The 72,089-nt window shown below is 35.9% G+C and overlaps 1 long non-coding RNA gene across 1 annotated transcript; it reads left to right on the top strand.

Annotated features, from left to right (window-relative positions):
• The first annotated feature begins 32,395 nt into the window (after positions 1-32,395).
• LOC140503132 (uncharacterized) lies at positions 32,396-55,285 on the top strand. Its single transcript, XR_011966712.1, has 2 exons — positions 32,396-33,040; positions 54,184-55,285. It is a non-coding gene; the product is annotated as an uncharacterized lncRNA (long non-coding RNA).
• The last annotated feature ends 16,804 nt before the right edge of the window (positions 55,286-72,089 follow it).

The raw sequence follows: 72,089 nt of genomic DNA, 5'->3' as shown, positions 1-72,089 counted from the left end.
TCTCCCACATCTGAACTTATCTAAATTTTTATTTTCTTGTATCTATCCATCATTTGTTATACATACAACAGCATTTGACTCTTAATTTGTATGTTTTTCCCCTCAAATTCAATACTGTGTGATCTACTTAGTCAGTGCGGTGGCAGTAGCCTTGCCATATCGCTACTCTAGAAGTCAAATCATGTTATTTCAGCAACGATGATAATGCTATTAATAATGAAATTTATATCCTCTATATTTGATTCTCACTTTACTTGTAATCTTTAATTTGTTTTTATTGCAAATTTATACCCTGGCATTATCAAGGCTTCCACTGAAAAAGTAATTCAATGTATCATAACATATTCAAACTTCTCTGAGTATTATGAAAGCTTGACATTCAGAACCAAAGGGGGTAGTGTTTCCTTGGACTTGCTGACATTTTTAATCTAGTGGCATTCTATGCATTATTACATTTTCAAGTTTATTTTCTTGATTATCCACCAGTATTTGACAGAAGATAAGATGTTTAAGCAACTCCTTTTTGTTCAAAATGAAAAGTACTGTATTAAATGTAATCTTTATGACATTTTGCAGGTATATGTATCTGTATTTACTGAAAGCCAGTCTTTGGATTATCTTTGGCTACTATTTGCATTCCTTATAAATGCTTAAAGTGTCTAGGCACTATAGTCTGAAAAACTCAAAAGATGGTGCTTAAAATTGTTACCACATGTACAATCAAAGACCATCATAGCTCATATTTATGTCAAGCTTTGCAGTTTAAAAAGGGTTTGTTTCACAACAACTCTTTGATATAGTTAGAACAGGTAACACTATGCCAATTTTCAGCTATACAAATTGATATTCAGGTAGGTCAAGCAGTTAGTAAGTTTTTAGGTCAGGCCCTGAAAACATGGTTTCCTCAGTATAGTATGTATGTATACGGTCCCCACACCCCCACTGCATCACTCACCCTTTCAATGAGTGCATCAGTCAAGATTTATTAAGTACCCATTACATACCAGGCACTATGGTAGGGACTAGGGATACAAATAGGAACAATGAATCCTTCCCATTCACATGCAGTTTACATTCTAAAGGGCAGGGGCACAACAAATACATATAAAAATATATTCAACATCAATATGAAATGAATGAATATAAATTCATGCAATGTAGTTAAATACAAGGTAGTACAGGATTGAAGGCATTAATGGTTGAGGGAGTCAAGAAAAATTTCAAGCAGAAAATGGTGCTTAATCTTTTTAAAGAAGGGGGAAATAACATTATTTTTATTTTCTTTTTGGGGATATACATATCAAGTGATTTATTGTGCGATGCAAAGTGAAGTAGAAGAACCTATGTGACAGTGGTATCAGGTCCTTTAATCTGAAAGTGTTCCTACTACTCTTCTCTAGTATACACTCACTTCTCATTATTACAATCTTTTAAAAAGTGATGCTGCTGTATAATACCTACTCCATTGAGTACAGGAAAGAGAACAGTTTCCATATCCAAATTCTCTAGAATACTGTGCTAGTATTTTAATGATATTTAATCTCTTACATATATTTACATCAGGAGGTGGAGCAAAGATAGCATATCTTGCTATCAAGATGGTAGAGGTTCTCCTGAGCTCTCTCAAATTTCCTTCAAAATACCTTTAAAATAATACCTCAAAAAAATCCTAGAGAGGTAGAACCCACAAAAGGATGGGGTAAAACAATTTTGCAGCCTAGAACAACTTAGATCAGCAGGAACATTTTGTCACATCAGGTGAAAGTGGAATGACTGAATCCACAGAGGCAGCAGCTGCTTCCAGAGCTCTCAGCCCAGAGTTGATAAGTGGGTCATACAACTGATCAGAAGGAATTACAGGGGTCCCTTTGCTGGAAATGAGGTCAAGACTGTTTCAAAGCCAGTTTTCAGTTCTGGTTTGCAGTCTGGGTGGTAGTCCCAGGGCAAGGAACAACACTAGATCACTATGGCTTTTGACTTCAGGGGATTGGGGACCTTGGTCACAATTCCTGAGCAGAGGCCGGGAGAGTAGTAAACATACTTCTCCCTAGATCTTACCAAGAAACACATAGATTCAAGGAGGAGGAGAATGACTTGAAAAATAGAATTGGGCAAAGGGAAAAAGAGGTACAAAAATTTACTGAAGAATAAAAGCTTCTTAAAAAGTACAATTGGCCAAATGGAAAGGGAGATATAAACACTCACTGAAGAAAATAATTCCTTAAAAATTAAAATTGGGCAAGTGGAAGCTAATTATTCTTTGAGGCATCAAGAAACAATAAAACAAAATCAAGAGACTGAAAAAAGCTGGAAAAAAAGTGAAATATCTTAAAGGAAAAACAACTAACCTGCAAAACAGATTCAGGAGAGATAACAAAAAAGTACTGGGCTACCTCAAAGTCAGGATAAAAATAGGAGCCTAGATATCATTTTTTCAACAAATTATCAAGGAAAACTGCCTTGATATTCTAGAACTAGAGGGTAAAATAAAAATTGTAAGAATCCACCTTCTAAACAAGATCCCAACATCAAAACACCCAGGAATATTCTAGCTAATTTCCTCATCTCTCAGCTGAAGAAGAAAATATTGTAAGCAGCAAAAAAGAAATAATTGAAATATGGAGTCACAATTAGAATAATATAAGATTTAGCAGTTTCTACACTAAAGAATTGGAGGGCTTGGAATATGATATTTCAGAAGACAAAGGATCTAGAATTACAACCAAGAATCACCTATTCAGCAAAACTGAGTACAATTCTTCCAGAGAAAAATGAACATTCAATGAAAAAGAAGACTTACAAGCATTACTAAAAAAAAAAAAATCAGAACTGAGTAGAAATTTTGACTTTCAGTCACAAGACTCAAGAGAAGCATAACAAGATAAACATGGAAAAGAAGCCATAAGAATTTCAATAAGCCTAAACTTTCTAATGGTAAGATGACACGTAACTTGGAAAAACTTTGTCATGACTAGGGTAGTTAGAAGGAGTATAGATAGGTAGAGGATACAGGTGTGAATTCAATATGATGGGATGATTATTTAAAACAATAAAATTAATGGGTGAGAAAGAGGAATATACTGGGAGAAAGGGAAAAGGAGTGATAGACTGGAACAAATTATCTCACATAAAAGAGGTGTGAAAGAGGTTTTAAAGTGGAGGTGAATAGAATGACTTAAGCTTACTTTTATCAGAACTGGCTCAAAGACAAATAACATATACATTCAGTTAGGTGTAGAAATCTATCTTATCCTATAAGAAAGTAGGAGGAGAACAAGATGAAAGAAAGAGAGTCATGATAGAAGGGAAGACAGATTGGGGATAGGGGAAAGACAAAAGGAAAGCACTTTTGAGGATGGAAAGGTTGAGAAGATAGAGTAGAATAAATGAGGAAAATAGGATGGAGGGAATAAACAGTAATAATCACTTGTGAAAAACTTTTACAAGTTTATCTTATAAAGACCTGATTTCATGAACGTATAGAGAACTGAGTCAAATTTACAAAATAAGAATCATTCCTCAATTGATAAATGGTCAAATGATATGAACAGGCAGTTTTCAGAGAAAGTAATGAAAACTGTCTATAATCATATGAAAAAGTGTAAATCATTTTGATTAAAGAAATTCAAATTAAAACAACTCAGAGCTACTACACCACACCTATCAAAATGGCTAATATGACAGAAAAGGAAAATGAGAAATGATAGAGTGGGAAAATGTAGACACTGATACACTGTTGGTGAAGTTGTATACTGATTTGGTGAAATTACATCCAGAAGGATATAAATCCAAACTTAATCTTTGACCAAACAATACCATAACAAGGTCTGTATCCCAAAAAGATGAGAATAGAAAATTATCTATATATGCAAAAAAAAAAAATTACAGCAAAGAATTGTAAATTGAGGGGATGTCCAGCAGTTGGGGAAGGACTGAACAAGGTCTTGTATGTGATTGTCATGGAATATTGTTGTGGCATAAGAAACGATGAGCAGGATACTCAGAAAAACCTGGAAAAACTTGCAATAACTGATGCAAAATGAAATAAGCAAAACCAGGAGAATATTGTACACAGCACCAGAAATATTGTAAGATGGTCATCTGAGACTGACAGCTATTCTCAGCAATACAATTTTGAAGAAATTATGCTGAAAAAATGCTATCCATCCCCAGAAAAAAAACTGATGGTATGTGAATGCAGATTGAAAGATTTCTATGCTTTCTTCCTCGTCTTTCTTTTCTTTCACAACATGACTAATGTGGAATTGTGTTTTGCATGACTGCACGTTTATAATGTATATCAAATTGTTTGCCTTGCCAATGGTGGAGGGGAGGAATGAGAGAAGAAGAACATTTGAACTATATTTTTAAATGAATGTTAAAATTTGTTTTTGCATACAATTGGGAAAATAAAATATTAAATCATAAAATAACATATTCACATTTGATATAAAACAGTTAAAAAAAAGCTTTTAGTAGTGTGAACAAGGTTTCAGAATATATAGGTAACTTATTTTTACAAAAAATCTAATTTTCTTTTAGAGGAAGAGCCACAATGGCAGCTAAAAGGTGGGAAGTTGCCTGAATTATCCTCTAATTCCCCCCAAAAAAACCCTTTAAGTCAAGCCTCAAAATGAATTCTGGAGTGACAGAATGCACAAAAGAATAGGGTGAAATAATTTTATTTTATTATTTAAAAATTAATTTATTTGTTTTCAGTTTTATCCAGTCACTTCCATATATCTTAGATTTTCTCCCTTTCCTTCCCTCCTCCCTCCACAAGATGACATGCAATCTTATATAGGTTCTACACATACATTCTTATGAACTACATTTTCACATTAGTCATATTGTGTAGAAGAATTAACATGAACAGTAGAAACCATGAGAAAAAAACAAACCAAAACAAAACATAATGCATGAGAAAATATTCTGCTTCATTCTGCATTCCAATTCCATAGTTCTTTCTTTGGATGTGGATGGCACATTGCCTCAAGAGTCCTTTGGGAATGTTTTAGGTCCTTGCATTGCTGTGAAGGGCTAAGTCTATCAGAAACAGTCCTTGAATACTGTGGCTGTTACTGTGTACAATGTTCTCCTGGTTCTGCTCATTTCACTCAGCATCAGTTCATATAAACTCTTCCAGACCTCTTTGAAGTCCTCCTGTTCATCATTTATTATAGCACAATAGTATTTCATTACATTTATATACCACAACTTATTTCCCAAGTAACGGTCATCTCCTTGATTTGGATGAAGCAACTTAGAAATACTACAAGAGAGATCTGTCTCACTTGGATAAAAGAGGAACACAGTCAAGTGCAGATGGTATCCTGATAAGCCACCAGGAGGCCCCTAGTCCAACATAGATCAATAACTGAGGTCCTGTGGTCCTGGCCCAGCAGGCCTGTTGCACAGAGGACCACTTGAGAGGCTTCCAGTTGCAGCACAGCAAGCTAGCTGCCAGCTCCAGGGGCCTCAGTGGAGCAAGTCAGTGATTGGCACCTGACTTCCAGCTCAAACAGGTTGGAAAATTACCTCCTGCATCTCAGAAACAGACTCAATTTAAAAAGTCATGAACTAGAGGCTGGAAAAGCCCTACCTGTAGAAATCTACTGTAGCAACACGGCAGATCAAAATACAAAGTCAGAATAGGACAAAGATATCAAAACACTTATATATGAAACCTTAAAGAGAAATATGACATGATCTTAGTCCCAATTAGTCCTCCTGGAAGAATCCAAAAAAGGATTTCAAAAAATCAAAGAAGAGTGATCAAAGAAAAAAAAAATGGGAAAAGAAACACACCTTATGAATGAGAATAATGAAAAGAATAGTTAACAGCTGGGTAAAAGAACCATAAAAAGTGTAAAACCACATACAGAAATCCTTAAGAAAATAATTCATTATAGACCAATTTCCCTAATGAATATAGATGCAAAAATTTTAAATAAGATTCTAGCAAAACGAATACAGCATCTTATCATGAGATTAATACATTATGATCAGGTAGGATTCATACCAGGACTACAGGGCTGGTTCAATATTAGGAAAACTATTAGCATTATCGATCACATCAACAACAAAGCTAACAAAAACCACATGATTATCTCAATAGATGCAGAAAAAGCTTTTGACAAAATACAACATCCATTCCTACTAAAAACATTGGAGAACGTAGGAATAAAGGGAACTTTCCATAAAATAATAAGCAGTATCTATCTAAAACCTTCAGCAAGCATTATATGCAATGGGGATAAGCTAGATGCATTCCCAATAAGATCAGGGGTGAAACAAGGTTGTCCATTATCACCACTATTATTCAATATGGTACTAGAAATGTTAGCTGTAGCAATTAGACAAGATAAAGATATTCAAGGAATTAGAATAGCCTAAGAAGAAACTAAGTTATCACTCTTTGCAGATGATATGATGATTTACCTAGAGAATCCCAGAAATTCAAGTAAAAAATTACTTGAATTAATAAACAACTTTGGCAAAGTTGCAGGGTACAAAATAAACCCACACAAATCTTCTGCATTCCTATATATTAGCAACAAAGTTCAACAGCAAGAGATAGAAAGAGAAATCCCATTTAAAGTTAAGGTAGACAGTATAAAATACTTAGGAGTCTACCTGCCAAAACAAACCCAGGGACTATATGAACACAATTACAAGACACTTTTTGCACAAATAAAGTCAGATTTAAGTAAGTGGAAAAACATTAGTTGCTCATGGGTAGGCCGTGCTAATATAATAAAAATGACAATTCTACCCAAATTAATATACTTATTTAGTGCCATACCAATTAAACTATCAGACAATTACTTTCTAGAGCTGGATAAAATAATATCAAAATGCATTTGGAAAAACAAAAGGTCCAGAATATCAAAGGGACTAATGAAAAGAAATGCCTGGGAAGGTGGCCTAGCGCTACCAGACCTTAAACTGTACTATAAAGCAGCAATTATCAAAACCACTTGGTATTGGCTAAGAAACAGAGAGGTAGACAAGTGGAATAGACTTGGCACTCAAGATGCAGTAGGCAAGGAATATAGCAACCTTCTGTTTGATAAACCCAAGGACCCCAGCTTCTGGGATAAGAACTCATTGTTTGATAAAAATTGCTGGGAAAACTGGATAACAGTGTGGCGGAAAGTAGGCATAGACCCATACCTGACACCGTACACAAGAATAAAGTCCAAATGGGTACATGATTTAGGTATAAAGATTGATACCATGAATAAACTGGAGAAGCAAGGAATAGTGTATTTATCAGATCTATGGAGAAGGGAAGAATTCTTTACTAAAGGAGAGATAGAATGCATTATGAAATGCAAAATGGATAACTTTGATTACATTAAACTGAGAAGTTTTTGCACAACCAAACCCAATGCAACCAAAATCCGGAGGGATGTAGTAAATTGGGAAAAAATTTTTACAGCTAAGCTCGGAGATAAAGGCCTCATTTCTAGAATATATAGAGAACTGACCCAAATGTATAATCATACAAGTCATTCCCCAGTTGATAAATGGTCAAAGGATATGAACAGGCAATTTTCAGAGGAAGAAATTAAAGCTATCTATAATCATATGAAAAAATGCTCTAAATCACTATTGGTTAGAGAGATGCAAATCAAAACAACTCTGAGGTACCACATCACACCTATAAGATTGGCAAACATGACAGAACAAGAAAATGATAAATGCTGGAGAGGATGTGGGAGAGTTGGAACACTAATTCATTGTTGGTGGAGCTGTGAGCGCATCCAACCATTCTGGAGAGCAATTTGGAACTATGCCCAAAGGGCTACAAAAATGTGCATACCCTTTGACCCAGCAATATCGCTACTAGGACTATATCCCCAAGAGATCATAAAAATGGGAAAGGGTCCCACATGTACAAAAATATTTATAGCAGCACTCTATGTAGTTGCCAAAAACTGGAAGTCAGGGGGATGTCCATCAATTGGGGAATGGCTGAATAAATATGGTATATGAATGTAATGGAGTACTATTGTGCCATAAGAAATGATGAACAAGAAGACTTCAGAGAGGCCTGGAAGGACTTATATGACCTGATGCTGAGTGAAAGGAGCAGAACCAGGAGAACTGCGTGCACAGCAACAACCACAGTGTGTGAGAGTTTTTTCTGGTAGACTTAGATTTTTGTAATAACACAAGAACTTCTGAAAAAAAAAAAAATCCCAATGGTGGACCTCAAGGCAAAATGCCTTCCACACTCAGAGAGAGAAATATGGAAGTCACTCACATAATGTAGCAGATCATGTTTGTGTATGTGTATCTGTTTGTGTATCATGTTCTGATTTGTTATATGGATTCTTTCATTTATCTTAGTCTGACTACATAGCATGACTATAGTGAAAATATACTCAATAGGAAAGTATATGTAGAATCTATACAGAATTGTATGCAGTCGTGGGGAGGGAGGGAGGTAGTGGGGGGTGGGTGGGGAGGGATAAAATCGCAATTGTATGGCAGTGATTGTTAAACATTAAAAAAATTAAAAAAAAAGAAAAAAATAAAAAAAAAAATAAAAAAAAAAAAAAAGAAAATAATTCCCTAAAACTTAGAATTAGACAAGTGAAAACTAATGAGTCTATGTAACATCAAGAATCAAACAAAATCAAAAGAATGAAAAAATATAAGAAAATGTAAAATACCTCATTGGAAAAACAACTGATCTGGGAGGGGGGGCGGGGGGCAAAGCCAAAATGGAGGAGTATAAGCAGGCACTTACCTGAGCTCTCCATTCAAACTACTCAAAATACCTGTAAAAAATGACTGAACAAATTCTAGAGTAGTTGAAGCTAGAAAATGACAGTGAAACAGATTTCCAGTCCAAGAAAATCTGGAAGGCCAACAAGAAGCGTTTATTGCACTCGGCTCAGAGAAGAACACAGAACAGTGTGGGCCACACTAGCACATATGGGACTGAAACAGACCTCAAGGCTCTGAATCGCTGCACCATGGTTTCCAAACGTTTCAACCCACAAACCCCAAAGACATCTTCAAAGGTCAATGGAAAAGCTCTCTCACCTGGGTGAGAGAGGAACTTGGTTCTGCCCTATCCTAACACAGGCCCAGCTCAAGGGCAGTGGCAGCCACTGCTGCAGCTGTGGATGCTTCTGGAGCTTTTGGCCTACAGAAGGTGGGGGAATCTAGTGGCTGATCTGGGTCACAGTCCTGGAGAAAAGAACAACACTGGCATTGCAGAGCTGGTGGTGGTTGTGGAGAGGGAATCCTACTTTCAGACTCAGGAAAGAACAGAGTGCCAGTGGTTGCTCTCAGACTAAAGTGCAGACCAGGAGAGGAGTAAACACCTCTCTTTTGTTCACAACTTTGGAGGAGCTGAGAATTTACAGGTCCCTTGAAATATCTCTGAAAACAGTTGCAAAACGCCCTGTGAAACTCGGGGCAGTGAATTCCTCCACTTAGCAAGGAGATCAGTTGTCAAGTAATTGACTGGGAAAATGTCCAAAAGGTAGAAAAAAATAGGACTATGGAAGGTTACCTTTTTGACAAAAATATAACTTCTTATGACGAGGAAGACCAAAACATAAAACTGGAGGAAAAGCAAAGTATACAACCTGAGGAAGACAGCAAGATCAAGGTTCCTACATCCAAAGCCTCAAAGGAAAATATGAAATTGTCTCAGACCATGGAAGAACTCAAAAAGGATTTTGAAAATCAAGGAAGAGAAGTAGAGGAAAAAGTGAGAAGAGAAATGAGAGCAATGCAAGAAAATCATGAAAAACGAGTCAACAGCTTGCTAAATGAGACACCAAAAATGCTGAAGAAAATTACACCTTTAAAACTAGACTAACCCAAAGGCAAAAGAGATGAAAACTGTCAAAGAAAAGAATACCTTAAAAAGCAGAATCGGCCAAATAGAAAAGGAGGTCCAAAAGCTCACTGAGGAAAATAATTCCTTCAAAATTAAAATAAAGAAAATGGAAACGTTATGAGAAATCAAGAAATTATAAAACAGACCCAAAAGAGTTAAAAAAAGAGATGACAATGTGAATTCTCATTGGAAAAACAACTGACCTGGAAAATAGATCCAGGAGAGATAATTTAAGAATTATTGGACTATTTGAAAGCCATGGTCAAAAATAAAGCCTCAATAGCATCTTTCCTGAAATTATGAAGGAAAGCTGCCCTGATATCCTAGAGTCAATGGGCAAAATAATAATTAAAAGAATATGCTGCTCCACCCCCTGAAAGAGATTCCCAAATGAAAACTCCAGGAATATTATTGCCAAATTCCAGAAGACTCAGGTCAAGGAGAAAATACTGTAAGTGGCTAGAAAGAAACAATTCAAATATCAAGGAGTCACAGTCAGAATTACACACAACTTAGCAGCTTCTGTATTAAAGGATCAGGGGGTTGGATAATAATATTCTAGAATGAAGAGGAGCTTGAACTATAACAAAGAATCAAGTATCTCACAAAACTGTGCACAATCTTTCAGGAAAAAAAAAATGAACACTCAATGAAATAGGAGACTTTCAAACATTCCTGATGAAAAGATCAGAGCTAAACAGAAAATTTAATTTTTAAATATAAGACTCAAGAGAAGCAGAAAAGTAAATGGGAAAGAAAACAAATAAGTTATTAAATAAGTTTAAATTTTACAATCCTATATGGGACGATGATACTTCTAATTTTTAAGAACTATATCTCCAGTAGTACAGTTAGAAGTAGTATATACAGAGAGTCGATGCAGGTATATATTAAATTTGATAACATGATGTTAAAAACTATTAAGAAGTGATAAAGAGTATTGCATTGGGAGAAGAGGGAAGGGAGAGGCAGAACTGGTTAAATTATATCACCTGAGTAGGTGTGAAAGACCTATTACAGTTGATTGAAAGAAGCAAGAAATATGAACATTATTTGAACCTTACTCTCATCAGATTTGGCTCAAAGAAGTTATAACAAACATACTCAGGTGGGTATAGAAATCTGTCTTACTAGTTAGAGAAGTAGACATGGAGAAAGATGACAAAAGGGCAAGATGATAGAAGGAAGGGGAGATTGAGGGAGGCAGTGGTAAGAAGCAAAACACTAAGGAGGACGTATAATGTGTGTGTGTGTGTGTGTGTGTGTGTGTGTGTGTGTGTGTGTGTGTGTGTGTCAGAGAGAGAGAGAGAGAGAGACACAGAGAGAGAGAGAGAGACAGAGAGAGACAGAGAGAGGGAGAGAAAGAGAGAGAGAGAGAGAGAGAGAGAGAGAGAGAGAGAGAGAGAGAGAGAGAGAGAGAGAGAGAGAGAGAGAGAATAAACAGGGAAAAATAGGATAGAGGGTTATCATAATTATGAATCTCAAGGGGATGAACTCTCTCTTAAAATGGAAGTAGACAGCAATGTGGATTAAAAACCAGAATCCTACAATATGTTATTTACAAGAAACACATTTAAAATTGTGAGACACACTAAAAGAATTGGTAAAAGGTCTGGAGCAGAATACATTATGCTTCAGCTGAAGTTTAACAAAAAACAAGGGTAGCAACCATGATTTCAGAGAAAGCAAAATAAAATTTAGATGTAATCAAAAGGGATGAGGAAGGAAAACACATCTTGCTATAAGTTACCACAAACAATAAAGCAATAGCAACACTAAACATATATGCACTAAATGGTACAGTGTATAAATTTCTAAAGTAGAAGCTAAATGAATGACAGGAGAATATAGTACAACTGTGCTAGTGGAGCATCTCAGTTTTGCCCTCCCAGAATTAGATAATTCTAAACACAAAATAAAGAAGAAATAATTTAAAGAGGAGAACAGAAATTGAGAAAAGTTAGACATCTGGGAAAAACCTCAATGGGAATATTAAAGACTATATCTTTTTCTCTGGTACCTGAAACGTACTAAAAAATTTATCATGCATTTGGGCATAAAAATCTTAAACCAAATGTGACATATTAAAAGCATTCTTCTCAGATTCTAATAAAATAAAAAATTCGACAAGGGGACGTGAAAGATAGATTAAAAATTAGAAATTAAATAATCTAATCCTAAAGAATGAGTGGAGCAAAGAACAAAAAGTAGAAATAATTGTTTTATCAAAGAGAATGATAATAGTAGGACAAGATAACAAAGTTTATGGATGTAGCCAAAACAGAACTTAGAGGAAAATTTATATCTGTAAATACTTACATTAATGAAACAGAGAAAAAGTAGATCAATGAACTTGGGCATGCAACTAAAAAAGCTAGAAAAGGAACAAATTAAACATCCCAAAATACACACCAAATTGGGAATCCTGAAAAATCAAAGGAGAAAGTAATAAAACTGGGTATAAGAAAACTATTGAACTAATATATTGATTTTATGAAAAAACAGCAAAATAGGTAAACCATTGGTTTATTTGATAAAAAAGAAAATTTTTAGTATAGTAACTTAAATGGGTGAATACAACACCTATGAAATTGAAATTAAAGCAAAATGAAGAGCTGTTTTGCACAACCATATGCTAAGAAATCTGACAATCTAGGTGAAATGGATGAATATTTGCAAACACATAAATTACTCAGATTAGCAGAAGAGTAAATTGACCATATAATCCCATTTTAGAAAAAATAAATGAGCCATCAATGAACTCTTTAGGAAAAAATGTCCTCAGGGCCAGATGAAATTACAAATGAATTCTATAAAACATTTAAGAAAAACTAATTCCAATACTATATAAACCATTTGGGAAAACAGGTGCAGAAGGAGCCCTACCAAATTCCTTTTATGACACAAATATGGTGCTGATAACTAAATCAGGAAATGTTTAACAGAGAAAGAGAACTATAGACTAATTTTCCTAATAAATATTGATGCAAAAATTTTAAATACAGTGCTAGCAAAGATATTACAATACTTTATCACCAATATCATACAGCATGATGAGGTAGGATTTACACTAGAAATATAGGGCTGGTTCAATATTAGGAAATCTATTGGTATCATTGTCTATGTGAATAAAAAACAACAGAAACCATACAATTATCTCAAAAGATGCAGAAAAATCTTCCAACACCCATTTCTATAAAAAAAAAAAGACTAGGAGCATGGATAAAGGGAGCTTTCCTTAAAATGATAGCAGTATAAAATGATGATAAAATTGTTAGCAAGCATCCTCTGTAATGGGGACAAACTTTCCAATAAGATCTGGGGTGAACAAGGATGACCATTATTACCACTATTTTTTAAGACTGTACTAGAAATGTTAGCCTTAGCAACAAGAGAAGAAAAAGAAATGTTGAAGGAATTAAAATAGGCAATGAAGAAGCAAAATGATCATTCTTTGCAGATGATTTCCTGGTACTCTTACAGAATCCTAGAGATTCAACTGAAAAAACTATTTGAAATAACTTGAAACCACTTCAGCAAAGTTACAGGATTTAAAATAATCCCTCACAAATTATCAGCATTTCTATAGACTACCAACAAAGAGCAGCAGTAAGAGATAGAAAGAGAAATTCCACTTAAAATAGCTGTAGAAAATATGAAATTCTTGGGAGTCTACCTGTCAAAACAAACCTAGGAACAATATGAACATAATTGCAAAACACTTTTCACATAAATAAATTCAGATCTAGACAACTGCAGAAATATTAATTGCTTATAGGATATGCCTTTTGGTTTCATATGCAAATAAAAGAAAAATGACAGTTCTGCCTAAATTATTTACTTGTGTAGTGCCATTCCGATCAAACTACCAAAAATATTCTATAAAGTTAGAAAAATAACTTCAAAAATTACCTGGAAGAACAAAATGTCAAGCATATCATGGGAATTGATAGAAAAAAATGCAATGTAAGGTGGCCTAGTCACACAAGATCTAAACTGTTATTACAAAGTGCTAATCATCAAAGCCATCTGGTACTGGCTAAGAAATAGAGTGGTGAATCAGTAGAATAAATTAGGTATACAAGACATGGTAGTAAATGACCACAGTAATGTAATATTTGGTAAACATAAAGACCCCAGCTTCTGGAATAAGAATTCACTGTTTCACATAAACTGCTCAGAAATCTGAAAAATAGTATTTCAGAAGTAGTTATAGATCAACTTCTTGTACCATATACCAAGATAAAATCAAAATCGGGACATGATTTAGACAAAAATTGGTTTACCATAAGCAATTTAGGAGAGCAAGAAATAGTTTAGCTGTCAGATCTTTGAGGAAGGGAAGAATTTACGACTAGATAACAGACAGAAAGCATTACAAGATATTAAATAGATAATTATGATTGCATTAAATTAAAAAATTTACATAAACAAAACAATGCAAGCAAGATTAGAAGGAAAGCAGAAAACTGAGAGACAATGTTTTTAGTTTGTTGTTTACTTTTTTCTAGTTTATTTTTGGGAGGTAAGTCATATTTTATTTTTAGCAATTACATTAAATATAGTTTTCAGCATTCATTTTTATAAGTTTTGAGTTCCTAATCTTTTTCTTTCCTTCCTTCCTTTCCCTCCCCCTTCCTCAAGATGGCAAGCAATCTGATACAGGTTATGCATTTGTTATCATGGAAGTATATTTCCACACTAGTCATGTTGTGAAAGGAGAAACAAAACAAAAGGGAAAAGCCACAAAAAAGTGAAAATAATATTATTTTCAGACTCCATAGTTCTTTCTTTGGGTGTGGATATTATTTTCCATCATGAGTATTTTGGAATTGTCTTGGAGTATTGTATTGCTGAGAAAAGCTAAGTCAATCATAGCTGATCATCACACAGTGTTACTCTTACTGTGTACAATGTTCTCCTGGTTCTGTGCACTTCATTTAGTGACAATGTAAGTCTTTCCAGGTTTTTCTGAAATCCATTTGCTCATCATTTTTTTTAGCACACTAGTATTCTATTATATTCATATGCCATAACTTCTACTGTGTATAATATTCTCCTGAGTCAAATTTATGAGAATACAAAGCATTCCCAATTGATAAATGGTCAAAGGATATGAACAGTTTTCAGATGAAGAAATTAAAGATATCTATAAGCATATGAAGAAGTCCTCAAAATCACTTTTGATTCAAAAAATGCGAATCAAAACAATTCTTAAATGCTACCTCACACTAATCAGATGGGCTAATATGTCAGAAAGAAAAGGAAAATGATAAATGTTAGAAAGGATGTGGGAAAATTAGGACACTAATGGGCTGTTGGTGAAATTGTGAACTGATCCAAACATTCAGGAGATCAGTCTGGACCTATACCAAAAGGGCAATAAAACTGTGCATACCCAACTATACAATTTCTTGGTCTGTATCCCAGAGATCATAAAAAAGGAAAGGGACCTACATGTACAAAAATATTTATAGCCACTCTTTTTGTAGTGGCAAGGAATTGGAAATTGAGGGAATACCAATCAATTAGTAAATGGCTGAACAATTGTGGTATATGAATGTAATGGAATACAGTTGTGCTATGAGAAATGATGTCAAGTAGATTTCAGAAAAACCTGAAAAGAGTTACCTGAATTGATGCTGAGTGAAATGGGCTGAACCAGGAGAACATTCTACACAGTAATAGAAACGTTATGCAATGATCAACTATGGATAATTTAGCTCTTCTCCTCAGTGCAATATTCCTAGATAATTACAAAGGATTCATGGTGGAAAATGCTGTCTACATCCAAAGAAAGAAGTGATAGTATATGAACTAAAATTTAGATTTTTTAAATTAAAATTTAGATTTAATTAAAAATTAAAATATACTATTTTCACTTTTTTTGTCCATGTGTTTTTTTTATTTCCTTCTGTTTCTTCTTTCACAACATGACTAATATGGAAGTATGTTTTACAGGATTGCACGCATATAGTAAACGATATAAAATTGTTTACTATCTTAAGGATGGTCCTGGGGAAGAAGGAAGGGAGAAAATTTGGAACTCAAAGTTTTATAAAATTTAATGTCAAAAGTTGTCTTTATATGTAATTAGAAAAAATAAAATACTATTAAAATCTGTTTTTCAGAACTTTTCAAATTTCAACTTAAGAGTTTCTGATATTTGCTTGATTGGAAGGTATCCATATAAACACACCATGGAAATAGGGAAGCCAATGGTTTGAAGTCCTATGGTGATATTTTCATATTCAGTAAATAAATGGTGCCTTGGATCATTCACAATCTCTGAGGAAATTAGTTACTTTGCTGTTGTGCTTGGTAGTGGAAAGATGCTTTAAACGAGTGATTAGTTATTGTATAATTAATGTTAAATCTCCTCTTAAATTGAAGACAATAATCCTGTCCTGAAATATCTCTAAGGACAAATCAATTTATGGATATTTGCTCAATTGCTACTATATGAAATAACATGCAATATGTATACAAAGAGATTTAAAACACAATCTTTACCCTAAAAGAATTCACAATCAATTTGTGGATGACATTTGTATATACAAATGTAGCAAACTATGCAAGATAGCTCATGTTGAGTGATTAATGAAAGGTATAGACTTAAATACTATAATTTATCTCTTTTAGTGGACAAATAATATGCCAAAAGTTTTGTTTATTTTGCTTTATGCACTGTGAAACTTAAACGATCAGTCCCTCTCACCTACTCCTAATTCAGAGGTATGAGTCATGAATCAGGAAGCTGAGGGCAAAGAAAATTGGAGAAAACAGAAGGGTGAGACAGAGATGTCAATTGTCAACAGCCAAGGATACTTTTTTATTAGCAGTATTACCAAAGTAGGAGAAATATCTAATGAGGTCTGTGTTGATAGGCCTTTTCTCTAAAAAGTAATGAAACTACCCTCAAAAAGTAATTGTTAATTGGTATAACTTCCTGATCTCATAAGTACAAAAATCAGACTATAATCGCAGATGAGAACATCTCAGTATTGACACAAACTTTTCATCAGCGTATTATCATGGTTAACATGGCAGGAAGGGCGATGTGTCCATCTGAATCAGTGACGTATCCTTGCTGAATATCCTTTCCATATTTTTTTTATAGTAAATCTCATTTTGCTAAATAAGGATGGTCTCTGAGTCCATCGTTTCATTCTAATTCTAGACCTGAATCATTAGATTTGTCTGAGTGAAATCTGGTCCAGAAAAGTGATTAGCCAATAAGCTTAGAGCAAGGAAGTCTTAGAAATGAGACTGTGGTGGGAAGGCCACTAGCTTTCTGATTTTCCAACTTTATTTTAGGAAAAATATCTGGATTCTAACTTGATATCTATCACTTCCTTCCCTTGTCACCCTTTAAATAATTTGCAGTGAGGTACAAAAATTGTGTCCTTTTAGTACGCTCCCAGGTGACCCTCCTAAAGTCATCCATCCCAAAGGCTACTTATTGTTCATCTTTTTCTTGTCTGTCTTCTTCATGTTGGGTTATTTTGAATACTTCTTGACCATCTGGTTTTTTAGTTTCTCAGGCAAGAGGGGATGAGAAAGGAACCTGGATGGAGATCAAGAGGTGGTTGCAACATGGTTATATCAACTCAGGGAATGGGTAATCATATTGACCAAGATCCTACGGTTCTGTAGGAATTGTCATGAAACATATCACAAAAGTCAATTTCACCAAAGGGCTAATAAGGGCAGGGCCTGATGTTACAGGTATGTAATAAATTTGTCACAGGCAAAACAACTTGATAAAAGCAAATGGGCCAATAGTGAGAAAGATCAGGAAGTATTTACAGGAGTCAAGTTATTGCAATTTGTAGGAGAATGATAAAAATGATCACAACCTCTATATCTCCTGAAGTACAAAAAAAAGAAACATCTTTGTAAGTTTGGAGAGTGAAGGATCTTTTGATAGGCCTATGCTCAAAAGACCTAGGATGAGGGAGGCAATGATAAAATCCTTACAGGACAGAATTACAGGAAATTGACTTGTCTGTGGCTGTTGCAGAATAGGATATATAGCAAATGGCCTAGACTTAGCTATCTAGAACTATGGTTCAAGGGTTAATAGATTCCTGAAACCCTAAAACATATACCTTTATTAAACAAAACTACAACGGCTATCCTTTATTTAAATTAATTTATTTTTGGTTTTCAGCATTCATTTCCACAAGATTTTGAGTTCCAAATTTTCTCCCCATCTCTGCCCTCCCTCCACCCCAAGACAGCATGCATTTTTATTACCACTTCCCCCAATCTGCGCTCCCTTCTATCACACCCCTCCCTTCCCTTATCCCCATCTTCTCTATTTTCTCATACAGCAAGATAGATTTGTATACCCCATTGCCTGTATTTCTTATTTCCAAGTTGCATGAAAAAACAATTCTTAACATTCATTCCTTAAACTTTGAGTTCCAATTTCTCTCCCTTCCTCCCTCTCCACCCATCCCCACTGGGAAAGCAAGCAATTCAATATAGCTTATACCTGTGTATTTATGCAAAAGACTTCCATAAAAGTCATATTGTGAAAGACTAACTATATTTCTCTCCATCCTATCCTGCCCCCTATTTATTCTATTCTCTTTTGACTTTGTCTTTCCTCAAAAGCGTTTACTTCTAATTATGCACTCCTCCCATTTACCCTCCTTCTATCATCCCCCCACAGCCTACTTATCCCCTTCTCTCCTGCTTTCTTGTAGTGTAAGATAGATTTTCATTCCAAATTGAGTGTGCATGTTATTCCCTCCTTAAGCCAAATGTGATGTGAGTAAGCTTCACTTTTTCCCTCTCACCTCCCCCTTTTTCCCTCCATTGAAAAAAGTTTTTTCTTGACTCTTTTATGAGAGATAATTTGCCCCATTCCATTTCTCCCTTTCTCCTCCCAATATATTCTTCTCTCACCCCTTAACTTTATTTTTTTGAATATTATCCCTTCCTATTCAACTCATCCTGTGCCCTCTATCTATATGCATATAATCCCTCCAACTACCCAAATATTGAGAAAAGTCTCAAGACTTACAAATATTATCTTTCCATATAGGAATGTAAACAGTTCAATTTTAGTAAGTCCCTTATGATTCTCTTTCCTGTTTACCTTTTCATGCTTCTCTTGATTCTCATGTTTAAAGTCAAAATTTTTATTCAGCTCTGGTCTTTCATCAAGAATGCTAGAAAATTCTCCATTTCATTAAATGACCATTTTTTCCCCTGAAGTATTATACTCAGTTTTTCTGGGTAGGTGATTCTTGGTTTTAATTCTAGCTCCTTTGACTTCTGGAATATCATATTCCAAGTCCTTCAATCCCTTAATACAGAAGCTGCTAGATCTTGTGTTATTCTGATTATATTTCCACAATACTCAAATTGTTTTTTTTCTGGCTGCTTGCAATATTTTCTCCTTGACCTGGGAACTCTGGGCTTTGGCTACAATATTCTACATGTTTTTCTTTTTGGATTTCTTTCAGAAGGTGATCAGTGGATTATTTCAATATTTATTTTTCCCCTTGGTTCTAGAATATCAGGGCAGTTTTCCTTGATAATTTCATGAAAGATGATGTCAAGGCTCTTTTTTTTTTATCATGACTTTCAGGTAGTCCATAATTTTAAAACTGTCTCTCCTGGCTCTATTTTCCAAGTCAGTTGTTTTCACAATGAGATATTTCATATTGTTTGCTATTTTTTCATTATTTTGGTTTTGTTTTATAATTTCTTGATTTTTCATAAAACCATTAACTTCCATCTGTTCCATTCTAATCTTTATGGAATTATTTTCTTCAGTGAGCTTTTGGATCTCCTTTTTCATCTGTCCATTTCTGCTTTTTAGGACATTCTTCTCCTCATTGGCTTTTTGGATCTCTTTTGTCTTTTGGGTTAGCCTATCTTTTAAAGTGTTATTTTCTTCAGCATTTTTTGAGACTCCTTTAGCAAGCAGTTGATCCATTTTTCATGATTTTCTTGCATCACTCTCATTTCTCTTCCCAATTTTTGCTCTGCTTCTCTTACTTGATTTTCAAAATCCTTTTTAAGCACTTCCATGACTGATATAAATTCTTATTTTCCTTGGAGGTTTTGGATGGAGGAGCTTTGCCTTTCTTTTCTTCTCTTTGCACGCCTTGATCTTCCTTGTCACCAAAGAAAGATTTTAAAAAAGGTTTTGCTCATTTCCCCAGTCATTTACTTGACTTTTGAGCTCTTTGTCAAGGTAGTTCTTTGCTTCCAGTGGGGATAGGGGTGTACTCTCAACCTCCATATCCCCCCACAATCTGTGGGCCTAGAGCTCCAGAAACAATGGCTGCAACTGTCCCTGGTGCTGTGGCTGTTGCAGGTTCCTCTGCCTCTTCCACCCTCTGTCACCCTGGGGCTGGGGCCTGGGGCCTGGGGCCACTCTCCTGCATTAGTCCCACAGGCTTTTTTTCACTGACCTTCAAATTTGTCCTCAACATTTTGGAGTCTTGAAGTCTAGGAACTGCCACAGGTGAGAGAGATTCAGTCTCCCCAAGGCCTGCTCAAGTCCCCGCTGTGCACTCGGAGCCCCCATTGGACTGTCTTCTGCCCCTAGTGTGTGTGACAGACACTTCCTGGTGACCTTCCAGCCTGTCTTGGGCTGCAGATTTACTTCCCTCTGTCATTTTGTGGGTTCTGCAGCTCCAGAATTTGTTTAGAGCCACTTTCTTTTACACATATTTGGCAGGGCTTGGCAATGGCACTCTAGAAAGTTCATGCTGTTATTCTGCCATCTTGGCTTTGCCCATTATCCTTTTTTTTCCTAACAACAAACCTAGATAGGATTGAGCTGAATAACTGATATGATTAGGAGGGGAGAGCGGTGACCCTTTTTTGAGAGTAAAAGTCACAGCTGACATTAGAGAGACAAATTAATTTTGGGAAGTTGGAGAGAGTGAGGAGCAACAGTAGTTCCATGATAAGTGTAGTCCCAGGAAGAAAAGGTGTGACTCCGGCTGTCATGGGGGATGTATGAAAAGTAGGGCTTAAGAGGAGAGAATTACAGCAGTAGGACCTGGGAAGTGACCAGCCCTGGGAATGTGCACATCAAGGGAAGCCCATCAGGGGAAACAGATCTCTCTCTTCCCACTAGGTCATGATCTTAGGGTAAAGTTTTGTTGTCCACAAAATGTTAATGGATCTTAGTGCAACTCATAAGTGCAACAGTTCTTTGTACACCTGAGAGTAAAAAGAGAAATAATTAATAATACACTTATAAAGATTCAGCACCTGCTTTTTTTAATCTCATTTTTATTTCTACTCTATAGAATCCAAGGGTATTAGTAGTTAGAGGGTCACTACATGAATCATGGGATTATAAATGAAGAACTGCAATTGATCTCAGTGGTTACCTAGTCCAACCCCCCATTTATTACTTTTTGAAGAAGCTTTTCCTTTTTTAAAGGCTTTTAACACTTTGTTCTGAAGCAACACAATTTAACATGTATTAGTCGAGGACTAAACCAGTTTTACAAAACTTGTTTGTAAAACCTTACAGTGAGGAGTAATAGAGGGTTATAAGTAGAATTGCCTGATATGAATAGAAGCAATAGAGAGAAAAATACTTTAAAGTATACTCTCTGAAGGATTTAAGTAACTTAATTTCAAAGGTATTGAATAATTAAAATGGAGGAAAGCGAACAGAGAGAATAGTGAAAATACACAAAAATTTACATCTAGAGGACTCTGGGGAGTTTGTGGAGGTCAGAAAATTCCAAGCTCTCAAATTTTCCCCCCCACAAAAGTTAAAATAGCCCCTTAGGGTGAATAAAGTGTAGGTGGAGATAAATAAGACTAGGGACACAACAGGGGTTTTCCTGGGGCACTTCTAGAAGATCAGAAGAAAAATCACAAGATTGGTCCATGTGAATAGTAAACACCTCCGACATGGGTTCCTTCTAAGAGCACGTAGAAACCCTGGGGTTGGTTTGAGAGGCTGCCTCTACCCCAGGCACAGGAACTTTCACCCCTCACCACCATAGTGGGGGGAGTTGAGTGTTTGAGCCCAGGAAGATTAAGGGAACCTCTACTGATGAGGAATGCCAGACCCAGCTGTGCCATGGAAGAGCAGTGGGGATGAGAAGGAACCAGTACATCCTGGTGAGTGTGGAAGCAGTGTGACAGAAAACCTCTGGTTGCAGCCATTTACAGGAGTTTGGAGGTTTGATTTGGCTTCCAAGGTAGAGAGGAAAACTGAAGATCTGGGGCAAGAGGCACCATTTCTTATACTCCAGGGCTAGAGATGAATACAAAAATTAAGCTATTACAACAAAAACAAAACCATACAGGCAAAAGAGAAAGTATCCAACAACAAGAAGCTATTGTGGCAATAGAGACTACCAGGGTTCATCTTCAAAGGAGGATGTTGAAGTAATGAAACCCCTAAAGAGTAACTCCAAATGGTCACCTGCCCAAAAAGAATTTATAGAAGATCTTAAAAAGGACTTTAAATATAAAATGAGAAATGGAGGAAAGACCAAAAAAAAAAAAAAAAAAGGATAATCCAAGAAAATCAAGAAGGTTATGAAAGGAAAATCAACCAATTAGAAAAGGAGATCCAGAATATTTAGAAGATAACATCTTGAAAATTAGAATCAGGCAAAATAAAGCCAGTGAAATTATAAGAGATCAAGAAATAATTAAACAAAATATGAATAATGAAGAAATAGAAGAGAGTGAAATATCTTATAAGAAAAACAACAGATATCGATAAGAGATCAAGAAGAGAAAATATAAAAATAATCAGACTAACTGAAAGGTGTGATCAAAAAAGAATCTGGGTACAATGATACAAAAAGTAATTAAAGAAATTGTCCTGAAGCATTAGAACAAAAGGGGGGGGGGGGATAGAAATAGAAAAAAAAAATCCATCAGTCATCACTTAAAAGAGAGCCTATGAAGAAAACTCGTAGGAGTATCATAGTCAAATTCCAAAACCTCCAATTCAAGGATAAAATATTAAAAGCATCAAGATTAAAACAATTTGAATATGATGGAGCCACAATTAGAATCACACAAAATCTAACAGCGGAGACATTAAAGGATCACAAATTTTGGAACACAACATATCAAAGAGCAAAACAACTGTGGCTCTGGTCAAAAATATTATACCCTGCAAAGTTAAGTATTATTCTGAGTGAAAAATGAAAGGCACATTTGATAAACTGTCAGACTTTCAAGGTTTCACTAAAAAAAATTCTTCAACTTAATAGAAGATTCAACATACAAGAATCAAGAGAAATAAAAGACATACTGATAAGGGATTCATAAGGACAGACTTTTATGTATGTAAAATGTATGTCTAAGATTCTTATGTAGCTCATAACAAATATTGAGATAAACCTGACCTTGATATAAATTTTAGAAAGTAAACAACTTAGGAATATCTAAAAAGAATAATTATTTTATACAAATGAGGTGCAGGAGGAGGAATTGATACAGAGGAATTAGACAGAGGAGGACAGGTAGTAGTTCTGGTAACCTACTTTCATCAGGAATAGATTTAAAAGGAAATCATACATATATATTTAGAAGAATATAAAAATCATTTAAATTCAGAGGAAACAAAATGGTAGGGGCATATGGAGCTGGGAGAGGACAAGAGAGAGATCTTTAGGTGGGGGAAGGAATAGGTAAAAGAGGGGTATAGAAAGGTGTTTAGATTTATGGAAATGGGATAGGGGAGGGATCATTGGAAGGGAATAGGCAAGTAACAGTGAGGAAATGGGTAGAAGTCAAGTAGAGGAGGCAGGAGGATCAGGAAATAAGACATATGCACAAACATAAAAAAACAAAGCTCAGGAGTAAAATATTTTGGAAAGTATATGTCTATATGTGTATGTACATATGTATATGTGTATGTATATATCTATAGATATAGAAAAACATATCTAAACTTTATTGTAGCCTTCTGGGGGAGTTGGGAGAGAGGGGAAAAAGAATAAAGTAAAAACAGAGTGCAGCATAGAACAAAAGAACTCACAAGGAAGCAAAGACGGACAATTTTCAACACAAGTATTATTTCATACAGGCATTCTTGAAAGGAAAATTTATTTTTACATAATTTGGATCCTCTCATGTTCTGCTATGTGCATGGCATGTTTTGTTTTTCTTTTTAACATTGTACTTAAGTTCCAATATTTAAGTTTATGACAATTTTGTCTATTCTGTATTTGTGTTCAGGTGTTGAAGTCTGAAATAAAATAAAAAAAATATGTATATATATATAAGAAAATCTTTTACTTTCACTGACAGTTGAGTCACCACATTCAGATGCTAAAATCAGAGTCCCAGATACCTTGTAGAGAAAGGAAAAGTGGAGCTTAAAATTTTTTTAAGCAATTGGATTAGACCAAGTATATATAAATTCTATGCAGGAAAGGGCATGAGGAAATCTAAGGGAACTGAAGCATCAATTTTCATGATATTTATGAAGGAAGAAAAGATACACAAAACATGGAAACAATTTTGAACCTAATTATTGCCTAAAAAGTGTCAAGAGAACATCAATAACTACACTCTTGTGTGCCTTTCCCACCACTTATGACTACAGCTATAGCCACACACACACACACACACATATATTAGCACACACTCACATACACACACATTTAATGAGAGTATTCGACATACACATATTTGTAGTATCTTCAATAAGTCCATGAGAAGGTAATAGGCAGTTTATTTTCAAGGATATTTTTACTGTACGCACTGTCTTTACTATAAAACAATAGGCTGACATATGTAGAAAACACAAAATTCCATTGCCTTGTTTGTGGAGTATAAAAACAGCATGTGATCAGTTAAACAAAATGCTGTTTTAAAAGTAGGTAAATGACAGTTGACTGACTGATACATATAACTTCCTTTCACATTTGAGTTTTAGACTGACACTCAGAACTAGGGTAAATATATAAATAGTTTAACACTTTAGAAACACAAGCTCCTTAATCTTTCTGAAGGTTAAAATATTTTTTTTAAGAAAAAGGATGAGGAGACAGGAACTCTTTGCTAGCAGGCAATTCACATTATTTCCGTGAGCTTTTGCTACTTCATCGTTAGAATTGACTCAAAGAGAGAATAACGTACCTAGCCAGTTGGGTATAGAAATCTATCTTACCCTATTTGGAAGTCGGGGATGAGGACAACAATAGAAGGGGAAAATCTGATAAGAACAGAAGTCAGATTGGAAATGGTGGTAGGCAGAAACAAAACCTTGGTGAGGAGGGACAGGGTAAAAGGAGAGGAGAAGAAAGGTAAACAAGGGAAAATAGTAAGACAAGAATTACACAGCATTTAATCAGAACTGTGAATGTGAATGGGATGAATTCACCCATACATGGAAGTATATAGCAGAATGGATTAAAAACTAGAATCCTACACTATGCTGCTTACAAGAAGCACATTTGAAGCAGAGAGAGACAAACAGAGTAAAGATAAGGGACTGGAGCAGATTCCATTATATTTCAGCTGAAGTAAAAAACAAAGCAAAACAGAGGTAGCAATCAAAGCAAAAGCAAAAAACAATAGACCTAATTAAAAGAGATATGGAAGGAAACTACATTTTGCTAAAGGATTCCATAATTAATGAGGCAGTACATAAAGAGTGATACCATAAACAATTTAGGAAAACAATGATGAAATTATGGAGAAGGAAAGAAATTGTGACCAAACAAAAGATAGAGAGCAGTACAAGACATAAAAAGGACAATTTTGATTCTATTAAAAAAAAAAACTTTATTCAAATAAAACCAATGTAACCAAGATTAAAAGGAAAACATAAAGTTGGGAATCAATTTTTATAGCAAGCATCTCTGATAAAGACCTCATTTCTAAAATATATAAAGAACGGAGTCAAATTTCTAAGAATACACACCATTACCCAATTGATAAATGGTCAAAGGATGTGGACAGGCAGCTTTTAGACAAAAAAATCAAATCCATCCATACTCATGAAAAATTTCTAAATCCCTACTGATTAGAGCAATGCCAAGTAAAGCAGCTCTGGGCTACAACCTTATACGTATCAGATTGACTACTATGACAGAAAAGGAAAATGACAAATGTTGGAGGGGATGTGGGAAAACTGGGAGACTACTGCATTATTGTTGGAGTTGTCTGTCTACTAATGAGATGTGAGAGAGGAGAGAGAGAGAGAGAGAGAGAGAGAGAGAGAGAGAGAGAGAGAGAGAGAGAGAGAGAGAGAGAGAGAGAAGGACCTACATGTACAAAAATATAGCAACTCTTTTTATGGTGGCAAAGAATTAGAATGGCTACACAAGTTGTGGTATAGGATTGTAATGGAATATTATGCTATAAGAAAAGATGAGCGGGATCATTTCAGAAAAGTCTGGAAAGACTTACAAGAACTGATACAAAGTGAAGTGAGCAGAACTAGGAGACTATTGAGCATAATAAAAATATTGTACAATGAACAATTGTGAATGACTTAGCTATTCTGATAAATATAGTGATTTATGACAATTTCAAAGGAATTATGATGAAAAAAGGTATCTACCTCTTATTAAATTTGAATTAAGGTCAAAGAGTACTATTTTCATTTTCTCTACTGTTTGTGTGTGTAATGTAAACAACCATGGCAAAGAGTGTTAAAGATCTTCCCCACCCATTAATAAGCCTCAGGTGGAGCCCCTTAAGGGAAGCTTGATTAGGGAAAACTTGTTTTGTAGGAAGGCCCTCACCTTTTGTTAATTTCTAATGAGGCACTGAGTCAAGAGGGATATGATGGCCTCTCACTCTGAAAGGCATGTACATGTACTCTGAAGTGTGGTTTTGTTTGGGGGATTACTCTTTGGAAGAAGGTTTGTGTACCAGATAACACTCTGGGTAGCTGTTAAGGGGTGCCCTGGCTTTGAAAACCTAGATGTTGGTGTTACGCTAGAACCTGTGCTAGCAGGCCATCCTGGATGTGTCAAGGTGCTTGCTATTACAGTATGTGTGTGCATGTGTGTGTGTGTATGTGTGTGTGTGTGTGTGTGTATGTATATGCATTGTGATCTGTGTATTCTTTCATAATAGGACTCATATGAACATATATTTTTCATGATTGTGTATGTATAACCTATATGAAATTGCTTACCATTTCAGAGAGGGGAAGAGGGAGAGAAATTAGAACTCAAAATTTTAAAAAGAATGCTAAAATTATTTTTTTGCATATAATCGGGAAAATATTATTAAAATATCTTAGCAATGAGAAGCTATCCAGAAGTGCAGTAGACTACCTTTAAAGGTATTATAACCCTTACCTCTTCCAGCAGCAGCCCATGCATTAAGGATATCATAGAAAATACAGGAGTAATGACCTCTGAGATCCCTTCTAACTCTGAGATTCAGCAAAGATCAGTAATGAGAAACAAGAATTAAAAGGAGAAGAGTGATCAAATATTCAATGTAATTGGTGATATGCAGGAGTTTCCATTTATGGTCCTCAGAAAAAGGTGAATGCCTGCATTCATTTATGAATATTTTACCTTTTCTCACCATATTTTAGATACTTAGCACAGGTCATGAGTACTCGGGGTCATTTAGAAATCATCTGAATGAGAGAATTGACAGGATACAAAGGAATGCTGAGGATATCAGTCCCAGGCTTGCTCTTTAGATTTACAGGACAAGAATTAAATGGCAGCTACTAGGGATTTACCTTTCCCTTAAACTTTATAATTTGAGACATGTAGTGTGTATGTAATGTCATGGCTCCCCTACTTATATTAGTTTTTATAGTTCTCTACCATATATGTTAGGTTTCTCTTCTCTATCTACATTATATTCTATAAGAGAAGGGGCCATGTCTTATATTCTTTTATTTCCCAAATAAATAAGCAGGGGGGCATATACATTAGAAGGTGCTCCATGAACGTGCATTGAAATGAATTAAATAGAAAAACAAATGGAATTAGTCTGAAGTAACTAGTATCCTTTCAGAATCTTTTAATTCTTAAATCTCTACTCCACCCTCATCGAACTTGTTTTTATATAGAAATATTTTAAATATAATAACAAAAATCTATCATCTCAGTAATGACGGCAGTATATGCAATCATTTTAGTTAAAAAATGAGACCCTTAAAGTTCTGGTCTCTCTTTTCTTTCAAAAATCCTATTAGTGTGCATGCAGAGCTACAACCTATCAGATTCCATTTACAACTTGATGACATGGCCATGATGCTCACTGATTTAGAAGAAAGAATCTCAGTGATGTAAGCAGACAAAGGAGACTACTTTACCTTCACAATACACTTTATATACATTGTCTCATATGATCTTCACAACAGCCAAGAGAATTCACCATTATTGCATGTTATGGATAACTAAGGTTCAAAGAATTTTAAATGATTTCCCTATTCATGTAGATAGTACACAATCAAGCCTTCTATTTCCAAATATAGTGTTCTACTTACTGCAAAACCTACCATTTCTGTTTGGCTCCCACTTAATTTTAAACAGAAATAGTGATAATATCTATGAAGGACTTCAGCCAAAGTCATATTAATCCCCTAACCACCTCCCCTAAGTATCAGTGAAGGAAGTAAATTAAGGAAAGGATCATGTTAAAAGGGTGTTTAAAAACAAGATTTGCCCTTGATGAACCACAATCTGAATAATTTACAGCAGTTAACTGGAGGTGATTTGTTTTTGGGAGTGGTGGAGGAAAAAAATCACATGTCTATTAACTTATTTCTATTTAATCTGAAAATTTTTTCCCTCCATGTCATTATTACCTGAGAATATAATTTTGCGGTACTATATTTGCATAATAGCACATTCCATTCCCCCAACTTCAATATTAAATTAACAAAACACAGATATGCAATCTTTATCATTCTTCTGAACTGTTTCCATTGCTTTTAAATTGTGCACAATTTCTTTAAACATCTTCTGTTTTATTTGCTGTGACTAAACAAAGACATTTCCTTCCAAATTATATTTCTTCAAACACATTGTTTACATCTAATTCAAAATGATTTGTAAAGTGGCATAATACATCCATACGGAGCTGGGAGGCCTGGGCAATCCACATTTGCCGTTAGGAGATTGTGAAAAATAATTTTATACTTTTAATTGACATGAATGAGGGGAGAAGCAGCTTTGTTCTGACTTATTCATTACTTATTTAATATACATCTGATAGACATTTGAATATTAAGCTTAGCATGGTATTTAACCTCACAGCAGTTACCTTTTAATCTCATCTAATTAGACTGAATGTCAAAGGATGGCTTTGGAATTTTTTTAAATTTGGAATTGATCCAATTCGTTGTCCAAATATTGTTTCATTAAGTTCTATAGTCACTTATCAGAGTTATCTGAGTATTTGCCCTTGTAAATACTCTATATTAGTCAGCAGATGGCATTCATTGTACATTAACTATTCCACCATGTTATTGCAACTACTTTAAAACAGAAAGCATCTGGTTTTCTCAAAAAGACACATTATCCCTTCATTTGCAGTTCAGTGTTAATTTGTGAACTATTTAGTGATAATCAAAGAAGGTGATATTTCATCTCCATTTAGCTTGTATAACAGATTTAATCAAGTTTAAAATGGTGTAAAATATATTTAACAATTCCTTAGAAGACACTGGCTTGTGGGAGAGAGAAATCACAAAGGAGAATCTTTGGACTGCTTTTTGGCAGAAGGCTTCACTGGGTACATGCAACCTGAATGTCATCCATAGGGCTTTAGGGAAACCTGAAACCTTTCTCTCTTCCATTTCCAGAGTAGCCAGTCAACCTAAACTCTGGTGAAGAACAGCAAGTTAGGTTGCTTTAGAAACTTGTTTTTAGTTTATTTCAGTTCATTTCAGAAAAATGATAGTCAAAAATGCCATCATTTCAAAAGAATCCAACTCTTATACAGACTACCTTCTGTGTGGTCATAGATGGGGAATCTGGCTGGTAACAATCTAACACGATACATACTGTGGCATGCCTCCTATCAGGATGATGCCCATCTGTCAGGATGGCATGATGCCTACTCCAAAGGTGGCAGATCATTTCTAACAAGGAATAGGTGCCTGTCAAAAAGGGAGATATGAAACACTTGGGGAGCACAAGAGTTCCCATAGATTAGATAATACTATTGATTACTTCCCATTTTCCAATACACTTTGAAATAGGAAATGCCAATCTTCTTAAGGTATATCTACACTCCCCTCACCAAAGGGCCATAAAGATATTACATATTTTTAGAAACAGAATTACAAGTTAGTAAGTAATACCACATCACAGTAATAAATCATCATAGTAATAAAATATTTCTAAATATTGAATATTGGACAAATGCGAATATCTGAGAGTATCTACCTCAAGTCCAAACATCTTACATTTGTAAAGGGAAGGTGGGAGTAATAAAAAAAAAAAGATTTTATGATTACAAAGTGCATTTTTGTAACAAAAAGGTAAATATGTATTGCTTTGTGTCAGTGAAATATTTTTGTTCTAAGAAAGCTAGCTAGACAGACACTTCATTCTCCTTAAAATACACAGAAATAAATTTGTACATATTCACATTTTGAATTTAAAGTTAAGAAAGCCCTTGAGTGTGATCTAGTTAAACTTCTAAAAAGATGAAAAAATTGCTTCAAATGACATAGTTGTTAAATTGCATAGCTGGGATTCGAACCCGTGCACTTTTCAGTATTCTCAATACTGACCCCATTGTTCTTTCTGTTTCTGTCTTTCTTGTTCAAGTCCTGACTCTTCTACATGCTATGTGTCCCTGGGAAAGACACTTAATTCTCAGTCCTCTAGATAAGAAGAGGTGATGACATTTATTGGTGGGGGGAGTTTCATCCACTGGGAATTCCCATAACGATAAAATCACAAATCTAGTCCCTAAAATATGTGTCTGTATATACATACATAAGAAATCCTTTCTTTATATGTTTGCTATGCTTGGGGTTTTTATCTCTTAGTCTCTCTGCCATGGGGAGGGAGATTTGTTTCACTATCTTTTTCCCAGATTGTGAAGTTTTTTTTCCTTCTGTACTATTTTCTATGGGATCTTTCCAACCTCTAACATTCTGTGATCTATGTTCTAACATTCTATACTCAAAGGTTCTACCAATGTACTATATGAATTTAATATAACATTATATAATGATACAAGACAATCTGTAATTGATTTATGATTAAATATTACATGATGTGTTAAGTAGAATAGGAGTGGTTGTCACTTGGAGGGGAAAGAGTTGCCTTTTTTTCTCCCCCAGGAAAGTATTTGATTTTCAGAGCTCTTACTTTAAATTGTATATAACATTCTTTTCTGCCAAGACTTACTTTTTCTGTCCACATACTCCTTTCTCTCACATTTGTGGAAATACAAAAATCTATTTCTGGGAAGAAAAAGTGAAACAGAGGGAGAATTTATTACTCTGATCACCCAAGAAACCTAGAAGTAACTCAAGGGTCTCATCACAAATTTTTCTCAATTAGCTAATTTCTGATTGTGTTAGTGAATGTATGTGTATTTTATTTCTCATCTTGCATGAAGCACTGTTAATTTTATAGAATGAGATGAAATAACATTATGGATTGAACATGTACCATTCATGTACAGAAGAGTTACATGCAAGTTTTGAAAGGTCTCTTGCATGGGAAAATCTACTGACATAGAAATGACAGTCCTTGACCACACATGTCAGTTATAAAAATGGAGATGGAGAGAACAGTGACTTTACCTTCCCTTAATAACAAGAGATATCAAAATCAAATTATATTTCTTACTTCATAGATATAGGTGACCCATAACCACAGGCAGGTCATTACACCTACAGGTGCCAAGTACTCTAGGATTTGGCATCAATCTCATGCTCTGCATGGAAACCAGCTGGTTGTGTTTTGAAGAAGCAAATATATAAGCTTCAGCTAGAATGGGTTTAAAATATGATCCCCTAAAGGTTTCCAGTATAATAGGCTGACTCTCTTTCTTCCTTAACCTCTCCCAGTGAAAAGTAAGCATTCTCACTCAGGGAAGCTGGACAGGTAGCATTCACAATAAGGATATTTAGTTCATGATCTTACTTATTCCCCCTGTTCTCTGTGCTCAGAAGCAACACCATGCTACATGTGATGTTTTTCTGCTTACTGAATGTCCCATCCCAATGAGCTTTGTACCTTTTAACAGAAAGGCATTCAGTTATAGTGATTAAAAAAGAGAGAGCAAAAGTCATGCTTTCAGAAAATAAAGTTAATTCTATTGGTACTTCAGAAAAGAAAACATTTATAATAGGTGATAATTAAATAATGAGCTTCTGGGTGTCATTAGTCATTGCATGAGTAAGTACAGAAATCTTTTTCTGTTGTCAATTCAAGATTAGACAAACAATAAGATCCAAGAGAGGTTACAAGTTATGTATAACAGCCTTTGCTTGGGCGCATACCTTGACGAGATAATCAATGTTATTTCTTATAGAAAATCATACCTTATTATATTAATATTTCCTCTTCCTCCATCATCATCAACATTAACGTCATCCCTATCCTCCTCCTCATCATATTTCCATTATATGTTTCTTCAAAGTTTAGAAGATTTTACAAATAATCCAGAGAGAATTCTGGATACTTAGGGATAGTATTATTATTTTCATTTAAGTGAGGATACAGTCAATTACTTTCCAAGTTGTAAAATGATCCAGTATGATCAACAGGGAGCCACCACTCTAACGCAGGCTATCTTTCTCAGATATATTGTAAGAATCATACCTGTTTGCTACTTATGATTCATAGTGGTGCTGTGAGTCCATTGAAAACAGTTGATGATATACAATATTTTATCCAAAGGATATATGGATCATGATGTATATTTGATATGTTTATTTGAGATGTAGTTTTATTTGGGAAGTAATTTTGTGAAAAAAATAAAAGGGATGTAAAGACAAGTGAAGGGCAGCTAAGTGGTGCATTGGGTAGAGTCCTGGGCCTGGAACCAAGAAGACTCGTCTTGAGTTCAAACCTCACCTCAGATACTTACTTGCTGTGTGATCCAGGGTAAACCACTTATTTTCTTTATTTTTTCTCATCTGCGAAATGAACTGGAAGGAAATGGCAAACTACTCCAAAACGTTTGCCAAGAAAACTCCACAAGAGGTCATGAAGAGTTGGACACAACTGAAAAGCAAGAAGAACAAGACAGGTAATTTGCATGTGACATTTACAATTCATAATCATGACTTATCGTCTTTGGTATTCTTCTTTTGGGCTCAATTTCTTCCCATCAAGCCTTTGCTTGCATTACTTCCTGTTCTTGGAATGCCCACCCTTATGGCTCTTCATCTTCAAAATTTCTATATGAGCTTGAAAATCCAGTTAGAATCTTACCTACTTTATAGTTGATTCCCATTCCTGTCTTGGAGCAGCTAGGTATATAATAGATAGAGTGCTTGGCCTGGAGTCAGGAGGATTCATCTTCCTGAGTTCAAATCTAGTGTAGACACTTACCAGGTGTGTGACCCTAGGCAAGTCACTTAACCCTGTTTGTTTCAGTTTCCACATCAGTAAAATGAGCTAGAGAAGTAAATGAGAAACTACTCGTATCTTTGACAAGGCAGTCCAAAATGGGATCACAAAGAGTCAGGCATGACTGAAATGACTTAACAACAATTACTCTCTGGGCTTCATATAACACCTGTTTTACACTTCCAAAATGCAATTTTTAATCTGCCCTTCAATTTCATTAGAGCTTCCCAGTATTGAGGCTCCCTCTATCAATGTAGAGTCACAATTGTTTGGCAGCTATCACTTGTCAAGAATTGTCTGGGGAAGTAAGAGATCAAGTGCTTTGTTCAGGAGCTTATATTGTGTGTCATAGGCAAGACTTCAATCATGGTATTCTTTACTGCAAAACTGTTTCTTTATCTTCTCCATCATGCTGTTGTTTTTTTCCCATAGTGCCCTTATTATTTCATATTATCTTTATATGTGTCATATCCTTCTACCAGACTACAAGCTACATAAGTTCAGGGATCATATTTTATGTGAACATTCTATCTCATTTAGTACTTGATAGTGGGCTCTGCCCACAGTTAAGTATTTGCTGAATGGAATTTATCTCTTTAGTAAAATGGAGTTGTCAAGATATACCAGTTATTTGTCTTTTTAAAGATGGGTGTGTCAGAGTCTGAAATCTTAACTCTTTTCCCCAGGGTATTATAAGGAATGATAAACATGACTAAGGTGTACTCCACTCTCTTCCCTTTCTATAAAATTGAACAAATATGTTGACAAAGCCAAGAACTTCCTTCCTATGCAGAGCATTGTCTATAGTGACAGTTTTGGTAGTTATGCATTGGCACATCCCCTCCCCCACCTTACACAGTCATGTGGAGGACTATAGGTTGGGGGTAAGAAATGCATTTTCAGATATAATTTGTTAAACAATGCTTCCTTTTCTTTCGTTTTTACAAAGGAGGTTTTTCAAGGGAAAGGCCACTGAGAAGGGACAGTGATAAAATAAAAGGATCTATAAAACATGTTTAAAAGAGAAAGAGCTGTCATTGTGGATACATTAGGTAGATACTTGAAACACTTGTATTTGAAACTCAGATATCAAAATTATTAGCTGTGTAACCTTGGGCAATTCACTTAATATCTCTCTCTACATATATATCTTTGCCTATATATGTGTATATATATCTATATCTCTATACATACATGGTACAGGTATGCATGTATTATATATGTATCTTTCTATATCCCTTAGGAAATGGATATACTTAAACCTATAGTACCTAGTTCAGAGTTTGCTTTAAATAAAGTGCTCCATAATTGTTATTATGTTATAAAGATTTGGGCATTAGAATTGCAAAATGAATGTAACTTCTCTGCTTCATGATAAACCTTATCCAATCACACACACAGATAGTTATAAAGGGATATAGACAGAGATTAATATGTATATATATGCATATATGTATGTATATATATGCATATATATGAAATAAAGCTATGTATAACTTGATATATCTCTATTGCTACCTCTATATTATGTAGTTAGAAGGAACCTCAGTACATATTTGGCTTATGCTTCACATTTTCCAAGCTTTGGGAAGCTAAGTGACATGTTCATTATCAAAACTAGTGAATATCAGAGGAGGAATTTGTGCCCAGCTCTTCCTTACTTTACTACTCTTTTGCTAACACACACTAGTATAGGGAGCATGAAGGATAAAGTCAACAGAAAAGGTGACTTCCATATTCTAAGACTCCTGCCTTCTCTGTGGTGAGACTAGAACTGTGTGACCTTTTGCAGAGCTCTAGTGACTGATAGCATTTTGCAGATGGAGAAGAAGAATGCATGTCAACTGCTAACTGAGAAGCAAGTTAAACTAAAAATGTGCAAGGTGAGATGGTGTCTGTAACAATGAGGAGTCTTGGTTTCACAACACTGGACACACATAAGGATTATGCATGGGAAGCTGCATCTTCCCATAAAAAGGGAATGGAAAATGAGAAAAAAAAAAAGAAGGCTCCTATCATGTAATATCAGTCTTGTGTAATGGTATAGTTATTCTGATTCAACTCAAACATGGAGCCAAACCCTGGTTGGAAGCTGCTCTCAAAGAAACCACTAACCGAGCTTCATAGAGTAATGATATTTCTTGATGATATGCTAGTCTATACCTCTTATCCTCAACCTTACTAGGCACTTTAAACAATTTCTGAGAAAGATAATGGAATCCACTGAGAAAAAGGAGAGGCAGGAAAGGTGGGAAGAAGGAAGAGAGGGAAGGAGGAACTGAGAAAAGAAGAGACATTTTTCAAGACTGCTCATCCACCTTTAAGTGGTTACCTGGCATTCAACTCTCACCTGCAGCTCAGAACACATTTGAAGAATTTTTTTTTTTAATTCATCTCAAATATATTGTGTAGGTTTTCTAAAAAGGCATTTTGGGGATATAAAAATAATTCCTGACATAATTCAGGTCACAGATTTTATAATGGAGTAGACACTAACTTTAACTAAGTGTTCACTCAAGTAGAAGAATTGGTTCAAAAGAGGGAACTACACCTGTGTTCTTTCTTCCCTATGTTTTTAGAGTATTACTGTTCTGCTTTTAGGTTATATTACTTCCTCTGTTATCTATTTAGCAATTTGCTTTAAATACTTCTTATTTAAAAGATGTTAAAATTGCTAGTTCCACTTACATTTCCCACTTATTCTTAACGATTAAGCAACATGGTTATTTCCTGTGGTCAATTTTATGTTTCTTTTAAAATACTAGAATTTTTAAGTCTTTCCTTTTCAAAATGATACTAATCTCAAACTCACTCATTTACCTTTTTTTATTTTTCCTTAATCAATAATTGAGAATATGTTTCTAATGCCTACAGAAGACCAGTCATCATTATTTACTAAAGTCATAAATTATTATCCTGCTTGCACTTCAATGACTGTGTTAGCTTTAAGTAAGTTTTAAAAAAATTTATTGATACTATTACTACCAATGGGTAAATCTGTTCCAATTTCATCAACTACTCAACGACTGAATTTCCAAATTTTCCATTTTGTATGACAGAACCTAGGACAAGTCAATATCTTGATGTACTAGATCTACCTGGAATGAACTCTTAGGATCTTTATTAAATGAATGTATGATTATCTTTAACCTTAGTTGTGAATTTACATACTAGACACTCCTCTAATTCACTGATGGTTCTGAGGCCCATTAGTTACTCTCAATCTTGTTTAGCCTATCTGCCAAGACAGTTTAATGAGTTGTGGCGGCCATGCATGCTATAGCTTTTTGGAGTTGCAGGTGAGAGTTGAATTGCAAGTAACCACTAAAGGTGGATGAGCAGTCTTGAAGAGACCTCAACAAACCCTCCCACCACAGTTGCTAGCCCTCCTTAACCACCCTATTGCATAATAATTTGTAATTACAGGTGCAGCTTGAATTGTGTTGCAAATATATGTTAGCAGTTGAGAGTCAACTAAAAGTGCCATGATGTATTTCAAGACTATCTTGGGAAGTTTTGAAATAATTTGTTTAGGTAATCATAAACATGGCAAGTAAACAGAATGAGAAGCAGCATGGTAGAATAGAAAGTGTTCTAAACCTAGAGTCAGGAGAGCCCTGAGTTCTTAGTTCTTCTCTATACTTACTGGCTTTGATTTGCCACCTATCTCACAAGATCACTGTAAGCCTTGAATGGGGCAGCGTATGTAAAATGTCATGTAACACTTAAGGTGCAATTTAATTGTCAGACATTAAATGAAGGTGCTGAATAACAATCTGGATTTTCTAGATTCTCCCTGAAAACAATGAAATTCCCTGAAAATCTAAAAGCATAAGACCTTCCTATCAGTACCTTAAAAATGGAAATATATGTATATATTTATACATATCTCTCTCTGTATACAAACACACATACATGCTTATACATATACAAGTCTCTATAAATAGATCTATAGAGATAGGGATTAATCTGTGATTTCCTTGACAGAGAGAAATCCTGAGTGAGGAAACTTCTACTAATGTGGTTGCAGGTCTATAGGTTTCCCTCAAATTTTTGAGTTCAGATTATTGTCTAGAGCAGAGCTGCTTAAATTTTTTCACTCTTAACCCTTTTCACATTTCAGCAGCTTTTGTTGGCATTGTATGGCCTGAGGGGGCAAGCGGTGCAAAATGCACATGCTTTGTGTTTAGAACCACGGCTGGGGTGAAGTTGCCTGGTGTAATACAGGCAAGTACTACCAGAAACACATTCGATTCATTACACATTTGATTTTTAATTTATTTTTGGTCATTGTGCTTTGAGAAACCTTTTACTGTTGCCAAATTTTCCACCACCCCATATAGGGTCATGGCCCACAGTTTAAGAAGCACTGGTGTAGAGGGCTGAGATGTTAAATAACTTGCCTTGGGTCACAAAGCTAGTGTGTACTTGAGGCTAAACTTAAATCTAAGACTTCTAAGACCCAAGGCAGGAAGTTCTTTATCTACTACATCTGTTCCCTCTGCTTGTATGTGTACATATATGAGTGTCCCCATATGTATATATGTAAATGTGTATGTGTATGTATATTTCAACAGAATTCAGGAAGTGAGATGCAGAAGAAAAAAAAGTATTTTTTGACATTTCCTTCTCAGCCTCTAAGTGGGGAAATGTTTCGTTTACCAAAATGTAATAATTAAGCAAATATTATGGTCTAGAAATTGAAAAGGCAAGTTTGTCATCATCTTTTTGTTGTAACTGACATTATAAATACTCTGAAAATTTGTCTCAGAATAAATGATTAATAATATCTTTGTTTTGAGTCAGTTAAATCAATGAGTAATTATAGGGTGGAATATAATATAGTGTCTAGTGAGTTCCATAGCCCTTCAGATGAGATGGTATAGCTATTTCTCTAGCAAAGATTCAGTGCAACTAAAATGCAATTAGAACTGCCTTTGACCTGCGATGAAGGAAAAATGCTCTTGATGGCAGCAGAAGTCTAATCCTATGCATGCTATTCACATGGCATAGTTACCATTTCCTGTTTCTTTTTTATGCCACATGAATACAGTGTGTGGGCAGTTGAACAGACACTAACCTGCACACCTCATCTGTGCCAGGAGCTCTGTGGTAGAGGAATGTTGCATTACAGCAATAATGAAAAGTGATAGACCTGAGGTATATAAAACAATGTTAAAATTTCATTATTTTAATGTAAATAAAAGGAAGGTATTCAAATTTTTATCTTCTAGTGTACTTACTTCAAGCTTATACATGAAGGTTCTCTAAATAAACTCATTGGTGGTATTCATTTGAGCCAGCAGGGATTTTTCGTGCTTCAGTGGATGCAATGGATGAGTGAGACTGATCTTTAAATCCCTTAGAATACAAATCTGCTCTCCTTATTTTCTGGATTTGTACCTAACTCTCTCTCTCTCTCTCTCTCTCTCTCTCTCTCTCTCTCTCTCTCTCTCTCTCTCTATATATATATATATATATATATATATATATATATGTGTGTGAGTGTGTGTGTGTGTGTGTGTGTGTGTGTGTGTATGTATGTATATATGTATGTATGTATATGTATTTTTTTCTTTTTAAGTCTGTAGTTAATTCTTTGTTGCTAAGGATGAGGTAGTTAATATTTTGGGAGACGTGTGGAAAGAATTCAATGGCATGTTACCATTCATTACATATTATAGGTATTTATATTGCACCAAGTATTTTAAAAGTTAATATTGTTCACAGAAACTTAGAAGAAGTTTCATGGAGTTTGTGGTTTTTTTTTTCATCTCAAATGCTCTCATCTCCTTTCCAATCAATTAATCAAAAAGTACTTATTAAATGTTTACTATGTGCCACACTTCATGCACTATGGCTACAAAGAGAAAATCAGACACAGCCCTAAGGGAATTCAAATTCTAATTGGTGAGATAGCTTTGTAAATAACTAGATTCTTTTAAGATATCTAGAGGGGAGATGAGAAGTAATTGCAGAGGGGCTGACATTAGTAGCTAGGAAACTGGGAAATGCCTTCTTCAGAGAGTCATAGTTGAGCTTTAAAGGAGTTCAGGAAAATTAAAAGATCACTAAAGAGGGAGAGCATTCTGGGATTGGGAGGCAGTCAGTTCAAAGGCAAAGATATTGGAAATGAAATCACTTGTGTGAGAAATAGCAAGTCAGACACTGTAGGTGGAACACAGAGTGTATATGGTGGAGTAAGTTTAAGAAGACTGGAAAAGGAGAAAAGAGATTGGGTTATGAACAACTTTAAATGCAAAACAAAGATCTTTATATTTGATTTTTGATACAATACTGGAGGTTATAGAGTAGTGGGCTAAAATGAGCAGACATCTGCTTTCAATCCAGTAAAACTACCATATTTGGCTATTTTCCAGATTTAGACAACATTATCTGAACACATTATTTATTTGCATAAAATCTCTTCCTAATAGACTACAAAGTCCACGAAGGTAGGGACCACAGTTAATATAGCACAGATCCAAATATCACTCAACTGCTTAATAAATTCTATTGCCTTGAGGATCAAATGAGAAATGCTTTGATCAAATACAAAAAACAATTCTTCAAAACCTAGTTCCCGCTTACTGTTCCAGTCTCTTTATGCTTTATTCATCCCATATAAGCTAGGTGAAATAGTGGATAGAGCACTGAGCTTGGAGTCCTGAGTTCAAATCCAACCTTAGACATTTTCTAGTTCTGTGACTCTACACAGGTCAATTGACCCTGTTTGCCTCCATTTCTCATCTGTAAAATGAGCTGTGGAAGGAAATGGAAAATCATTCCAGTATCTTTGCCTAGAATCTCCTAAATGAAGTTGTGGAAAGTTGGGCATGACTGAAACGACTCAATAAAACAAAACATTGCACGTATTTGATTCAATGACATTGGTTTCCTGGTTGTATCACAAACAAACAAACAAACAACCCAAAACCAAATCCAAATTTAATCTCTTACTATGAAAATTTTCTTTGCCTGTTCCTCATGTGAGATATATATATATATATATATATATATATATATATACACACACATGTATATATGCATATATATACACATATATATATATACATGTATATATGTATATATGATCCTGAGCACATCATCTAAATTCTTTGTTTCAGTTTCATTAAAAAAAGTAATACCTGTGATACCTGGTAAAATGTTGAGAGAGTCAAAATGCAGAGCCCTTTGTAATTCTTGATACAATGTGTAAATGTTAATTAGTATTTATATATTTTTGGGGAAAAAGTTGAATGACCCTTTACTAGAAGCTATTTTCTAATTAATAGCTCCTAATGTTTGGATGAACAAGCAACGCTGCCACTGGTGCTGTGGAAAGGGACTAGGCCAGAGCAATATCATTAATGTTAATTGGTTCTATCCTTAACACTTTAATCATGTTTCTGATGCTTCTCTAGTGCCTCTCTAAAGTCTGCTGAGGTTCTGTAAGCACAGAACTCAGAATTAGGGTAAGAAAATTACATATAGTATCGTTATATTACAAGGTATATCCAGAACCTCCTATAATTGGAACTATTGTGAGCTTCATTATTTGGATCATGAACTCACCCCCCCAGACAGTATTATATATTGTCCTGTTGTGCTATTGTTTGTCCACTGTTTTCAAAGGACCAATCACATTACACGTGATGCCTTGACTTAACCTTGAATTGGATTTAAGTGAGACAGAATTTCCCAAAGTCATTAGCCTCATTCTCTCTTGCATGGGCCATCAAAGTCCAGTGACAAGACAAAAGTAAGGATGACTGATGATACTCTGGAAAGCAATGGATGATCCTGACATCTTCCATGTCTAACCAAGTTCTAAGCACTTGATAGTGCCCACTTTAGCTGCCTTTATGGCCTTTGGAACAATTGTTTTCATCTGCCCAGTCTTTGCATACTTAGGGTAGACACCCTCCTAATGCACCAACACGTCTAAGGTGTGTTGATTACCCTCAATATAGTTTATCCCATCTGCCAAAACTGTCTAGTTGGATGTGGCCACCATGCATGCTATGGCTTCTTGGAGCCACAGTGAGAGTTGAGTGTCAGATAGACACCAAAGGTGGAAAGTAGCCTTGAGAAGGGCTAATCAGCCCTCCCACCAAAGGTACTATTCTTCCCTGAACATCCATATACCATTAGGGCTGGATATATAGATATTGAAATCATCTATACAGAGGTGATAATTGGACCTGTGACAGTTGTTGAGGGCACCAGACAATATACTACCAAAACAGAAGAGAGGCCAAAATGCAGCCTTGGGGTAACTATCAAAAAAACCCCTCAAATATATTAAAGACAAATAAGACTGATAAGGTTATTGTTTCATTCTTTTTTGGATCTAAAAGAAATAGCATGAGTGAGCCTCAAAATTAAATTTGGAATTTTTTACACTTTATGTCTCACAAATCATTTTGAGGTTACATTGTAGTGATCAAACTTATTTTCTTCCCTTCCAAGAACTTTTTCCTTTTTTAAACTATATAATTAATAATGTCTTCTTTTTTCCTCTTTCTTCATCTTTCTCACTTGCCAACTCATTCACCCTGAACACCCATACACCCCAGCATATCAATATCAGTAACTGACACCTTTAATCTCTTTTTTTAGCTATATCCTTCATGGGAGGAGTATGTTAGAGACTTCGTAGTTATTTGAATGGGGAGGAGAATTTAATATAAACTGTTCCTTCTGCCGCCTAAGTCTTGCAAGTATATGAATTTTCCCTAGTGGGTCATGGTATAGGGCATATACCTTTCTGTTACTGACAAAGGGTAGTACCATCTTATTGCTGAAATGGGGTTCCTAAAGAATCATGTGAGCTGGACTGAGAAGGTGGCATTGCATTCATTTAATGGGCATTTAGACTCCCTTCAGTCTGTATTCATTACGTCCATTAACATAGATGGGCATTGTTTCAGTCCAGGAGGTGGAACTTAAAAAAAACAAGATATGTGGCCTAGTTTGACCAGAAGTAGTGGGCAGTCGTTTGGGAAATTTATTATTGAATTAACTTCCTATTTGTCTCTTGTCTGCTGGACTTTAATCAAATCAACAGTCGCCTCTCCTGCTCTCTGTCCTTTCTCCTTCAATATGGGAACAGCTCATTGGCTTTGCTCCCAGTTTTCCTTCAACCTTACCTATCCTTTCTTCCAGGTGGAGTAGATAAACTGTGTGACCTTCATTCTGTGCCTTTGATCTTTTTGTCCTCCATATTTTTATTCATTTTCTTTCTTACAGGAAAACCTTATTTGAATTTATGTCAGCATATAACCAACAGGCCTACAAGAGAAGTAACCTAATGTAACCCCTTTTAAAAATGGAAGGTGTTCCTTCTTTCTTTAGCGTTATTGTTAAAAATTACATGTTTATTGTTTTGAAGGCATTATTAATATATTTTTATGTTGTTTAGTTAATGTTTCCCCTAATGGCTTATATGCTTGAAAGTTAAAATTGTTATTACATTTATTAATAAGTGAAGAATTCCCCTATCACAGAGCCTCTTATATTTGTTTGTTTGTGTTTGCCTTGGATTTCTTTTGCAGTCTCTTTTCAGTGAAACCCTTTTCAGAATAATTCTTTTTAAATGCATAAAAATATTCACAGAATTTCAAAGGATTCCATTATATTGAAATATAGTTAACAATAACAAAAATAAATTATCAGATTTCAGTTTAAACCCTTTGCCTTATGGTGTATGTTCTGTTGAACACTACTGAAGAGGACAATATTATTTAGTTTTTGGGTGGGGTGAGGGAGAGTTAGTGAGGATGCTCTTTTATGAGGAAGTTTTGAGACCAATCCCAAATATTCTTATAGTTCTAGTACTTCCACTTATTAGGGGAGTACAATAGACACAAAGGTAGAAAAGAAGGGAGGGGGAGTTCTCATCTTCTAATAGTCATGTATTTCAGCAAAGATAAGTAGGGAAAGAGATACAGGTGGAGATCTTGCCAGTCATCTCAGTTGACTCAGTGAACCTAACAAACAAACTTTGTATGATAGGAACTTGAGAACTTGATGGGAAGTACACCAGGGGTCTAAGTGTTGAATGGAAAGAATCTCAAAAAAACCTTTGCTGTGCAAAGCATGGTAGTCTTAGGAAAAAAGAAAGGAATCATGACAGTCAAGGCCTCTTGAACCTAGAATACATGACCTTGAGAATGGAAAGGCTCCAGATGTCACTTGAGGCTACCAAGTGAAAAACCAATTTCACTTGGAAGGGCAGAACTAGTAAACATAGTTGATTAGTAAATCTAATGTGTACAAATCACCTAGGAGACAAAAGATGAGGCAACAGAGAGAGAAACTTTGCCTGAACCCTAGAAATTCCCTGAAGTTTAAAAATATGGTGACAATCCAGTCTATTTTTGATGACCAGAAAACCAAGGGAAGAAATATTATAGAACAGGATGGAAATGATCTTTCTCATCCAAAGAACTAATGAGGCAAAGATAGGACTAGCATGGCTTCACATTCCTCATCTGTTCAAAAGAAGGTGGTATTCATATGTGATGCTATGATCCTATAACTTCAAGAGCTAATCAGAAATTGAGGCTAAGGATGAGCAAAGAAATGTCAGGTCCTTAGAGGTTGAAGTTCAGGGGGCATATGGTTAGGAAAGCGGAAATAGAAGTAACTGCCTAAAACCTGGAATTTTTCATCCATAGTGTTAAGGTAAGGGAAACCAATTCTAGGAGGTCTAAAACACTGAGGAGCCTTGCCAAACTAAATCACAGAATGTGAGTGTTGGAAGAAACTTTAAAAGCTATCGAATTAGTCTCATCTTCTCATGAAAGCAATCCCATCTATAATATACCCAACAAGTGGTCATCCAACCTCTATTTGAAGACCGCCAAAGAAGAGAATTGTTTCCTCTAGAAGGAGCTCATCCCCATTCCAGATATCTTTATTGGTTAGAGATTTTTAATGAAATTAAGCCTAAATTTAGCTCTTCGAAACATTCGCTTATTTTTCTTGTCTCTTCACTTCTCTGGCCAAAAGGGACAAATCTAGTCCCTCCTCTCCATGGCAATTCTTCAAATACTTGAAGATCATTATGTGGTATAAGGACAAGGAATTCTTGCACTTGGCCCAATAGATAACTCAGCCAGAATTAGACTCTGACTCAAAAGATAAAACTTGTAAGAAAGAGTTAAGTCAGATGAGACCAGGGCATTAAGAAGATTTAGTTTCCTGTTCACCTGTATGCCAGACCAGGATTAACTATAAATTTGTAATCCTGTCCCTTATTTCTTTTTAATCCTTCCCTCTGGCATGTTTCCCTAAAGCTGTCTCTAGTAAAATCCTCCACATTTTTTGGATGTACTATGCCCTGTTTTTAGGGAGCAGAGGAGAAAAGAAGGGAAAAATCTGGATTGTTTTCCATAGGCAAATTTGTGTGTCAGGGTGCTCATATCAAGGTAGAGATGTGGTGACTCAGCAATAGTAGGGAACTTCACTAAGCTAAAAATAAAGGCTTGCTGGTTGAAGAAGTTAGGTTCATGAAAGTCAGTCCAGCTTCGTTATAATAATAAAGGTCAGTTATTGTTTCCATTTTAGCCTCTTCTCTTTCTTGTTATAAGTTGCTTTCTTTTCTCATTATCTTTCCTCAAATCCTTCCCCTCTGCCAAACTTCTCTATTACTATTGAGGGCACCATTCCTCTCCCAATCAACCAGACTTACAATGTAGGTATTCTCCTCAATTTCTCATTCTTTCCCATCTCTCAGATCCAATCTATCTAAGGCCAGTTGATTTTATGTCCGTAACATCTCCTGCACGCATTTTTTTCACTTCTACAACACTGCCACCATCATGGTGCAGACCCACACCACCTTATGCCTTCACTATTGCCATAGGTTGACAGTAGGTATACCGCTATAACCCTGTCTGCATTTCAGTCTGTTCCTCTGCTCAATAAAGTGATTGTTCTAAAACATAGGTCTGACTGTATCATATCCTGTTCATTAAAATCCAATGGTCTATAACAGGTGGTATCAAATATAAATCTCTCTATTGGTTTTTCAAACATCTTCAGAACTTGGACTCTATCTACATACCCACCTTCTTCTACCTTATCCCCCCTCTCCCTGTCATATATGCTGTGATCCCTTGATATGTTCTACCTTGTTGTTCTTTAAAGAAGGCATCTTCTAGCTCCCAGCATTTTCACTGACTGTTCCCCCCACCCCCATATGAATGTTTTCCCTCCTCATCTCTACCTTTTGCCTCCCCAGGTTTCCTTTAAATGTAGCTAAAATCTCATTTTCTGCAGAAAACCTTTCCTGAGACTCATAATTCTAATGTCTTTTCTCTGTTAATGATTTATACTTACCCTGAATACAACTTGTTTGTACATGTTTTTTCATGTTGTTTTCCCCATTCGTCTGTAAACTGAGAGCAGGAACTGTCTTTTACCTTTTTTATTGGTATTCTCAATACTTAGCACAGCGTCTGACACACTGTAGGGACTTAATATATGTTTATTGCCTGACTGAAATTATGCAAATAGTGAATACACATGGTCCATGAGATGGCTTTAAGAAAACATCTTCATGCTTTTAGTGAGGCTGCTGGAGTATCCTTTGATCACTAAGAACTGAAAGTTGCAAATCCTTAAGTAGCCAAGGTTTTCTGTGGTCTGTAATTATCCAAATAACCTATAATATTTATAAAGTTTTCAAAGTGAGATAACTTGTAACATTAGGGATCTTTCATAAGCCTGCCAGTCTAGACTGCATGTTGTAATCAGAGGACCCAATCCATCTATGGATCACATCAAGGAAATTCTCCCCCCAATTCATCTCATGAATATTCTAATTTAACTTTGAAGATGCTTAAAATTATATCTGCTTTACTTTACTCCTCCTCTATTACTAGTATACCACTCCTGTCTACCTCTCAGTCTCCCGGTTTCCTTATTTCTCATGCATACAGTTTTTATGGCCTGGATGATAGCGAAGGTAAATATGGGGTAAATATAAACATACAGCTAACAACATTATCCGATGGATAAGTAGCCAAATGATTAAAATAGGTTTCAAAATAAAATTTGCAAAATATTAACTACGTAAAGGAATGCACCAAACCACTGTGATAAGATAAATCTAAATACAAATTAATCTGAGATTTTACTTCACCCGTATCAAATTGGCAAAGATGACAAAAAAAGATGGATATTCAATATGGTAATAAAGCTGCACACTAACATATTGGAGGCTTTTGTGTTCATTTTACATTAAAATAAGTCAATGAACTTACTTATTACCAATGTAAACATTTCAATGTGCAGTGAATGAGAGTGTTATATAAGAAACCATGAACTTCTGCTATATACATGAAAAGTGGGAAGGGAATTGCTCCTGATCAACATCTCAGCCTAGAATGTAAACGTAAGCACAGAAATTAGAGGTAGATTAAAATGTTAAACCAAGTGTCAAGATGGGTATATATTTTGAACTCCTTTATGCAGTAATACCATTTTCCTTGATTAAATTGAAAAGGGTAACTACCATTAGATATTTGAGAACTGGCCATGCCTCTGGTCATCCTTAATAATTGTGTTCATCCTTCATTGCCGAAAAAGACCATGCCATCAGAGAAATGATGACATGACTTGCACTTGACTTTGTTTTGAGTGAGGAAAAGCTGTGCAGGTCACCAGCCTCACTTCTCCTCCAGAGCCATCTGAATCCACTGACCAGATATTCCTCAGAATGACTGGAGATGATCCAGGATGCACTGGGAGACCTTGAGCCCTTTAGGTGAAGGTCTTTGCAGGTACTTACTTAGACATCCATTCATTGAATAGATCTGTTTAAGAAGTAGCCAGGGCATGGCCCCTTTAATAAGGCCAAGAAAAGTAAGACATCAGACTGGGAGAGAAACAGCAACAATTACTATTGATAATCACTCTAAAGCTAGAAGGGTCAAGAGGAGACTTTAGGTTGATAGTAATATTGCTGGGCCAAAGTGTATAGGCAATTTAATAAGCCTTCAAGCATAATTCCAGATTACTCACCAAATTAGTTGGATCAATTCACTAATCAGTGAATTGGTTTCACATTTTTTTCACAGCCCCTCCAACTTTTATCACTTTTTCCTTCAATCATTTTAGCCAACATGATAGATGTAAAATAATATCTCAGGGTTGTTTAATCTGCATTTCTCTAATTAATGATGCTTTAGGACATTTTTATGTGACCACAAGTTGTTTTGATTTCTTCACTGAAAAATTATCTGTTCATATCATAGAGTTGTTTAAAAAGTCATGCAGTTCATGGAAACTTTCCCCATTTCATTCCATGGTACAGTGATCATTGTAGGAGTGGAAAGAGGCTAACAGGACTAAGAGTCATTTTCTATTTTCCTTTCTTTCATGGCTTGTCCAGGCAAAAGAGTTCATTACCTGGTAACTGAGAGAAATGATTATTTCTCTCATATTAGCAATCAATTATTGAATCAGGACTAAGAATTTTCCCATTCCTATTTCCTGATTCAAAAATCAGCCCCTCTAGGTTATCTAGCTAGCCTTTGAAAGGCTGGGCTGATGATAAGATGAACTATTGGGCAAGATGTGCCTAACTGGGAAAACTCAAATCTGATCAAAAGGTAAGAAAAAAAATTCTAGTCTAGAGGAAGTGGTGAATTCTGGCCCACTGTGCTTTAGTCAGACAAGTCTGAATGGAAGTGTTTATTCCCTTTTGTCTAGATTGCTTTAGGTAGGGCTTAGTCTGAAATATATAGATATAGATATAGATATAGATATAGATATAGATATAGATATAGATATACATAGATAGATAGATGGATGGATGGATAGATAGATGGATAGATAGATATAGATATAGATAAATTTCTTTGACCAAGACTGAGTGTGTCACATTCCTCAGACCCTCATTAGAATAAGCCCATTTCCCATGATAATATTCATTAGTTCATTACTTTGTACACAATCAGGGTTGATCTCTACCCTCAGGAACACTGCCTCTTCCAAATTCTTTAAAAATTGAAGGTTCCATAGGTTAGCTCTCTTTACTAGGCTGGTCTTCTGATAACAGACTCAGATTCTGTAACTGACCATCGTACAAGATTTTCCAGTATGGTTGTGTTAGTTAGAATTCATGTTCTATGCCTTTGAGAACTCAGGTCACTCATATTTCACAGAAAGGGATTAGAGCAGGGCATTGTGGAGGCTTTTAAATATTAAGCATAAATGAATATGTTATATGTTATAGCATCACCTTCATAATTTCTTTTTTTCATTTTGTCACCAGAAACTTCCTTTAACAAGATAAAGTAAAGCTAATAACATTGCTTTCATCTGAAAGAACACCCAAAATTTCACGTCTATATCACACTTCATGTCTCTATCCCCCCCATCTCTATTTTTTAAATGAATTAAAATCTATTTTTTCTTCTATTTGCTCACATCCTATTTAAGAAAAAATGAAACAAATATAACACAAATGCACAGTCAAGCAAAATAAATTTCCTGAATGGCTATATATAATACCAAAAGAAATAAGTGGTCTCCAATGTGCCAGGCACTGTGCTGAGTACTTTACAATTACTGTCTTTATTGATGCTGGCAACAAACCCTAGACGGTAGGTACTGCTATAACCCTCTTTTTTGAGTTGAGGAAATTGAGGCTGATAGGGGCTAAGTGACTTTCATAGGAAAACAGCTACTAAGTGTGAGAGGCTAGATTGAACTCAGAATTTCCTGATTTCAGTCCCAGTATGTTATCCACTGTATGTCTAGCTGCCTGCCCCTCTCCTCTGTGTACATACACACATACACACACACACACTCACACACACACAAACACACGCACACATATACCACATATATATGTGTTTATATATTGGTGTCTATCTGTGTCTCTATGTCTCAAACTAATTCCATATCCCAAATCCATCACCTTCTCTCTGTCATGAATAGTGTGTTTCATCCTCAGTCCTCTAAAATAATTTTCAACAATATGCTGATATATATGCCTTAGAATCATGGAAGGATGCAAGCCTTCTTCAATATGTTCTCCTCAGGGAGATGAATTAAGCTGTTTTTGGTGTACTATATACCTCTCATAGTACGTAGTAGTCCCCATTCAAATTGATTGCATGAACTAAATGTAGGCTTTCCTTTAAATTTAGACATTCCATTTCCTATTTAAAGTCAGTAGTATCTGCTCTTATTGACTAAAGTAGTTTAGTTTGCCAGTTAAATTTTTTAAAATTGACTAGAAAAGTATTATAGCTGATACATAGGACTCTAGAGAAAATATATGAAAGCCTTTTTAATATGAGATTCAGGGCTAAATGTAATCATTTATTGTGATTTTCCCTTTTGAATTATCATTTGGTTGACTTCCCTTTATAATGAATATGCTAGCTAATGTTTAGCTAGCAAATGTTTTCTTATTTAAGGAAGACATAGGAGGCAGCTTATGTAAAAGTCTGGAGGTAGGGGATGAAATAGGGCAGCTAAGTGGTTCAGATAGAGTTCTGTGCTGGGGGTCAGGTAGATCTGAGTTGAAATCTTGCCTCAGACACTTACTATCTGTGTGACCCTGGGCAATTTACTTAATCCTGTTTGTCTCAGTTTCCTCACCTGTAGAATGAGCTGGAGGAGGAAAAGGTAAACCCCCCAAAACCCTAAAAGGGGTCATGAATAGTCAGTTGCTTCATGACTGAAGTAACTGAACAATAGGAGATGAAATGCAATGTATGAAGTAGAGCGCATAAGTCAATTTGGCTCAAATATAGAATGTGCGAATATTACTAATGCATTTTAAAGAAATGGTAATGCTGGAGGTGAAGTGCCAATCAGGTCACATTTGATCATGCTTTTTTACTCTGTGGTCATAAATTTTTAAGAATGATATCCTGGTTAGTGATTCCATCTGTGGCCATGGATAATAAAGAAATTCTCTCCCCTACATGAAAACTGAATTCATAATCATGGGGCCCATTTATTGCCTTGCCCTAAAAAGATAAAGATAGTTGCCATAATGGGACAAAAGATAGTGATCAAATTCAGTTCAAATGCTTAACATTTTCCTCAGTTCGTCTGAGAGAAAAATTTCAGAGTTCTATCATGGAAAGTGACCATAGCAGAAGCCCTCTGATAAAATTTTAAGCTCTTATAGGGTATCTAGATCTAGATCTACATACATACAAATATACACATACATATACACACATGTGTAATACACACATAGAGCTCATGAGATTCAGATGTATGTTATTGCTTATACTAATGTTTAATTAGCATACCAAGTAATAGAACCACTAATGAATTACCCAAGATATTAGTATTTAAGCACCACACCAATAGCATGGGGCTAATTCTGTTAGAGCCTCTGACTTGAAATTGCATGCACAGTGCTTTACAAGTTAAAATGATGTGCAGACTTTTCCATTAGTTTTAGTTTCTTTAGTTTTAAACTCTATTTATCTCATATCCAGTGCAACCACTCTGTGCTCCTTTTCCCTGCTTTCTGTGTCAAGTTAAGTAACCTCTCTCAGGATGAGAAAATGAAGGCTGACCTATTTTTTGTGTGATTTCAAAAATTTCAGTGATTAAGCACGGAAATAAAAGACAGAGAGTGATTCTTCCTCTTCGGGTAGAAGTGACCCTGGCTTTTGAAAGGTATGACAGAGGAGCACAAATTTTGGCAGGTTCTGCTGAGCAGAAAGTCTTTCAATGCAGTAACAAGAGCTAGCATTTGTATTGCGCTTTAAGGTTTACTAATCCCTTTGACCATATTATCTCATTTCATCCTCAAATATATTATGAGGTATGTGCTACTATTATCTTCGTTTTGACGATAAGGAAATTGAAGCTGGAAAAGGTTAAATGACTTTCCCAGGATGATACGTCTAGCAGGTACTTGTCATAATTTGAACTCACATCTTCCTAACTCTAAATTTTACCTTCTATTAATTGTGCTTTCAGCAGTAAAGATGAGAGTTTTGCTGAGAACCAACCAAATAATGTTTACATGGGCTCATCAATGGAAAGTTGGTCAACTCTCAATGAGTTTGCTGACCATTTAACAGGAGAAAAGAAAATAATAATAAAATGGCACTTAGTCCTATGAGTCCTATGTGCTTCCTCAGTGATAAGGACAGTATAGGGGACAAAGGTGGTTATGAATTATATCTTTGACACTTCTAGCTCTACCACATCCCTTGAACGAGTGCCCTTTTCTTCATCAACAATGTCGTCCCTCTCATTCAGGTACGAATCACCTTTCATGTGATATTAAACTATCAACTTAATAATTCTCTCTGCTTCATCTCTCTGTATTCCAATTATTCAACACAGAGGCTTTTCTCTGCATAGTAATTTTCCTCAAGCATAGGAATGACTACTCCTGTGTCTACTCATTAACTAGTGGCCCCCCATCCTTTCTGGAATCAAATGTAAATTCCTCTGTTTGACATTTAAGCTCTTCATATCTTAGTCATAATATATATTTCCAGCTTTATTTCATTTTATACCCTTTCAAATATATATATACAAATATACTATAAGGTACAGCCAAGTGGCCTTACTCTTACTCCCATAAAATACTCTGTCTCCTAGATTTTTTGCTTTGTACCAGTTGTCTCTTCTAACTGAAGTGACTTCCCTCCTCAACAGAGCCTCTCAGAATTCATGGTTCTTTTTATATTCAGCTCAAGGGCCCTCTTCTATGTGAAACCTTTCCTAATTTCCTAATTGTTTAGTGTCATCTTCCTCCAAACTAGTGTGTTAGTCACTTTGAATATATTTTGTATCTGCTTATATACGTTTATTTAGTTTCTTTCTACCAATAGAACAAAAGCTTGTGGAGGCCAGAGTTATCTGGATTTTTTCTTTGTGCCTCTAGTATGCAGAATGGTGCCTAACATGGTAGACAATTAATAAATGATTGTTGTTTGAATGGCAATGCTTTTGCTTTTAATATTGATTTTCCTATATTGAAAAGAATGAAAGTGCTACAGACATTCATGCCTTGAGGTCACCGCTGGTTGGCATGGGAGCAATGACTTGCCACTTCCCTGATCCAGGTCAATAGAAAGCCTAAAAGCCCCCCTCTTCGCAGAGCTTCCCTATACTGGTGCCAGACAGTGTAGGCACCTGATGAACTCACTGCAGTTTAGAATTCCCGAATTAAAGAGATGTGCCTGCCTCAAGCTTCCCAATAGCAGGAATTAGAGATATTTTATTGACCACCTATAATTTACTTGGCTGTTGGTATTCTATATGTGAGATATTTGCTTAACAAACAGAAAGTAGTTCTATTACTTTTGATATTGAACATTATATATATTGACATTTGCAGTATAAATGAAACCTAGAGACATAAAAAAGGTTGTAGCTAAATGAAGGCAATTATGCCCTTTAAGAGGTGAACAAGGTCAATTCAACAAACAGTCATTAAACTTCAACAATGCTCCTGGTACTATGCTAGAAAATGAGGATATGAAAACAGAAAAGAAATTGTCTTTGTACTCCAGATGCTTATATTTGACTTGGAAAATATAATTTCAATTCATACAGATAAACCTAAAGTAACGTGGAAAGATACCACATAGGAAATGGCACTTGAGCTCAACCTTGAAGGAAGAAAATATAAAAACCAGAGTTAAGGCTTTAGTATATTCCTGGCATAGAGGATACAGTCTAAAGGGGAACAGTTGGTTTCAATTTAGTTGTGCATTAGAATGAATGAACATAAGCAATATAAAATGCAAATAGGAAAGGACGTTGGAGTCCATTTACAGAGGCCCTTAAATGCTAAGCTGAGGGGTTGGTCATTTCAGCCTTCAGAAAATAGGAGCCAGTGAAGATTTTTAAGGAAAGAGGGATAATGAAGTAAGAACTGTGTCTGTAGAAAGATTATATTAGAGAATAGAAGCAGGGAAACCAGTTAGGAGAACTTTGGGTTAATCTATGTGTGAGGTAATTAGAGCTTGCACTAGAAGGAAAGACAGAGACAAAGCAATTGTGGAAACAGAATGGAACTGGGAGCTGATTGACTGTGGGTGTGCAGGAGAAGAAAGGGTAATAAATAGCTCTGATGGTGTGAATCTGGTGATTGCAATGATGATGGTGTGCTCAAAAGAAATATGGAAGGTATTTGGGGATGAGGTTGTTTGTAATCCTGGGATGATCAGTTTCATTCAAGTAGTAGATCAGAAAGTCAGAACGATTATAAGTTATTGGGCAGTGACTGGAAAGTTGGGGAGGTAAGCCAGAGTGTGGTTGTCTATTACAAAGAGTTTGGTTGTGAATAGGAGAGAAAATTGTAATATAATGTGTTGAGAAGATGGCAAGTTCCATTGAAATGTTGTTATTTTTTTTAATAATAAAGAATTCTCGAGCATAAGAAAGATTCAGGTGATAAAGAGATGTTGACAATGAACAAATAAAAAGAGGGAATGAACAAAAGAGAAACCACTTGGAGGAATGGCCCCCATTGGACGTCACACAAGAATTTTTTTTTCTTATTATTTAGTCATCCAGACTAAAGTTGCTTTTAGAAAGGGGTAGTAACTAAAGTAGTAGAATAAGGATAATTCTTCTAAAACAGCCCCCACTCCCAAAAAAGACACACTCACCAACAATCATATATAGAATCAAAAGAAAAATGGACTTAGAAAGAACATATGACATAGGAAGTAACAGAGTTCTTGGTAAAAACCACTGCTGGAATCCTTAAGATATCCCTCTTTGGCATGGTAGCTTTTTTGCTTGGCCTTTGGTAGAACTGTGAATCCTAATCCAGTCTTCCCTTGCCTCTTAATGCAACAGCTACCCTCAACTATTCCTGGGATGCTGCTTGGACACCAATGAGAAGATGAAAGACTTTCTGGACATCTAAAGATTACAAGGTCTTTTTCCCACCAAGATGGTCAAATCCAAGACACGCTCTTCTCTCCACTGCCAGAAGCTTGCTCATCTCTGAATCTCTCTTGGATCTGGTCAAACACAAACACATTTCTTCAGTCCAAACACTCTTTCTGTGTAACCTCACTTCTACTTTATCCAGTGGCTCATCATAGACTTCTCAACTGATCAAAGACTTTTAGTACTTATTTAAAATGTCTTTGTTCTATTTTATTTTAATCAAGATGCTGTCAATTACTTTGAGTGGGGTGGAATCATTTAATTGATTTAGTTAATCAACCTCAGCTTTTATAGTTTTGTGCCTACGATTGTTGAACATGATCAGAAATGGAAATTTTGTGAAGAATTTGACAGGATCTCCTTAAGAAAATGAAGATGTATCTTAACATTTGGGGTCTTCATGTGAGGTTGGGCACAGCAGAAAATGGAAAATTATACTTACAGAACTATATTTCAGTACCAAGAAATGAAGGATATAAAAGGTTACTATATTACACAGAAGTTTTGTGTATACACACATATGTACATATGTGTGTATACACACATAATATGTATGTATATGTATATTTATGTATGTGTGCTTGAGTATATGTATGTTGGAAATATAGTTGGAAAGTGTGGGACATGACATATTGTAAAGATAATTTGAATGGGAAGATCTTTCCCATTCATTAATAGGCTCATGTGACCTGCTTAAATCACATAGAAGCATAAGTCTCATGTTGTGGGAGGAGCTTGCTGAATGAGTGGAACAGGGAGGGTGGAGCAGAACTGGGAGGAAATTGGTGAGAGAGGTTAGTGGCAGAGGAGAGAGGACACAGGCAGGCACAACTAGTTTTGAGAGTGTTTGTTTGTGGGAAGGCCCAGCAGGTGGGGGGAAGGTTTGGAAATGGCTTTGTCTCAAGTAGTGCTAATGTATATTGACTTCTTGGTTACTACGATGGATTTAGCTTTTTGATGTTGGAATTTGGCTTTCCGATGTCTGAATAAATGTTTGAATTTTTTATGCCTTCTATATGGAGAGTCTATTATACTTTGTGATTCAGAACTACCCTGGAATATTCACAGTCACCATTGGTGCTGTGAATATCACCTTGGTGATACAGATATCAACTCCAAAATTTCATAAAATAAGTAATTATTTACAGAAAGAAATTATTTGCATCTCAATGGAGCACAATGATTAATGATATTAAAGTATTTAGAAGTAACTTCATGTGTACAGTCAGAGCATGAACTTGTTAGAACAGAGGTCAGAATTGATATAAATTAAGGAAAAGAATAAAGATGAAGAGACATTCCACTAAATGAAATTAAAGTAGTTATAATTGGACCCATTCACACAAAGTTGCAGACTCTGAAAATCAAGAAATAATTAAAAGTAAAGATATTATTATGGACTATCATTTGATAGAGACACTTAATGAATATAAACATTTCTATATATATTTACCAGACCTGTGATTTATAAAGGGAGCTAGCAGAGAGAATTTCTTCTGCCAGAGGAGATTGGTACCTTTTTTACAATTAATAATTGTATAGAGTTGCCAAGAGGGATTCTTAAACATTTTCCACTCCTCTTCTGTTTGGCAAAGTTTGTTGCCATTGCATAGCCTGAGGGCATGCACATTACAAAGTGCACATGCTTTGTGTTCAGAAGCAAGGCTGCAGTGAAGTTGAGTGAGGCAGCATGGGCAAGTGCTTCCAGAAACCCCTCACATTCTAATCATGTTTGATTTTGAATTAATTTTTGGTTGTTTTGTCTTCAGAAATCTTTTACTGTTGCCAAATTTTTTATGACCCCCATATGTAGTCACAACCCATAGCTTAAGAAGCACTGATCTAGGGCACTAAGAATTTAAGTAGTGTGATCACAAACTCAGTACAGGGCATAAGCAGTATCAAAAGGAGTACACAACAATCCTGGAAACTACCTTAGTAAACGGAAATTCTTTCTGAGCAGAGACATAGCAACAAAAGGTCATATTATTTATAGCACAGAGTCATTTTCAAAACGTTGTGCAGGATGTTGGTAGATTATCAGATGATCCTTTATCACACAAAACAGTAGAAAATAGAAAAGAGTAAAATCAGCCCCCAGAAAGCCTGGCATAAAATTCAACTGCCAGATCATGCTGATAGAACTTATAGATGACATGGCATGACAACTAGTAGAATCAAAATAGATAAGACTCAGTAGCATTTCTATGCTCATCTTTACTCATCATGAATAATGCTAGTTTAGATTCATCAGGAAGAGGAAAATGGTAATAACACTGAACTAGCCTGGAAGAGAGATTGTACTTGAGCCAGTTTATAGACAGTTATATTCATACTCATGGTGAAATACTTTTAAAGCCTCTCAGAATCAATTGTTCACGACATTTGAAAGAGGGAGGTATAAAAAAATAAAGGAAAAGAATACGCTTGTTAATAGATTCGAAAATAGAGACATGAATACAAAAAGAGGAATGAAGGACTTTGGACATATTTAGACTTTGTTAGCTTCATAATTTTGCTTAGAAATAAACCTGGTGACGTTGTTAATAAAGTTAAACAAGCAACTAGCCTGTCCTTATTACACTGCAAAAATGTGATGATTATTATAGAAGCAGGCTATTAGAAAGAGTGAAGAAGTCTTAGGGATGATATAATCTGACCTATTAGTTTTGCAGATGATGAAAATGAGACCTAGAGAAATGAATGGAGTTGCTCATTAAGTTAGTGGTGGCATAGTGATTAGAACCCAGGTTTCCTCCCTGGGTCTCAGTCCAATATCCTTTTCACATATGGCCACACTTGCTGTTTGCCATTAATTTTACAGTAACTGCTCTTGGTCACTAGGTACTATTTTATTTAATGTATCCCTACCCCACAAATTAGTGGCTCCATCTTGACCTCTATGTTCAACAAATAGGCATTCATCAATTGTGTAATAGGTCAAAGATACTGTGGGGAGGGAGATCATATATAAGATAATTAAGACAATTGCCTGAGCAGCTCATTTGTTGCTGCTATTTCTGAGAATTCCCAGTCTGTCACATCATTTGGGGTTGTGTGTATGAGGAATGACATGAAATGATCAACCAGAATGTTTGATATATCTGTTTTTAGAAATGTCTTCCTAAGGCCTAAACTCAAACAAATTTAGTCAAGATCAGACCCACAATAGATATATATGTAGGAAAGTTAAACAGTCAAAAACTGAACTCTCACAAAACATTGTTCTGATCAATGCTCATTTATTTTCCTTCAAATTACCTTCTGATTGTTACTTCTTGTCTTTTATCATTCTCAATCCCCTTCTTCAAGAACTGACATTTTCCACCTTATTGCCTCAGGGTTTCCATCTTAGAAATCTGCTTGTGGCAGAAAGTAGCAACTTTTTGAGACCTTTGGAAATGAGATAAACCTGACATTAGTAACTGAAATCCTTACAAATCACTGGCTTGTAATGTCCTTGAACTATTTAGAATATTTTACTGTGAACTAGATGCAAGACTCAAAAGGGAAGGACTTATAAAGTTTTAAGAAAAGTAGTTTGGATGATGACCTTTTTAAAGTAAATTATAACTAAGAGGAATATCCCTTTGGAACACTGGAATAAAACATAAGATGGATAAAAATGATCTCCTAAGACATACATAACCTCTTCCATCATACTGTGTATTTCAATATCCAATTTGTTGGTAAGACCTACCTTACCTTTGGTAAGATTCTACCTTTGTAGCATCTCTTGCATATGCCCCCTTCTCTCTTATAATACTACCACCATCCTTGGGGAGTCCCTCATCACCTCACAATTTGACTGTCATAATATCTTCCTGGTCAATCTCCTTGCCTCAAATCTTACCCCACTAGAATTCATCTGTCACTCAGATGTCAAATTGATGTTCCTAGAGCAAATATCTGATGAAATCATGCTACCACCTCCATTCAATAAACTCCAGTGGTTTTCTATTCCTTCCAAGATCAAATGTAATATCTTATGTTTGACTTGGAAAGTTCTGAGCCCCTTCTACCTTTCCAGTCTTCTTACTCCTGTTCACATATTCCAAGATATAGTGATGTTGGATTTCTTTCTGTTCCTAACACAAAATACTCCATCTCTTGATTTGGAGAATTTTTACTGCCTGTCACCCATGCTGCCTTTGTATTAGCCAGCACTGTAATGTTTTCCTTCTACTGATTATCTCAAGTTACTTTGTTTGTATATAGCTTGTTTGTACAAAGTTATTTATATATTCTCTCTCCTATTAGAATATGAGCTTCTTGAGAGCAGAAACTCTTTCTTGACTTCTTAGCCCTTAGCAGAGTTTCTATTAGTTATTCATTTAACTAGCATTTTTAGAAACACCTACTATGTGTTAAGATGGAGCAACTAGGTGGTGCAGTGGATAGTACCATATCTGGAGTCAGGAGTTTCTGGGTCCAAATGCAGCCTTAGAGACTTACTAGCTATGTGACCATGGACAAGTCACTTAGCCCTGTTTGTCTCAGCTTCCTCATCTGTAAAAATGAACTGGAGAAAGAAATGGCAAATCACTCCAGTAACTTTGTCAAGAAAACCCCAAATAGGGTCATGAAGAATCAGACAAGACTGAAATGACTGAACAACAAAAATATTTCAGGAAAAGAGTTAAACACTGAGCATACAAAGGAAAAGCAAACAAAACAAATAGTATCTTGCTTTCAAAGAACTCAGAGTGTAATGGTAGAAACATCATGCAAACAACTACGTATAAACAAGTTATACCCAGGATCAACGAGGGGTAATTTCAAAGTGTTAACTTTCATTTCTGACCTTGCTGTACTACATTGGGACTTCTCTGTTTTGTCTACCACTCTCATACTTTGGCTACCTTCCTCTCCTCATTCCCACCTTTTAGCTTCCTTTTCTGTTTCTTCTTATTGATACCCAGGGCTTAGCACAGTGCCTGGCACATAGTAGGTGTCAGTAAATGTTTATTGACTATTACTGAGGACCAGGAAAGGCGTCCAGAAGAAGGTAGAACTTTAGTGGAGAATTGAGGAAAACTAAAGAAGCCAGGAAGAAGAGACGAGGAAGGAAAAGAGGTAAAAACACTTAGAGTAAGGAAGGCAAGTGTCTTGTGGGAGTTACATATGGTGGTCCTCATCAATGGATTGCAGAATGTGTGGAGGGAAGGAAGGCACAAGAAGACTGAAACGCAGGAAGGGATCAGACTGTAAAGGGCTTTCAATCCAAAGAGAGGATTTTATATTTGATCCTGAAGGTGATAGGTAGCCACTAGAGTGTATTGGAGAGGGGGAATGAAATGGTTAGAAGTGCATTTTGGGAAGATCAATTTCACAGTCGAATGGAGGAAGGATTGAAGTGAGGAGAGATTTGCTTGAGCCTATTTCAATAGCAATGTAATGGGGGCCTGTACTAGGGTAGTCACAGTTATCCTAGCAAAGAAGGCAACAAAGACTTTAACAAAGGAAGAAATGAAATAAAGAACTTGGTAACTCCTAGCATATGGGAGTAAGAGAGAGTAAGGTATCAAGGATGATGCCTTGTTTTCAAGCCTAAGTGATTGGGAGATGCTCTTGACATAATAGGGAATCTAGGGAGGGAGGAGTTAGTAGGAGTGGATGGGAGACCATGAGTTCAATTTTAAACATGCTGAGTTTAAGATATGAAAGGTACATGTAGTTTGAGATACTTAATAAACAATTTTAGATATGAGATCAAAGGTTTGCTAGGTGCCTGGCACATAGTTTTTGTTTTTGCTGTTGAGCTGTTTCAATCATGTCTAACACTTTTTGACTTCATTTGGAGTTTTCTTGACAAAGATACAAGAGTAGTTTGCCATTTTCTTCAAATTTTACAGTTGAGAGAAAAAGGAAGCAAACAAGAGTAAATGACTGGTGCAGGGTTACACACCTAGTAAGTGTCTGAGGTCAGATTAGAACTGAGGAAGATAAGTCCTGATTCCAAACCCAGTGCTCTGTCCATTGCATCACTTAGCTGCCTTCTGATGTATACAGTAGGTGCTTGATAGATGGTTGTTTATCTGACTTTTTCCTCTTCTCACAGTTTTCTCTTCCTCTCACCACAGTTTTGTTAACTTTAGCCTCTCACCTGTCTCAGAATTTTGACCTGAAGCCTGGCTACATTCGTCTAAATCTCTTTAGCCAGGTGGATCTTCTTCATGTTTACCTGCCATTTTGTTTTCTGACTCCTGCTTCCCTTGTGAACTTATTGGCTGTAGGGGCAAAAAATATAGTTCCTTGATTAACCATTCACCATGGAAGAAGAACCGTGTTATTTGTGCACCATTAAAAACTGATGGTACTACATGCTACATTTGTGCTGCTGAGATGTGACTTCAACATATGATCTTCCTACACCCTCCCCGTAACATCAGTCCACCCAAGTTATGCAGTACTCTATAGCTTCAAACCACTTATTCATGAGTGTTTTGTGTGTATGAGATCTGCATGAACATGATGATATGGGAATCACTCCCACTTTGCATTCTCCAGGAGCTGTCTTCCCAGGATGGGCAGAAGCTAGCTTGCTGATAATAATTCAGAAGAGAGGACATTGAAAGGTTCATGTTCCATTTAATAGTGTTCGTACTCTGAGCATCAATAAACATTGCCTTTTAATAAGGTAGTTTGCTTTTCATTTTATTTGATGGAATTAAAAGAATTGAGCATATAATAATTCTAAATAAGATCATTTTGAGAAAGGGAAGGGAAAAGCACATTAAGAAACAACTGGGGAAAGAAATGCAAAGTTAATTTAATCGAGCTGAACCAAATATAAAGAGTAAAAGCATATACAGAGATTAAGTGACAGTAAATGAAAACAAAATATGTGAACGAGACAGCAGATTGCAATGGTTTTAAAAATGTCGGAACAAACCAGAAACAGAAACATATGCACCTATTTAACAACATGCTGTAATCTTATCTGTAAAAAGAAGCTAAAATGTTATGTCTAAATGCAAAGCAAATAAGAATTTAATGCATTTTTAAAAGGATAAACATATTGAGAGCTGATGGGAGCTATTTCTATACTGGCTGAGTAAATTTAAATAGAGAGGAAAAATATCTGCTGCTTATAAAACCTCTTGTAGTGTGGCTATTTAACCGCAGAGGTGGTGCACAGTGGCTTGGTCTGAAAGTCTGAAAGCAGATTTTATGAATTAGCATTACCTGATCCTGGGTGTCCCTCCATTTGCATGAATAATTGTGAATCAATGCATTATGAGAACATGAAGAACAACAACAAAGCTATTTAAAAACTTTTGAGTGTTCAGGCCAAGAGAATGAATGGCCATTTGTCTTCTACCAGCATTGACAAGATAGGTAAATACTTAGGAAAGGATTAGTGTTATCCTCTTGATTCCTATACTGTATCTGTACTTTTCATCTTATATATGACACTTTATAATATTCATTTTGTATATATATGTTTCATGTTTCCCTAATTATACTTCTTGAGCTTGGGGATTTTGATTGAACTGCCCTTTCCTCACCCACTCTGGCAGCTTATACACAGTAGCAGTTCAACAGATAAGTGCAGTTATCCCCCTTCTATATTATGGGGGTTAAAGGGGATGGTACCTGGTGATCTTGAAAATTTGCATAAAATTTTTAGACCCTCTCTGCATACCAGAGAAATCTAAATTTTTTTCTTTTTCTTTTATGGGAGTATTTACAGTACCTTATTTTAAAATTTGGATTCAGTATTTTATTCACTTCCACTAAATTTTGAATTTCCAATTTTCTCCCGACCTCTCCCCTCTCCTCACTCCAGGACAGCATGTATTCTGTTTACCTCTTCCTCTAATCTGCCCTCCCTTCTATCACCCTCTACCCTTATCCCCTTCCCTTCTACTTTCCTGTCAGGCAAGATAGATTTCTATACCTCATTGCCTATATCACCTTCTCAATGACAGTGGGTGGGGAGGGAGGAAAGGAGAGAATGTGGAACTCAAAGTTTTAAAAATAAATGCTAAAAATTGTTTTTACATGCAAAACCTATCTTCTTGAAATAGTTTCTGAAAACTAGTGCTTCCACTACCTTCCTTCCTGGACTCAGAAAGAGCTGAAATTTTTCCACAACTTTGCTGCCAATGCTCCATTTCCCTTTCTTCTCTTGACTGGATGCTGACATTGATCCTACCACTTCTATCCTAAACCTCCAGGAAAGAATGTGGAGTCCCTGTTCTGCTCCAATCCTTCAGCCCATTTCTCCTTTCTCAGTGGTGAGGCATATCCCTCCTCCCCTTTTTTCCAGAAAGTCATTTTGGGGGTAGCCAAATCTTGGATCAAAAGGCTATCATGAAGTATAATCCTTCATATAAAATAGAGGATCCCTGGACCTTACCGTCTGCCTTACTACTATATGCCCCAGAATCACAGGTATTGGCTGCCATCTGACCTTCCAATGAATCCTCAGGACCCCTTGGCCTTGCTCCCCTGCTATACTATGGTTAAGATCACAAGCCCCTTTCATGCCTGTATGTTTTACCTCTCTGAATTAGGGCATGGCTTTGTTGAGAGTAAGGCACCTCTAACTTTTTCCTTTCTTTCTTTTTTTTTTTAAATTTGCACTACTTAGCACAGATCTTGGCACCTAGCAAAGGATCAGTCAATGCTTTTCATCTTTGGCAACATGGCTTCATCCCTCATGGTGCTACTGAAAACTGTTTCCTTAAAGACAGTCAACAACTTCGTGACGATAGAATATAATGACTTTTTTTGTGTATGTGATCTCTGACTGTCAGTAGTAGTAGTAGTATTTTGGCTACTACCACACCCATATTCTTTTTCTTCTTAGCTTTAGAAGCATGACCCTCTCTTGATTCTCTCCCAACATCTTTAACAGTTCCTGATCCTTTAAGATAACTGTTTCTCACAATTTTGTCTTCAGTCCTTATTTCTCCCTAAATCCTACTTGGGCTGCTGTATTCATTCAAAGTCTTCCTGACTCCAGGCCTAGCACTCTATCTATTGTTCCACCTAGGTGGCCCACCTTAAAGATTTCCATCACTCCTTATTGCTTAATACATTAAGTTCAAATCCATTGATCTAATTGACATTCAAGGCTTTCCACAATTTGGAAAAAATAATTACCTTTCCATCGTTATATCATGCTACTCCTTTCTATGTAATCTATAGTCATGATGGACTGCACCCCAAAAATACTTTTCCCAGTATTTGTGTTTGCTCAGACAATTTCACTCTGGACCTCATCCTTCCTGTAGAATTCTTACATATTGGTTAATAATTCTTATTCATATCTAAATACGGTAATGCATTTTTCCTCTCACTAATGTGGGTGTTCCCTTTAATGACTCAGATTATAACTCACCCATACCTATGTTATTTTCATCCATACAGTCTCATAAATTTCTTTTAAGGCTTTTATTCAATGCCAGGAGCATTTTCCCCATTGTCTTGATACTGCAAGGAAAAAGTGGGACATTGTCCATCAGATAGTTCTTTCTATTTCTACATGATTACCAGCCTTTCTTATCATACATTTCTGTGACATCACCCTTTACTACACTATTTTATAATTCCTTATTTGAATAGTGTTCAATTTTTTGTAGTTATATTACATCAGCAGAAGAATACTGATGCAATATGAAGATATTACAGATGGAAGGTTGGTTTCACAAAAGAACATTGAAATTGTTCCTAAATTATCGAATACAGTCCCTTCTTTCTATTTAATTGCAGGTCCATTTTACTCTTGATATTGTCTGCCTGAAATGGACATCCTATTGTATCTCAAATTACATAACAAAAATCAAACAGTAAGCATTCCACATCTGTTTAGTATCTGCCAAAAAGAATGTCTGGAGAACCTCACCCTTTATTAGTACTCTCTAACTTTAATTTGTTATATTGACAATAATGATTTCTATTTCCTTCCCCCCCTCAACTTTCCTATAGCACTCTTACCCCAACCCTCTCATCAGAGGACCATTCTTCACACTTCACTGAAAAAAAATGAGGTCATTCAGTGAGAGTTCTCTCTGTTCCCCTTCTCTTTTTGTCATATCACTCAGATATCATCTCCCATAATCACCTCCTTAATTCCTGTCTCAGATGAAGAGGTTACTCTTCTCCTTGCCAAGGCTTCCCTTCTACATGAACCCTTCATATCTTCCCCTCTCTTTTTCCTCCAGCAATTGCCCACTTTATCATTTCCTTACATCTAATCTTCAATCTCTCCCTATCAACTGGTTCCTTCCTTGATTGTTACAAACATGACCACGACTCTCTATTTTTTTTTAAATAACCTCACTTGATCTGATCATCTATGCAGGCTCTACTCATACTACCTGCTCTTCCTTTCAAAACTCAGAAAGCCATCTACAACTAGTGCCTTCACTTCCACTTCCCTAACTCTCTTTTCACCTCTCAGCATTCCACTTTCAGATCTAATAATTTAAACAAAATCTCTCTCTCCAAAGTTATGCCTAGCATTGTACCTGGCAAATAAATGTTGGTTGATAAATGTTTGATTATTGGTTAATTTTTTTTTTTTTTGCAGTTAAGGCAACTTTCCTGAAATCATATCACATAGACAACTTATACTTATTCTGCCAACTTATATGGCAGGTATTATGCCCAGAGGTAGTGAATATGCAGATCAAATGACATTCACTTGATATTTTTCTTTCCGTTAACACCATTTTATCAGATTTAATGTCCTCTTAGGTTATTTGGAGCTGTTTGTGTAAACATCTTAGTTGTCACCCTGAGCTCAATCATAGTCTTTCTTCTGGGGATGCCAAAGATTTCAAGTCTGTTTTATTCTACCCACAATCATCCTAGCATACTGTTTGTTGTCTTTCATTTTTGAGGACCAAAATGACATCACTATGCTAGAGTCAAGTTATCATAGCGTCAAATATTGTTGTGTCCCACTATAATATTTGTTAAAGCTTGAACTAGAAGGTGTTTAAACGGGGGTAGGAAGGAGGCTTATACCACACTTGCTTCTCATGGAGAAACCCATAGACAACATCATTTCCATTTTCAATTTCCTTATCTGTAAAGTGAGGGCAGTAATAGCACCTACCTCCCAGTACCATTGTGATGATCAAATGGGATGATGTTTACAAAGTGCCTGGAACATAGTAGGTGCTATATAAATATCAGTCATTATTATTATTAATTACCTTCTAAACAGAGCTGAGCTAATAGCAGCATAAAATCAGATAATCATAGAATTTCAGAGCTGAAAGGGACATAAAAATGCCTAAAAATCTCTCATCTATCTGGGAAGAAACTGCATCAACCCAAAGCTTTTACATTGCATTTGGCTACTTACAGGAGACTTCGTTTTCTCATCCAGGGAAAACTGACCCTCAGGACCCATAGCACATGTCAATTTGAGCTTCCAGCTGTCTCAGTGAGGCTGGCAGGAATTACTTGAGTGACAGCAGAATCCCTAGCCAGCCAATTAGACTTTAGCAGAATTGGAACAAGTCTGAAAGGAGACAGGAACAAAGTGATGTTACAATTCAAGGATGAAAACTGTTGTGAAGTATCTTGCACCTAGCAGAAGTGATTAGGCCTGATTTAAATTGAATTTTCCAAGGCTGGCATTGGTACATAGGGCACCAAATTTATGAGGAGCTGGTGACCCTTTTCTGAAAGTTGACCACCGTAAGAAAATACATATGGAATTTAGCATGATAAGAGCATAGTTAAGGAAAACAGGATTCATTATCCACATTTCATTTTTATAATAAGCTGTAAATCACACCCTGTTTTCTTGTCATCTAGAGCCCATTTTTCTGTGAGAAGCCAATTTCCTTTTGAAGTCTGCAAAAAAGGATTTTATATTTAATACAGGTAAGAATCCAAGGCTTTGGGTTGTGGGTTTTAAAGTAACTAATTACCAATATTTAATTATTCCAAATGGTATCTTCATTGTTTAATCTTTCTCACAATGGAGTCTATAAAGTCTAAATTTTCTGAAATGCAATTTCCCTGTTATTGTTTAAGAAAAAATAATAAGATTGAATAATCAATCGCATGACAAGCAATAATTCTCTGAAAACTGATACTGTCTTATTGTTATTATTCATTAGAAAGATGATCTGACCCTTCAATTGGACTGATGGCATAAAGAATGTTATTTCTTGTTTTCTGGAAGGAGCCCCTCACTGGTGTGATATGAGGTTCAATATTCTTTTTTTTTATACAGATCTTTTTCTCTGATGTTAGCTGGTTAACAAGCATTTATCAATATGTCAAGCATTGTGCTAAATTATGTGATAAGAAGTGTGTGCATGTGTATGTGTGCATGTAAGAAGGTCCTCTTGAAAATGTAAGATTTTGAGCCAAGTATTAAAGGAAGTAAGGAAAGTGAAAAGGAGGAGGTGAGGGGGTAGAGCATTCCTGGCATGGGGAGTAGCCAATAGGAAGGCATAGAATAAAGTGTTGAATGTATTTTTGTTCTGAGACCTCTTTTTGTATTCCCAGAACTTAGCATAGCACCTGGAATGTAGTAGGTACTTAATAAATCCTTCTTGACTCACTGGACAAGTAGGACAATGAAGCCTGATTGTCATGTGGGGAGGATAGGTAAGTTAGAAAAGCCTGGGCAGGTAGGAAGTGAACAGGTTGTGAAGAACTTTAAATGCCAAATAGAGAATTTTATATTTCATCCTGGAAATAATGATGAGCTATGGCATTTTATAAACCTATCCTCTTTCCTACTAACTTAATAAAAATGTTGTCCTCTCTAACCCTTGGAAATTATTAATTACCTTTCTTTTTAATTACCTCAGGGTCAGTCTTCAGTAGCAATAGAATTCAAGAAAAACTGGAAAGTATTATACTCTAGTGGCTATATTGAATATATTTTGGATTCTGTATTTCAGTACATGGAATATTCTCTTACCATTATAGATTATTTTAAAGTGATTTAATGTTTAGAACTCAATCCCTCCTAAAACCAAATGACTCGCACAGCCAAAAAATTTTCATCAACTATTTTTGTGTGCACCTAAGAAAGAACTCACAATAGGAGCTATTCCTGTCATGGTGATTAATAGAATGACTTTCCAGATTTCCCATTCACTCCTTGTTGACAGCAGCTAAGAGATAAGGTGGAAATGTAGCATCAGCTGTTTCAACTCTTCTTCATCACAGTATATTAACATTATTCAGTAATCCCAGAGCAATAAGGAGCAGTTGCAAGAAGAGTAAGATACAATGGAATCACATATATTGATTATACACCCTCCTCTGGATAGTTTTTCTGTTAACATTACATTTTATTATTACTGTTAAGATTCTCTTTTTATAGCATATTAATGCTTCAAGGACAAGTGGCTTCTGCAGTGTGAGAACTCCCTTAATTATTAAATGTTACAATGCATCCATGACTTAGCACATAGCATAACTGACATCCCTAAGATTGGAAGAGGTTTAAACCTTGCTCATAGTCATGCAACAAGTGCATGTCAGAGGTAAGATTTTTAGCCAGATGTTCCTGATGCTTAGTCTAACAATCTATCCATTATACCTTATTATCTACTATCTACTCAGCTATATTAACAATGGCAAGATAACTATTGAAAGAAAAAATCATTTTTGAAAGATAGTTCTATTATTGGTCATAATGAAGATTAAATTCTAGTTGTTTGCCTAAGACTATTTTTCTCCTGAAAATTCTACAGTGCCTTTATTAAAGGGTTAATAATCATCATTTTTCTTTTTTCCAGTGTATTTTATTTTATTAAATATTTCTGAATTGCAAGAAATGTTTCTAACTTTTAAAAAAAATTGAGTTCCTAATTATCTGCCTTCTTTCCTCTCCCCTTGCCTCTGCTTTGAGAAGGAAATCAATTTGATATTGATGTGAAATCATGCAAAACATGTTTCCATAGTTGTCATTTTACAAAAGAAAACACACACACACACACAAAGAAAAGTAAGTGAAAAAAAGTATACTTTAAAAAGAATTCAGAGTTTGTCAATTATTTCTCTGGAGGTGGATAGTATTTTTCATTGTGGGTCTTTTGGAATTGTCTTGGCTTGTTATCTTGATCAGAATATCCAAGTGTTTCACAGTTGATCACCCTTACAATGTTGCTACAACTGTGCACGGTGTTCTCCTCATTCTGCTCACTTTACTTTGTGTGAGTTCATATAAGCCTTCTCAGATTTTCTAAAATCACCCTGCTCATCATTTCTTATAGCATGAAAGTATTCCATCACAAGCATATACCATATATGTTCAGCCATAACTTGTTCAGCCATTCCCCAACTGTTTAGAATTCCTTGAAGTTATTTTTTAAATGAAATAAAACTGGTATTTTATTCTGGTCTTGTTCCATACTCTTTGAAGTCCATCATCAACATGCCTCACATTAATTAAAGTAAGGTATTGTATCATTAAGCACCCTAATATATATAGGGGGGCCTGTTATCACAGTTTCTTAGATCTGCATTCATGAAAAGAAAGACAACTTCTGAGGGGCTAAAAATCACTTTAACCAAGCACATATATTATTCACTTAACTCAGGGGAGTCAGCACCTTGAACTTCAAAGAAAATGCAAAGAAATTAAAAGTCAACATCAACAGACATAGCTTCCTCTGCCTGAATTCAACAGACAGTTCCAAGTGTCTGAGCATAGTTACCAGAGAGGGAAGCACAACATCTGGGTTCTCAAAGCCCAGGGGCTCCTTAGTGGCTTCCTAGAGTCCTTATCTGACCAAACACTTCCAATCAGTAAGCCCCAAGGTAATCAACAGACATGACTTCCTCTGCCTCACCATAATTCAACAGACAGGTAGAGCTGTCTGACCATAGCTACCAGAGAGGGTAGCATGGGATCTGCCTTCGCAAAGCCAGGGTGGAGGGATTCCTTAGCAGTTTCCCAGAGTCCTTATCTGGCCAAAAAACACTCTTACAAAAACTAAGCCCCAAAGTAAAATCTCATACTTAGAGTATTTATACACTTTGTAGAGCCAGAGGATATCACATCCCTTGAGAAACAATACCTCATTAACAAAAGGCAATGACTTTCTTCCAAATCCTCCCAGGCCTGACAATGGATGGGAAAGATCCCTCCTCGTCACATTCAGATAGATGCATTATACTTCTTGATTATACCAAAAGAAAAAAAATCAAAAGATTCTATTTTACTTGCCATTACATCTCTGTTTGGTATTGAGGAAGGAGGAGCTGGTTGCTCTCTCCTCAAAGAATGGTGTTATATTATGCATATACCTTTGTGTTTGCTTAAAGCCATTTGGCCACCCTGGTAATAAGTTGCTATGTTATATATTCTGCAAATGTGATGTTGTATTTACTAAAGGCATGTTAATGCCTATTTGTTCCAGGTTCCATGTCCATTTAGATTTGGAAGGCCAAGAATTCTGGAAGGGTGGGATGTAATGGCAATTAAAATAGGATCTTTGCCTGCTTTTGTTTTGGTATAATCAAGAAGTATAATGACTCTATGTGAACGTAACTGGGGAGGATATTTCCCACCCATTGTCAGGCTGGGAAGATTTGTAAGAAGGTCCATGCCTTTTGTTAATGAGGCACTGGTTCTCAAAGAATGTGATGCTCTCTGACTCTAAAAAGTGTATAAAGACTCTGAGGGTGAGGTTTTATTTTGGGGCTTAGTTTTTGTAAGAGTGTTTGTTGGGCCAGATGAGGACTCTGGGAAGCCACTAAGGAGCCCCCAGACTTTGAGAACCCAGATGTTGTGCTTCCCTGTCTGGTAGCTATAGTCAGACAGCCGCATCTGTCTGTTGAATTCAGGCAGAGGAAGCCACGTCTGTTGACTTTTAATTTCTCTGTATTTTCTTTGAAGTTCAGGGTGCTGACCCTCCTGAATTAGGTGAATGAAATATGTGCTTGGCTAAAGGAATGATGCATGTACTTGATTAAAGCAATTGTTAACCTCTAAAGTTGTCTTTCCTTTTATGAATACAGATCTAAGAATCTGTGATAGCAGGCCCCTCTGCATATGTTGGGATGCTTACAGATACAGGTATTATCCCCTTTTATATGTGCATATATTCATTACTGAAAGGGGAAGAAAATGAGGATATATTTTAAAAAACTAACAAAAACTTACTGAGACTAAACACAGTGCAATAGAAATGTAGGTATGAGATAGAGAAGACAGAAAACTCTCACATAAACCTGGAGAAGGGCTTGCCTAAAGTCAGAGAACTGACTGAGGTAATGATAGTGTTGGTCCATTAGCTCATTTTCATGTGACTATTTTCAGAGTTTTAACGGTTGTACCTGTGAAGTTATAAATCCAATAACTGGGGGTTACCAGGAGATTACATAAGGAAATTTCTGGTCTGACATCAGAGAAAGGAAGTATTGTTGAATTCCACATCATAAGTTAGGCATATGCCACTATTCATGGGGAAGCATGATTTGGAGTTAGATAAGCTTAAAGGAAGAAGCAAGCAGAAGTGAAGCAAAAGAAGAAGCGGAGGACAGAAAGCATTCTCAGGTACTGAAATTCCAAGAGGCAATGAGAAAAGTTGTTCAGAGAGGAAGGGACAACCAGCTGTCAGGGGCTTCTAGGAGCCTGATAGTTTCTAGAAGCACATTAGAGGAGAAGTAAATCCTCCTGCTCTGCAGAGCTTTCTGGGCTTATTGCTCTTTGTTGTTCATTCCTTTCATTTGAGTTCAACTCTTCCTGATCCCATTTAGGGTTTCCTTGGAAAAGATAGTGAAGTGGTTTGCCATCTCCTTCGTTAGCTCATTTTAAAGATGAGAAAACTGAGGCAAACGGGGTTAAGTGACTTGCCCAAGGTCACACAGCTAATAAGTATCTGAAGACATATTTGACCTCAGGAAGAGGAGTCATCCTGACTCTCAACCAGGTGTTCTATTCACTGTGCCACATAGCTTCCCTCTATTATTCTTTAATACCAACTACACCCCTGAGAACTATAAGGCAGCTACCTTCATTCCTCTTAGGGGAGTTTCTGTTTCCCTCTATGACCCTTCTCTGGTTGTAGAGAGAAACGCAGAGGATAAAATCAGACTTTATATCTGCTTTGCTGGGAGGAATCTTGGCTTTGCTGAAAATTGAATGGACAAAAACAGAATTCCTTACTACTGGAAAATTCTTTGGAGAAATGTTACATAGACCTAGCACTATAAAGTTTGAGAGGAAGAAACTCCTTAGCTTATTTTGGGTCTACTGGGGAAAAGCCATAAATCATGGTAAGAAGTGAAATCTGTAACTTAAACTCTGGCAAAGCTGGAAGCTTGGATATGGTGACCTGTTAAAATCATAATTCAGACACTGAGTCATAACTCAGATAATGTGCCCATTAATCGTTATAGCATGAATACAGTGACCAGTTGGTGACCAGTACATAATCAATACACTAACCTGTGTAGAAATGAGCTCATTACGAAGCAGAAAACTCAAGACATCCACCAATCAGTAGTGATATATTCTATAGCTCCTCCTCCCTTTCCTATACTTACCACTGGGCTTTCCTAGGGTCCAACCTGTATTCTGGCTGCTGTCCCAGACCGATAATTTATTAAACTCTTGGCAGGGTTCTGTCATTCTGCCTCAATGTAAGTAATCCAATTGATTAAACTACTATCCATAATCAATATAAAACCTTCAGCCTCTTTCTGTGGTGTTGAACTTGTCCCTCTGTTTGGGGGATGGGGGGAGAAAGAGAATGGATATCCCTGTGCAGAAGAATGGCATACCGTACAGCTTAAATGAACTGAGAATTTTTGACATATCTCTAGCTTAAGAAAACTGCTTGTCACTGAAGGAACGTAACACCTTC

This window comes from Notamacropus eugenii, chromosome 5 (genome assembly GCF_028372415.1).
Source record: "Notamacropus eugenii isolate mMacEug1 chromosome 5, mMacEug1.pri_v2, whole genome shotgun sequence".
In the NCBI taxonomy this organism is placed as follows: domain Eukaryota; kingdom Metazoa; phylum Chordata; class Mammalia; order Diprotodontia; family Macropodidae; genus Notamacropus; species Notamacropus eugenii.
The sequence above is the reverse complement of the archived record's forward strand: the minus strand, read 5'-3'. Positions and strand labels throughout refer to the sequence as shown.